Source organism: Lycorma delicatula, chromosome 9 (genome assembly GCF_047948215.1).
Source record: "Lycorma delicatula isolate Av1 chromosome 9, ASM4794821v1, whole genome shotgun sequence".
Lineage (NCBI taxonomy): Eukaryota > Metazoa > Arthropoda > Insecta > Hemiptera > Fulgoridae > Lycorma > Lycorma delicatula.
In genome coordinates this window covers 123,604,849-123,676,937 of record NC_134463.1, presented here as the reverse complement: position 1 = coordinate 123,676,937, position 72,089 = coordinate 123,604,849, and the positions used below count along the sequence as shown (strand labels likewise).

General features: G+C 31.6%; 3 protein-coding genes and 1 non-coding gene across 6 annotated transcripts in view; 3 read left to right on the top strand and 1 right to left on the bottom strand.

Annotated features, from left to right (window-relative positions):
* LOC142329780 (large ribosomal subunit protein uL3-like) overlaps nt 1–11,003 on the top strand; it is a 14,609-nt gene extending 3,606 nt beyond the window's left edge. The window contains exons 3-8 of one of the 2 annotated variants that reach the window (XM_075374567.1): nt 437–605; nt 2,780–2,915; nt 4,269–4,455; nt 6,118–6,320; nt 8,929–9,084; nt 10,780–11,003. In XM_075374567.1, coding sequence (XP_075230682.1) covers nt 437–605; nt 2,780–2,915; nt 4,269–4,455; nt 6,118–6,320; nt 8,929–9,084; nt 10,780–10,950 — 1,022 coding nt within the window. In that variant the 3' untranslated portion in view covers nt 10,951–11,003. Of the gene's footprint in view, nt 1–436; nt 606–2,779; nt 2,916–4,268; nt 4,456–6,104; nt 6,327–8,928; nt 9,085–10,779 lie in introns of those variants that run through there. The other variant, XM_075374568.1, reaches the window with a different exon arrangement.
* LOC142330785 (small nucleolar RNA U43) lies at nt 666–738 on the top strand. Its single transcript, XR_012757840.1, has one exon. It is a non-coding gene; the product is annotated as a small nucleolar RNA U43 (small nucleolar RNA).
* An 8,665-nt stretch (nt 11,004–19,668) lies between the features above and the next one.
* Rab27 (RAS oncogene family member Rab27) lies at nt 19,669–60,041 on the top strand. The gene is made up of 7 exons (XM_075374551.1): nt 19,669–19,738; nt 20,454–20,603; nt 28,116–28,183; nt 28,433–28,547; nt 31,381–31,493; nt 35,494–35,675; nt 51,228–60,041. The coding sequence occupies exons 2-7, from the start codon at nt 20,460–20,462 to the stop codon at nt 51,263–51,265; spliced, it is 660 nt and encodes a 219-aa protein (XP_075230666.1). The 5' UTR covers nt 19,669–19,738; nt 20,454–20,459; the 3' UTR covers nt 51,266–60,041.
* Nucleotides 60,042–69,038: 8,997 nt separating this feature from the next.
* LOC142330086 (uncharacterized) overlaps nt 69,039–72,089 on the bottom strand; it is a 387,582-nt gene continuing 384,531 nt past the window's right edge. For both annotated transcript variants that reach the window (XM_075375142.1, XM_075375141.1), the window contains exon 5: nt 69,039–69,577. In XM_075375142.1, the coding sequence (XP_075231257.1) occupies nt 69,466–69,577 (112 nt within the window). In that variant the 3' untranslated portion in view covers nt 69,039–69,465. The remainder of the gene's footprint in view (nt 69,578–72,089) is intronic.

Below are 72,089 nucleotides of genomic sequence, written 5' to 3'. Positions count from 1 at the left end.
GCACATAACTGACTAATATCTTAGTTGATGATACATGAAAAAACCCAGTTATATTAGATGAATTCTGCTTCTAAATGTCATTTTTTAAATGTTTGGCTATTGATATAACTGTGAATTTTAATGTGTTATAAACATAATTACAGTTTGGTTTTGTGTTGATGTTTACACACATGGACTCCACTTCGGTAGGGACCATATGTATATGCAACGGGGCTACTGCACGCAATGCAGTAAAGCCGAGTTGCAACATCAGATATTATGTTGCCTCTAAAATAATCTGAGTGACAGCTTCAGGCATATTCCATAACCTTCTAGTAATCCGTTGGGTTGTGATCTAGGAGACAAACCATGTCTGAAACAGCTAATTTCTAATATAAACTTCACAAGATTTTGTGCTTTTAAGATTTATTTTTATTTATATATTGTTTTTAAACAGAAATTAACAAGAAGGAAATTGTTGAGGCTGTGACCATTCTGGAAACTCCTCCAATGGTTGTTGTTGGTGTTATTGGTTATATTCCAACTCCACACGGTATGCGATCATTGGTCACAGTTTGGGCTGAGCATCTGTCTGAAGATTGCCGGAGAAGATACTATAAGAACTGGTATGTATGTTTTAATGTTACATATTATAACTTATTCTTTCAATTTGCTTTTACATGTCTGTGATGATTTAGTATTTATGGTTAGAATCTGAATTTGTTACTGTTGATAAATTTACTAGGGCGGTCTGAGACATGTAATTATAAATATTTCTATAGAAAAAAGTTAACTGTTTGCAGTACCTATTATTCTGAATGAAATTTGTATTAACATGGTAATTGTAATTGAAAATATAAAACTACTTTAACTTAATAGTAAGGGAAGATATGACAATATTCATTTCATATTATTGATTTTACTTTTTTATCAAATTGTAAGATTTTTGTTGTCAAAAGAAAATATAAAAAATATATTAAGTAACTCTCCGTTATATCAGTTTCAATGCAAACTTATCAGTTGTATATAAATTTAATCTGATCCATGACAATGTAGAAGTGTGCTTTATCGCTTTTTGTTTCTTTTTATATTTTTGATTGTCAAAATGTTAAGAATCTGAATTATTTTAATGAGAAATGTAGGTTATAGTATATAACATACATTCATAGTATCATTTATATGTAAAGAGTTTAAATTACATTTAGTGTAGAATTATATTTATTTGTTTTTAGTACTTAAGTTTTATAACATTACTAATAAAGTTTGAATAGCTCTCCAATCAGTGGTATGAGAGCATTTAGTTCTGTCTGAACTACAAGGTGCATTTTGTCAGTAGATGACAATTTTGTACTTTCGTATAACAGACGATTGAGGTTTTGGTTTCCGCTCACTGAAGAGGCCATCCTCTGGTTTGTTTCTTAATGTTAATTACAGTTCAACAAAGTAATTAAGTCAATCGGTTTGGTGGTCTTCCCACTTCATGTGAAGAAGTGAGGAGCAAAACCCGAGGCTGAGTTTTCAACATTGCATCTGATAAAACTGATGGTGGTAAGTCCTTTTTTTTTGTATTTTTGGACATTATCTTATATCTTTATATTTTATGAGTTTACTTATTCTCTTAATATTGCAGTGGAACATTGTTCATCTAAAACTGAGGATTGACAAACAAGCAAAAACTGTATTGTTAAAGCTTTAGCGTTTGTTCATGTGAGAAAAATAAAAAGGATTCACAGATAAGTGCCTGTTCTGCTGATGTAATGATTCTTTCTGTTAGATTAATATGTCTAAATCTGCAGTTATTTAAAGAAACGCGTAATGAATGGAGAACAATATTTAAAACAAATTTGTGTATATGTCCTTTAATTAAATAAAATATTTTGGTTAATAAAAAAATTCGTAGAAACAGAAATCTTTGACATGTTCATCTACAGATGCTACTAATTTAATTACATAAAATGTGATCGATAGAAAAGATAATTTATACTCTTATTTTGCAAATCTAATTACCTATAATGTGGAATCATTCTAAAAGAGATTTCTGTAAAGATAAGATTCTTTAGAAATAATTGTAATAGTCTTCTCTAGATTTTATTAAAGGAGCTCACAAAATGCAGGCGGTTAAATGGTAAAAAGTTTGTTTATACCTTACGTGGAATAGTATATTTATGTATTCTCTGTAATAAGCCTGGACTATGCATTTTATATCTTGCAGCAATCCCTGTATCAAATAGTCTATTAGTTTTGTCAAACTGTTTCTTACTATTGTTCCAAATTTTATTTAAATTTATTACATCACATTGGGAATTTAAGAGATTAAAAAAAAAACATTTTAATTGATATTAAATTAATGAAGTTTCACTAAATATTTTTTTCCTTTTTACTATAAGCTGTTTATTCTTATGAAACTGCTACTTAACAAAAAAAATAGATTAAAAAATTCATGTTATGAGCTAGAAGACTGATTATTTATTCGGTAACTTAAAATTTGTTAGTGCGGGGTGTATAGTCAAAATTACCGATAGTAATTCTGTGTTGCTCTTGATAGTGGTGAGAGAGGAAGGGGTAATCAGTTTTAGATAAACAATGTTCCACTATACTATTAACAGAGTTTAGCTGAACATTAAAAACTCAAAGTATTTATAGATATGTATTTATTTATTGATGGCTTTACAATGGAAATTTATTTTTATATTTTGATGCAATAAGAATAGAAATATCATTTAATTGTAAGTTCTGTTGTCTTTAAACTGTTAACGCGAAGTTGGCTGCTTTTAATGCACTTTAATGTTTAAATGTTTAGGTACAAATCAAAGAAAAAGGCATTTACCAAAGCATCCAAAAAATGGCAGGACGAGTTGGGAAAAAAATCAATTGAAAGAGATTTTAAAAAGATGATTAAATACTGTAAAGTTATTAGAGTTATTGCACACACCCAGGTAATTGTAAAATATTTTATCTTTTTATAATGATGTTCATGTATCATGTGGACTCTGGCTTGTACAGAAACCGTGTGTATACGCAGCGTGGCTACTGTACACAATACAGTAATAGCTAAGCTGCAGCATCAAAAATTATGTTGCCCTGCATTTTTGTAGGAGGCAGCCTCAGGCATATTCCATAACTTTCCAGTAACCCGTCGGGTTGTGACCTGGGAGAAAAACCATGTCTGGAACAGTTGTCTAGATTTCAGTGTTATATTATTACAGATGGTTGTGTTGTCCATAATAGTTGAGATGTATACATTTAATAGTCTATGAAAGCACTGATATTTGATTTAAAGTTGGATGAAGGGAAACAATATTGATAGCTAGTATTTAAAAAAAAACATGATTCTTTGTGCAATAGTAATGTCAGTAAAAAACTTTGTTCGATTACCTTCACAATTAAATGTAGACAAGTTGGATTCTGAAAAATATTGATTATTTCCAGTAATTTATAATTTCATTAAGATCGTTAAAATGTGTATCTAAAGTATGGGTAGCATGATTGTAATAGTGTTTTTAAATTAAAACTTTTGCATCATCAGCCTAGCATATCATGTAAAAAAAATCTTCCTGCTGTTATGACTGACTGTAGGAAGTTACTGACCTAATAGTAGTAAATATTGATTTGTTATTGTTCAATGAAATTAATTTAATTTTTTATTTTTCTGCTTTATTTGTTGTATTTCTGTGTGGTACAGAAATACATTACCAAAGGAAATAATCCTTTAAAAATCAATTTTTTTTTTAAATTACAACCCATATTAAGTAAGATAGAGCACTGCAGAATAGCATGCAATCCTAGTAACCCCATTTATTCGTGTATTAAAAACCTAAAACCTATTTATTAATAACCAGAATTTTTTTTTATAAATGACATTGTATGTCATAGTTTACATAAATGAACAAAGAATTAATAATAATTAATTATTCTATTAATAATAGATTAGATTTACAAATATATAAGTGTATACCTAATAAATTACATATAAATATGAACTTTTAGAATTAAATAAAATGAAAAAATTTAGTTTTCAGTTAAAAAATATTAATTCACTTATTTTTATATGCAGCTGATATGTACTAATAATATTGGAAAAACACTCCTAAAATAAGACTTATTTTATTTAACAAGTCATTCATTGACCGAAGCATTATTAAGCATGCAAATCATAACAAGCATCTATTATAAAACTGAACAATGAAGTCTTCTCTAATTATGAAAATTGGTTTATTGATTTTGTTTCTTCTTGTTATAAACCTAAGTAATTTATAACACATATGAACTAATTATTTTCTTCTCTTTAGATGAAATTATTGAAGAAAAGGCAAAAGAAAGCCCACATTATGGAAATTCAAGTTAATGGTGGTACTATTGAAGAAAAAGTTAAATGGGCCAGAGAACATCTTGAAAGGCCTGTCCCAGTATCTAATGTCTTCTCTCCTGATGAAATGATTGATGTCATTGGTGTTACAAAGGGGAAGGGATACAAAGGTAAATAAAATTGAGAGAATGTTAATCATGCATTAGCACGTCTGATATGAAATCATTTACAGGACTTGTGATGAAAAATCATGTGTTGTGCATTTCTGATGTCATCATTGAATGCGGATACCCACATGCTGCCTTCCTGCTGATGTCCTTATTTAACTTTTCTTTTTTTTACCGTTATGGTTTTCAGTAACTAACATAAAACAATGATTTTATAACTTTGTTTCATAATTATTGCTGTGTAGAGTTCATACATGAGTTCCGCTTTAATCTTACAAGCCAGAATCTTTTTACCTCCAGGACCATTGTTAGGTATTGCTTCAGCGGAGATGAGATAGATGTTTTGTAGCATGTGAAAATTCCTCATGCCTGACCGGGTTTCAAACTCGGGACCTTCGGATGAACGGCAGAGACACCACTACCATTCACACCATGCAGGCCATGGTGGTCTTAACCTGATAAGAATTATCTTAACTTGATAATAAGAAATTCTCAGAAATGGACATAAGTGTGTGTTTAATGGATTGAGGTTAATATAAAATGAGATCTGTAAGAACATTTTTATTACTTGCATGAGTACTTATTACTAATTTATTTTTTTTACCTATCCCACAAACTAGGCAATTGGCATAATACATTGTTACTTCCCCTCCCCCCTTGTGACTAGAATGCATATGTTCATTTTGTTGCTGTTAATTTATAGTTTACTTTATTCTTGTCAGTATTGCAGAAGTAAGGTTTGAATTCAGCTGAATTTCATTAGCTGATTATAGTTTTTGCGTGTTTGTAGAAATGTATCTATCCATCCTACATGTTCATTTAACACCAGATAATTTTATTTTGTAAAACAGTTTAAAATGCTATTTGGGCTCTTTCATGGACAATTCTTCCAGACCATTGTAGAGGTTCCAGTTAAGGGGATGACCTCAACTAGGATCCCTTAATGTAATAAAGAAATCATGAATTTGCATTTCTTGAAGGACTAGAAGGTGTGTAGCCTACCTTGGTACAAAGTGTCAGTCATTCGTAGTGTGAAATTGTCATTAGATAAAAAATCGTCTCTGATGATATGTATATTAACAAAAGTTTGCCATCTCAGTTTAGAATATCTAGCGGGATTAGAACTTACAGTAGAGAGAAGGGATAATGAAAAGTGATATTCTTCCAATCGGGATAGGTGGGGTAGATAGAAGTATTGCTGTAAACCCAACAGTAACTTACACAGTAAGTGCTCTGTTATCCATTTACTGTAAACAACTACAGTAAAATTTGGTAAACCATTAATATCGGTATTGTAGGAGTCATGGCAGTCCCTAGTAAGAATACACGTTTGATTGCTTCAGCAAGGAGTAATAGACAAAATGAGAAAATTCTTTAAAACATATGACAATATAAACACAGTATTGTGAAATATGCATAAATAATAAATTGCTGCATGGCAGCAATTTTTTAATTAAGTTTTTAATTTAAGGGCAAAACTCGTTTCAGTTTTGTGACTAAATCATCATTGTAAGAATTAATATGCTCCTTTGATCAGACTACCCGTTCTAAAAACAAGAATCTGAGAAAATATTAAAACTTTGTTTTTATTAGTTTTATCTCAAAAACTTATTGAATCGAGTTCTATTTAATTCATACTTAATTGACTGTAGGTACTCCTTACAGGTGTAACATCTCGTTGGCACACCAAGAAGTTGCCCAGAAAAACGCACAAAGGTTTACGTAAAGTTGCTTGTATTGGAGCCTGGCATCCTAGCAGAGTACAGTTCACTGTTGCTAGGGCTGGTCAAAAGGGATACCATCATCGTACTGAAATGAATAAAAAGATTTACCGCATTGGACAGGGTATCCACTCAAAGGATGGAAAGGTGAGCTTATTTGAACCTCTTTTTAATTAAATTTTACAAATTTATAAGATTTTGTTTTAATTAATGGATTTTTATACTGTAAAAAACTGAATTTTGTAAAATATTACTCTTACTACATTTAAAAAAAACTTACCTGTTTCCTTAAACTATACTTATTTAGGTTATGAAATGACTAGTATATTTTCATATAAAATGTTAAATACTATAACCTCAGTTAAAAACTGAATCATTGATACATTACAAGAGTTTATAATTTAAAGTAAAAATTATCTTTTATTAGTAAATAATGAAAATAAAAATATAAAAATTTAACTTATATTTGGCAAATAGCTTCCTGGTTACGTTGTAATTACTTCTGAAAATTAACCTATGATTTTGTACTAAAATATTTCATTTAAACTAGAGAGAGGGTATGAGCTACTACAAAGTAATAAAAATTAACCCTCTTTGAACCTAGAAAAGGTTACAGAAAGCAAAGTAGTGTACTTGATATGAGGTTAGAGCGGAGATTCTCAACCTTTTTTTTTAGCTCCATGATCCCCAAAAAGTAAAAATAAAATATAATGAATATTATAGACCCAAACCTAGTTAAACTATTAGATGTATTGATGGCGACTGGTATGTACATGTATGTATGAAGTTTACAGATCAGCAATTATATGTTCCAGCTTAATGTGTTTGTTTCTGTACATAATTTAATTTGCTCTGCTTGCATAATATTTGCTGTTAGTCGTGTTGGAAACATGTATACAATACGTGGTACTGTAAGCAGTATAAAAGGCATAAGGAGTTGCAGAATGTCATTTAGTTTCCAATGCAAAGCCTGCTTCTGATGAATTATTTAAATTTTTAGACGTTTAGTTTCATAGAAAGCAGAGAATTGTTTTTTTTTAGTGTGCACTCAGTCTGTACACTGTCGAAAGTGCTGTAACTTTCCATTTAAATTCTTTGCAAAATTGATAAATAGTGAAAAAACAAAGTGAGCCATCTACATCTAGTGAATCAATTTGTAAAAAGATTGCACAAACATGTTTAAATTATGGTTTTACCTCAATGGAAAGCCACAGAGCTTTGTTTGCTTTTAAGTTCTATGAAAGCATGAAGCCATCAAACTTAATTTGACACTTGGAAATTAAGCGTCCAAATCATAAAAGCAAACTCTTGGAATTTTTCAAAAGAAAATTACATACTCTGAGAAATCAACAAGTTTCTATTTGTAAATCAAGCCTAAATAAAAAGATAACTATATGTTTGAAGCATCTCATCTTGTTACATATAGAACAGCTAAGATGTCCAAACCCCATACAATCGCAGGAATTCTCATTTTGCCTGCTCCAATTGATGGGTCAGTGTTTTAATAGGCATGGAAGAAGCAAATAAATTTTGTTTCTAACAATACAATAAGGCAAATCTTTGACATGGCTACTGATATTCACAATCTGATAATTAAACAGGTGAATTCTTAATTTTTTTTTGTGTTAATTTGATGTATATGTATCAACATATATGTAAATGATTAATATTTGATGAATCTACAAATATTTCTGTTCTTTGTTGTACGAGATATACATGCAATAAGAACAAAGTCTAAGATTTGTTTTGTAAATCAATACCTGGGCAAGCAACAAGACGTTGATTTTTTATGAAGCTACTTACTAAAATCTAGCATAGATTGGGACAAAATGTATCGCAGTGTGTAGTGGTGGTGCGAAGGCAATACCAGGAAAAACAGTGGATTTCTGAAAAATTAAAACATTGTCTTATACTACAGGTGAAATGGATGATCTTGCTGCTTCCTTCAGATGTGCTGTAGCTACAAAAAGTATGCCAGAAAATCATATTCTTTGTAAGGCTGTTAAAAAATGGTTTTATTAAACCAAATAATTACAGAATAGGCTGTTTGCCAAACTATATGAATTTACTAGTACAGATATTAAAATTTATTTAAAAGTTCATCCTATCTTGAAGAAGCTTGATATCTAAACTAGTCTTCAAAGAAAAGATTTTGATAGTTTCCACTTGCTTCCAATTATGTTTAATAAAATTTGGATTAAGAAGACTATTAACCACACTTTGGATAACATGATGCATTTGCGCTAGTTAAAAATTTAGTTTGCGTATTTATTGGAAGATAAAAATGATTTCTTGCAGAGATATTTACTGACTTCATTTAGTGAAACTTTATTGCAGCTGCTAACTTATCAGCTCATCAAAATGTCTGCCAATAGAGTAAAACTAAAATTCACATCTGAAGATTTAAATGTCTTTTGGCTTGTTCATGGAAGTGAATATGGAAATGGAGCTGCAAAAGCATTGAAAATATTAATCCCTTTCACAGTGTCTTACCTCTGTGAAAAGGATTATTGTTTATGTGTAAAGTTATAGGCTCATATCACTGCAACCCCCAGAGGTTGAGAGCATTTTAGTAGTTGATGAAACCTTAACACCAGGAATTGAAAAATATGTTGGGTGTAGTATTTTTAACAAGTAACAATTGTTTTTAAACAAAAAGCATATGTGTATGTTGTATTTGGTTAAAAAAAATTTTCTTTAGTTTGGTAATTGGTTTTTTTAAAAATTGTTTCTATTTTTAAATTATTTTTTATAGGTCATCAAAAACAATGCATCAACTGAATATGATCTTTCAGAAAAAACAATCACACCCATGGGTGGCTTCCCCCATTACGGTGAAGTAAATAATGACTTTGTTATGTTAAAAGGATGTTGTATGGGCCCTAAAAAGAGAGTTATCACTATGCGTAAAGTAAGTATAACTTTAATTTTTTATTTTTTGTTGCTTTCATTACTTTTTTTGTTCATTGTCTGTGATGATATTCTCAGAGCCAAACACTATCTGATTTTTTTCAGTGATTTTAAAAATGATAGGGCTGAGACAATAAAAAAAAGTAAATGTTTACATTTTTTTCTTTTACAAACAAGAAGTTCAGAAAAAAGAACAGTGTTTTTAAGCTAGGCTTTCAGTGAAGATAATTACTGGTTCCTAAGTTGGTTTTCATATTAAAAAGTACAAAATCAGTCTGCCCAACTGCCCATTTACATGATAATTTTTATGATTATCTAACATGATCAATTTTTTTGAAAGATAATTTTATGAAATGATTATAACCTTATAATTTTGTGAAACTTTTTTAAACAGCACTTTTAAAAATAAATTAAAAAGCATTGTAAGTACTGCTAAGAGTAAACATCTATATTATACAATTTAATTTGTAAATATATACTTCTAAAATATGTAAAAAAAAATCACATTTATGTTAAAAATTAACATCTTAATAAATTAGTAAAGATGTAATCCACGATGCTTAATAATTCATAATTCCAGCCTTTTTTTTTCATAAACACTTCCTGATGGGTTAATCAGTCATAGGAAATAACAGAAAACTAATATGAGAAGTCATGAAAAGAAGAGTTTGTTCTTTGTAGAGAAATAGACTTAACACCTTCAAACACTACTGTAACTTATTTCACCAGTTGAAAATGTAATCTGAAGTTTACATTTCGACTTAGATTATTTTACAGTTTTTATAATAAAGAAAGTGAATTAAAGGTGGTCCCTGATCTCTCACTTTTTTTAAGAAAAACTGGGTAAAATGTGGAAAGTTTTGTCAGAATATATACATTTTTAGATTTGGAATAATAAATAAAAATAACTGTAAAAAAAAAATAATTCCTAATTAACTTTATTTTTTAAGAAAATTGATGTAAATTAACAATTTATTAAAATTAAACACATTTGAGAGGTTCAATATAAACAAAAAACAGATTTTTTTATCATAGAAATGTAAGAAGATAAACAGAACAGATTTCATAAATGTTTGAATAAACGTAAAAGTTAATCTTCTCAAATTTGTGTTTAATTTTAATTGATGTATTTACATCAATTTTCTTGGAATTAAATTCTTTACAGTAAGTAGAAATCTTTATTTGTTTGTAAATTAACAAAGTCAATTTATTTTAAACAAAAAAAAAGAGTGTTTTCCAATAAAACTTTTTCGTGTTATACTCTGTTTTTCTTAAAACCGAAGTGAGAGGTCTGGAACCACTATCAGTTTCTTAGATAAAACTTTTAGTACGGTTTAATATCACAGAAGGAGCAGAGCTAAATGATTGCGAGCTGAAACTCTTGATGAAATGTTTCTAATCTACCTTTATATGGACTCTTTTTATTGGCTATAGAAAAATCTGAGAGATTGCAATGCGATTTATCACCTGTATAAATTGTGGTAGTAAAAAACCCCAATAAAAAGGAAATAATATCTTGATTATGATTGTAACAAAACCATTTCTGACAAAGAAATTGGCTAATTTTTTAGTTTGTATAAAGTAAGTTTTAATTTGAATGTATCAGGATCAAGTAGACCGAAGAAACATTCTGAAAGCTTTTTCTTTTTTAACTGCAGTCGTATTAATAGTAATTTAACTGTTTGTTTTGTTTTAGTCGTTGCTTGTTCACACCAAACGTGTTGCTTTGGAAAAGATCAACCTGAAGTTCATTGATACATCATCTAAATTTGGTCATGGTCGCTTCCAGACAGCAGCTGATAAATTCGCATTTATGGGTCCTCTTAAGAAAGATAGGTTAAAAGAGGAAGCTGCTGCTGCTCAATAATAATTACATTGTTAAAAATTTGTTATAAATAAATTTTTCTGATATTAAAATGAGTTTGATTTACTTTTCTTTATAGTAACCGCAAATTGTGCAACCTCAAAGCTTCTTAAAATATCTTTTATTTTTAATTCTGTACATGCAATTTTTTAAAAAATTTATATTTTTAAACAACATAAAAAAATATGAATTTTTTTTTAATTAAGAGTCAAAAGTCAAGTTAGAAAAAATTAATAAATGTACAAGATCAGTAGCAATGTTCTTTATTGAAACACAGCAAACAAGTAATGAGCCGAGAGGGAAAATTCAGTGCAAAATGTTGGAAATTGTATAGTTTTGTTTTTAGCCTATTATCAGTTGTCATCAAAATTGTCTTGTAGCAACCTTGGCACCACTTTCTTGTCTTCCTAATTACATTCTTCGAGTTTTAGTTTGTTTTAGTCATCTAGGTCTGTCAAAATTATTAGTTTCAACTCCGAGAACTATATATTACTTATAAATTGAGTTCAGGCAATTTATTTTTGTTGAATTTACATTGAATCATTTCATTTACAACACAAGTAAATAGCAGTTCAATGTGTAATTCTCTAAACCATTTTGACTGTCTTTCTCAATCTTGTACAGCTGATCACATTTATCGGACATTTCATTATCTGTAGAATGAAGCATACGTAAAAGCATTTCAAATCTGTTCAGTTTTGTTTTTAAAAACCGTCTGTTCTAACATGGGGTCATTCAATCAGTAATCACCCAATTTTGGTAGTGTTTACTAACTCCATGCATAAAATAGTTGAAAGTTATTTCATTTTAGTAAGAACACATTTTCAGAGTTGCTGTATTGAAGTGTTTGTTAGACAGAGAATTTATGTGGAAAGCAATATTGTCAAAAATTTCATCTTGTTTGAAAAAAAAAACAGGTATTTAATTGCACATTGAATATTATAGATTTAAAGGACTTATGTTTGTATATGGAATTACATACATTCTCCTTGTAATCCTTAGTTTCTGATCGATCGTTTTGATTGTGTTGTTTTACCTGATGTGGCTGCTTTTGACACATTTCATCCTCGCTTTCACCATCTTTTACAATAGGTAGCACAGTGAATCATCACGATAGTGTTTTGAATAAAGTTGTCATCAAACTCAATTTTTGTAAAGAGCAAAATTGAAAGTAATAAACACCAGTATGGTGGAACAATACACACAAAATGGTTTTACAGCAGTTCAGCCTTGAACACACCACTTGCTGCCAGACTGTGGCAAGCATTGGTAAAATCATTCACTTCGTGCTTGTCAGACACTAGTGACTGACAAATGTTTCTAATTTATTAAGCATTATATGATACAACTCAAATAGTTTTTCATATAGACTGAAATTAGTAAAAATAACAAAAATTAGTATCAGTAGTAAGTGTTAAATGGTTGCTTAAGTATCTGTTAACAAATTTACATGCAATTTTGAAAACGGATTGTTCCAGTAGTTGAAGTTTGGTTTTTATACTGGAGCAACTTGATGTTTAATCAACTTAAACTTAAGAGTTTTTATTTGTGAACCGCAACATCTGTCATAAAGAAAAGATAACCACGGTGCGTCTTTTATCATTGTAAGCGAGTAGTATCTTCTAAGATTTCTTTCTGGCAGGTTTTCTCTGAAGTGTATATTATTAACTTTGCAAGTCAAATTGAAAAATATCCTTGTCTATGGAATTACAAATTTAACACGTTGACTGGTCGGGAGTCAACGTGTTAACTTACTCCCACTCGATCGGAGTGGGAGTACTTAGTTCACTGTACAGCTTCATTATGAGTTTGGCATTATTGAAATTTGTGTGTTATTGTCTTTGGCGTCCTTTTAAAACAGTATTTTTATATGGTACGCGTACCAGTTCCACATTTTTTTTCTGACATACAAAATTGTGGATAAACCAGGACCTTCAGGACTGTTATTAAAAAAATCTGGTGATTTTAAAAAACTTAATTGGTTATCTAATAATCAACTAATTCATTATTTGGAAAACAGTGATATAAGTGACGATAGTTTTCCTGATAGTGACATTGATCTATCAAGTTCCAGCACTGAAAACGAAGATGAGGTTTCACCAATTTATATAAATGTAAATCCATGGAGTGATACAGGTATGTTGAAAAAATTTACATGTACGAAAAACAGAATTTATTGGTTCCAATTCCAGGCGACGGCACACCCCTAGATTTTTTCGAGTTACTTTCATGATAATTTTTTGGAAACTGTTGTCCATGAAATAAATTAATATGCAGTGGAAGTTTTTTGCTGACCAGGGATAAAGGGAAGATCTTGTATAACGGATTGGAAGGAGTTAAAATTAGAAGAGTTTAAAGTTTTCCTAGGTTTGCTGCCTCACACAGGTACTATTGGAAGACTGATTCCCGTTTTTCTAAATTACATGTCACGAAACAGATTTCTTTTAATATTAAGATGTCTGCATTTTACGTCTAATCATAATGATGATCGTTTAGGAAAAATAAGATCAGTAATTGATTTTTTTAATAAAAGAATTAATGAAATTTACTACCCAGGCAAACAATTGTCTCTAGACGAAGCTATGGTTCTCTGGCGTGGCAGATTACAATTTCGCCAATATATAAAAAATAAACTGCATTAAATTGTATATGCCGATAGAACCAAACGGTTTAGTTCTTAAATTTCATTTTTATCAAGGGTCCTCTGATGTTCATAGTGGTGCTGGTCACTGGATGAGAAGTTACAAAACGGGCATGCAGTGTACACTGATAATTTTTATAATAGTGTGGGTTTGGCTATGAAATTGTTAGAACACAATACATACTGTACTGGAAACCTTCGAGCAGATAGAAAGAATAACCCGAAAGAAGTCTATCACTTTAAACCTGAAACGGGGGGGGGAAAATAAATCCATAATGGCGGGACAAAAGAAATGTAACATACATTTCTACTAAATTTGGGAATGAAATGAAAATGATCACAAACAAAAGAGGAGTAGAAACTGAGAAGCCAATTGCAATAATAAATTCAAGTCTGGGATAGATAGGCAGGACCAAATGATGGCATATTATCCGTGTAGTCGTAAAACCTTACGATGGTACAAGAAACTTTTTATACATGTATTGCAATTAGGTGTTGTAAATGCATATTATCTTCACAACCAGTATGTTAAGCCTGGACGATTGTATAAGTTTGGTTTGGAAATAATCAGAGGGTGGTTTTCATCTCGTACATCGATACCTGGAAATCCAGGTTTATGCATAAACTGTTTTGATGAATATCACAAAATTTTAAGCAAAAATTGATGTGTAATTATTTCATTTCATTGTACTCAATTTAATTCTTTTTCCTTTTTAAACTTAAAATATCATAAGACCACGTTTTCATTATCAAATTAGAAAAGTTATTTTATTATTGTATTTTTTTTATAATTTAACTTGATTTCTTTTTAAACTTACAATTTATTAATCAAACCTTTATTTCATTACCAGAATGGATTTTCTTATTTCATTGCCTAAAATTCACACTCCGATCAGAGTTTTCGGCACCAATTACAAAAATCTGTAAAGGATGCTGACCACTCCAATCGGAGTTAAATAAATAATGAAAATGACATTTTTAAAGCTCCTCCCTTATAATGTAGGATCATTTTAACTGAAAAGTGGTAAAAAAACTGAGCGGCATCGGCAGTCAACGTGTTAAAAGAATATAACAGAAGAGACTACAGATTTTGCCGGCAGGCTATTGCCAAAGAAGTAAACTATACTGATAAGTTATTTTTTATTTAGTCTAAAGTTTCCAATTCAGGGTTACTTTTTATCTCTTACATTTTTAGTGGTAATTAATTATTCATTTTCCTAGTGGAAAAATTTCCATTATGCAATATGTGTTTAGGTATATGTTACGAATTGCTTGAAAATTTTTTTTTTGGATAGTGGACTGTATAAATAATGGTTATGAACACCAATTGTAAATACATAAAGATATGTATTTTAATTATAATTTGAAATTTATAAGTATATATTGTAAAAGTATCAAGTTTAAAAGTTGATATACATTGAACGCCTATGAATACACACTAAAAAGAAAGCTTATTGAATATGACACAGGGCGCACACCACACCATCACAATTCTCGAGACACGCCGCCAATGATCAGCAATACACACTCCCACATGTAATTAGCCCCCTACCATATGTACATGTATATCCTAACATACCGCCACCTTGAAGAATCACTTCAAACCCACCCACATGAAAGAAAGCATGCACACTTTGAAGAGAATAATGGATAAAATCTTATAAAAGATATATGAATAGAATTGAACAATATTCACACAAAAGTGTGGAAGGACAGTCCACTGCCTACCTTCCAAAACATAAATGGGTGTACACAGTTTATTGCCCTCTTGAGAATCCCACCTGCAATCTTGACAGTGACAACTCTCACTAGGCCATCCTTTCATGGGTGAAGTTCAGTAGGCTGTATTTGAAAATCCTTACCTACCGATTGATCTTTTGTCCATGCGTTAGGGGTGATGAGGGAAGCTTAACTCCAGATTTTTAACATCCCCTCCCATAGATTTTTGAAAAACTAAAACTTTGAAAGTTTTTGAAATGTATTTTTCTCTGAATCTATGCATTTTAGAGAAAAGTTTTTCAAACAAAAAATGTAGAGGACATTCTCCTCTACAATTAATGTCTTTGAAGTTATGCCATATAATTTGAAATTGAAATACTAGGTGGCGCTGAAGTTGTAAAAAACGTGTTTTTTCACCGGAAAAATTGATTTTCGTCTGTATTGCATTTAGAAAAGTAGTTAATCTCAAAAAAACAGACAACTTTTATTCAAACAATTTTCTTGAGCATTCCAGAGTTATAGCGGTACAATGGCAACACAGCGGTCCTATTGTTACTGTAGCCAGGGAGATCGGCATTGCTCAGCTACTAGACCGGTTTCGAACACGTGCCCAATTCACAACACTTTCACAGCTGCAGCTCCAAAACGGTAAGTCATACAAGAAAATTGTTTAAATAAAAGCTGTCTGTTTTTTTTGAGATTAACAACTTTTCCAAATGCAATACAGACTAAAAACAAATTTTTTGGTGAAAAAACATGTTTTTTATAACTTCAGCGCCACCTAGTATTTCAATTTCAAATTAAATGGCATAACTTCAAAGACATTAATTGTAGAGGAGAATGTCATCTACATTTTTTGTTTGAAAAACTTTTCTCTAAAATGCATACATTCAAAGAAAAATTCATTTCAAAAACTTTTTGAGATTTTCAAAAATCTATGGGAGGGGGATGTTAAAAATCAGGAGTTAAGCATCCCTCATCACCCCCTAACATATGGAAAAAACATCAATCGGTAGGTAAGGATTTTCAAATAAAAATACAAATTGACTATACTACTGGTAAACTTTGTTAACTCCTTCTCAAATCTCTCCAATTGTGCTTGTTTTACCAATACTTCAAGAGCAGAATTTAATTCATTCTCAAAATTTTGACTAGTTCTCATACCCTTAGGGCACTCACAATTGTTAAAAAATCTTTTATGAGAGCAATTGTTCTTTGGAGAGTAAAAGGTGTAGAATGCCTTGTCCAGAAATTAAATTGTTGAACAGCCGTCATCACAAAAACCTGCTTGTTTATTTCTAATTCTGTTTCATCTTTTTTTTGCCAACTGCTCATTTCTGTTGCTAACCACCACTCCTGAGTGGTTCTTTCCACCAGTTAGTCACTTTGCTTTAACCCTTTAGATATATAATCAGCTGAGTTTTCATCCCCACTCACAAATACTTAATTCAAGGATTTGTGCTACTGTTTGCCACAAACGTTTTCCATTGTGATGAACAAGCGTTATCCATGCTAACACCACAGTTGAATCCAACCACAAAACAATGCCGGTTCTAATTTCAAGGCAGACACCACCTTCTTGACTAACTGTACTAGAAGCAATGCGCACATAATTCTAGTCTTTGTAATGAAATTGATTTTATTGGTGCTACTCTAGACTTTTCACAAACTAACTTCACTGTGGTTTCACGGCCCAATTTCTCACTTCTGACATAGACACAAGCACCATATGCTAAAGGTGATGCATCGCAGAATCTGTGTACTTGGATATTTTTTGGATTTGCAGGAAAAATCCTCCGTTCAGTTTGCAATGATTGTAATATTGGCAACTCACTAACAAAACTGTTCCAAGATTTCTGAAACTGATCTGGGAGTCGATCATCCCAGCCTATTCTAAGCTCTCAGAAATGTTACATTAAGATCTTTGCCTTCAGGACAACTGGTCCTAACACTTCCAGTGGATCAAACGGTGATGTGATCTTAGACAATACTGACCTGGTAAGTTGGTTGTCTACTTTAGACTTAATCAAAAACATCTGTGGACCCCATCTTACATCCATAACTATATCTGACATAACAAATGCTCCTCAATATTCGGATGCTTTAGAATGGATAATCGTCACCAATTGTATTAGTGTTTTAAAGCCTGTTCAGCAAGTGACTGTCATCTTGTCAGGAGAAAAATAAATGACAATGGCATTAATTGTTTGCTTAGTAAGAGGGTTGCAACATACGAGGTGTGTAAGAAAAATAATGAGACTGACTTTTTACTTACCAAAGTATTTTTTTTCAAACAACAAAGTAGTTCCCTTGGGCAGCTATACACTGGTGGAGTCGTTCCCATCCCTGGTAGCAGCGCTGGAAGGCTTCAACTGGTCGGTCACAGTCTTTTGAATGTTCTCCAGAGTTCCAAAATAACGTCCTTTTAAGACACGTTTCAATTTCGGGAAAAGTCACAAGGACTCAAATCAGGTGCGTAGGGTAGGAGGATTGAGTAACCGTAAGAATGCGTTTTGAGATCAAAAATTCCCCGATGGAAATGGCCGTATGACACGAGGCATTGTCATGATGAAGCCTGCAATATCTGTTCTCACGCGAATCAATGCTTATGTGAGCCTTTCAAGGACACCTTTGTAAAACACTTGGTTGATAGTTTGTACTGAAGGAACAAATTCTTTATTCACGATACCTCTATTGTCAAAAAAGCAAATCAACGTGGTTAATTCCGGTGCTCCATTTTCGTAACACAACTTCACTGATGGCGCTGTCAAAAATAATGTGTTGGCTGAACGGAGTTGAAACTCGTAGTGAGCATGTGGAAGGGATGAATAAACCGGTCTATCGCAGACCGGTAGACACAGCGTTGTCAGATCCTCGCATTTTTTTACCAATCTCATTACTTTTCTCACACACTTCGTGGATTAAATTTTTTAATTCCGAAAACAAATGTTGGAGTTAATTTAAAAGAAAAATTACTAGAAGTTATTGGCAGAAGGCTTGGCCATTTGGAAGTTAATAAATTAGAGCTTTTGTTGAGCTGAGATTTAAAAAACCGCATTTGGTGTAGAAGAAAGTGCAAAAAAGGATAACTGATGAGGTTACAAATTTTATTAATTCAAGGCAAATGGACGAAGATACTCTGCCATTAAATGAAAATTTTAGAACCTCAGACACAACAAATGCTAACAATGGTCTTTTATTTGAAGAAAAATTATGTAAAGTGCAAACAACAATGATCCCTGGAAGAACTGTATTACAAATACGAAAATATTTGGAAATGCCATATCTAAACAGACTGAAAAATCCTTTGGAATTTTGGGAATTGTAAAAAAATTCATTACCTGAAATATAGGAGATAAATTTAAAATTCTCTGTATATCTGCAACATCAGTTCCATCAGAAAGTGTTTCCTAAGACGGGACAGCTAATCATTTACACAGGAATAGACTATCTCCAAAAAACCTGGATAAAATAATTTTTAAATGGCTATTTTAACGCGGAATTTTAAACCGATTTATTTTTTAAAACATATTTTTTACTGATAATAAGTTTAATAACTTTTAAATTTACGAACATTAAAACTGTAATTTAATGTGTATTTTTGTGAATAAATTTAAATAGATCATTAGCTAATTAAAAAAAAAACACCTATAAATGACATTTGAAAGTGATGGAGAATATTTTGTTTAATTTTTATTTTATTTGATCGTCTTGAAAGAATTATATTTTAATTAATTATATTTTCTGAAAGAATCTTAATTAATCTTTATTAAGAATCTTAATTTTTATAGTTAAGAATCTAGCAGTGCTGCATCAAATTTTTCTCGTTTTAATTTAAAAAACAAATATTAATATATAATTTTGGAAGTTTATTTAAGTGATATGTTTTGTGATTTTAATAAAAGTGAAAATTGAATGATAATAGTGTGGCGATCTATTAATTCCTAAGACCTGGAATTGATAACATAGTTTACGGTGAGTACGAATATAATTTTTTTTAAAATTAATAGTACTTATTATAGTATCTATAAGTAGTGATAGCATAATGAAAATAGTAACGAGAAAAAGTCAGAAAATAAATATGTCTCGTTGCTGGAATTAGTAATTGTGTTTTAAAATATTCACTCGAGCGAAAATAAAAAGTAGTAGTCGAGATTCTCTCATCATACGTATTTCCTATTCGGCCTATTCATCTTTCAAATCCGAGCGAGTGACGAATTAAAAGTAGTAAAATTTACTATCATTCATAAAATTAGTATTGTATTTCAAGCGACATCATTCAAATGATGCAGTTGGTAATTCGAGATATCTCGAGATATTTCAATAATCGAATTGTTACTACTTTTTCATTCGAGAGATCCCACCACTATGTGATATGGCTGCGTGGATACTGATAATACGCGGTGAGAGTCGAACTGCTTTACGTTTAAGGTTAGTAATTAATGTTTATGTTTCTATTGAGAATATTGTGGGGGTAAGTTTTATTCTTGACGCGGGTTTAAAAGTTATAAATTTTTGCCTTACCTCATCAGTATCAATACTGATATTATTTATTCAAGTGAACTCTACATTCAACAGGTAGGTTGAATGGGGGTTGTTTTACCTTATGGAATTTTATTATCGAGTTCTCTGGTTTGCTTCGTACAGAATAATTTTTACAGTAGGCTGCCATCTATATTTATTAGCGCTGATTCAATTACATATATATTAGAAATAACATATCAAAAAGTTCATAAATAGTTATGAACATATATACATTTAAAAAAAAAATATCTGTTGATTCAAATAAAATAAAATATTTCAAAATTAAATGGTAATTAAAAATATTTATCATTTAGGAATGCTGGAATAGTTTTTATTGATCTAACGCTAATTAAATTCTATTAGGTTTTATTGTAATTAAGTTATTACATTTTTTGTTAAATAATTATTCACTGCAGTATTTTTTTGAAATAGATTAAGAAAGTGAGTCATAATTTGTTTTACACTTTTACAAAAGTTTAATCATTTGTCTTTAGGATCAACAAGGATTAATAATTATTTTAAATTAATGTTGATTATTATTTTATTAAAATAATCATTTTAATCACAATATTACATTTTTATACTTTTTTCATTATTTAAGTTTACTTTTGTAATTTTACAGCTCACCATGACCAATTATGATTATTTAATAAAACTGTTAGCTCTTGGGGATTCAGGAGTAGGAAAGACAAGTTTTCTTCATCAGTATACTGATGGGAATTATTCACAGTTTACTTCAACAGTCGGAATCGATTTTAGAGAAAAAAGAATTGTAAGTAGAATAATATTTGTGAACAAATTACATTAAGTTGTTAATCAAATAACCTTAATTTATTTAAAATTATGCTATAAAATAGATTTTATTATACTTGAATTTTTAAATTGTAATAGAATTTTTTCATATTAAATGTAAGTTCTAATATCCAGTCAATTACATCTTGTATTTCTTGTTGTGGTATTTTTCATCTCTTAAATTTTCTGCTCCTTTGTTATTATTGCAGTATTACATATGATTGCCTGACTCTTACAGTTATTTTTTAACATGTAAGAATTTAATTTAGTTTGATCGAATAAATTTAATTCAGTTTTCAGGGAAAATATATTAGCCTACATTTTTTTTGCAATTACAAAAAATCCACTTTAAGTATTATTATTTATTTTATATTGCAGTGTTAGACTAGATGCATGTATCAAATTATTTATTGTATAAGTAGTAGTATGTATTTACTAACATATAAATTCACATGTTTTTCTTCTTATTAATTCACAACTGATAATTCATAATATGGACATCAGTAGTTTTCTAAAAGGATGTAATATGTTTTCTCTGCTACTATTGTTGCGTATATTATTAAATTAAAAAAATAGACATTTTGAATCTGTTTACTGCCGTAGATGAACTAACAGGACAGCATACAACCACAGAAAAAGAGTAAGAAAGTACACATTTTGATTAAAAGTAAAATTTCATATTCTAAAAAGTTATAGAATATTGTGCTTTTTTTAATGTAACATTTTTTTAAGTTATATTACATCTTTAATCAGTTTAGGTAATAATTTTTATGTTATGTTTTTCCCATGTTACTTCCATTATCTTAGATTTACAAAAAGTTGGTATTGTTATTTAGTTGTAAAATAGATTTTTTTTTTAAATATGAAAATTTAAAAACATAAAGCTTCAACAAAGTTGTTACTTAATTTTTTAAAAGAAAATAATATTACTTTTATGTTGACATATGAGTTTATTTAATTAAATGTAGTTCAGTGTTGTTATCTTCTATGTATTTTTTTTTGTCTTCAGTCATTTGACTGGTTTGATGCAGCTCTCCAAGATTCCCTATCTAGTGCTAGTCGTTTCATTTCAGTATACCCTTTACATCCTACATCCCTAACAATTTGTTTTACATATTCCATTACAATGGTTCTATCGCTATGCGTTTTGAAATACTCTACTCTCTTCCCTATCTTCTTGTTCATTATGAAACCTACTCCTGCCTGCCCATTATTTGAAGCTGAGTTAATTATTCTAAAATCACCTGACCAAAAGCTTATATCTCAGGTATACTTTCTTAGATTTTGTTAGTTTTATAATAGTTAGAAAGAGCAACTTTTAAACTAAAATGCATGTAGTTTGTTTTTTGACCTGTAGTTTATAATTGGCAGAAAAAGCAGTTGAAAGATAATGCATCTTTTACACAGGGGGCAAGTTTTCCTAATGTTTATAGATTAAATGAATACTCTAGTAGAAAGTAATTTTTTACTTTTGCCAGACATATTCTCGAACAGAATCATAATTATAACCAAAATAATTTTATTAATATTCTTGAATACTCTAATAATCTTTATAAAACAAATATTTTAGAAAAATTTCAAATATACTTAAATGATGATAATCTGATAAACAAACAAATAATTTTTGATAATGATATTTTAATCAAACAAATTTTAAACAGTAATTGTTGATTCTAATGTTGGCCAGACTGATTTCATTCCAATAAATATAACAGTTAAGACTCCTTTAATGACAAGACGTACATATGCATGATTTGATTTTACTTACTTGACGATCAATTGTTGTGTTTTATATCAATTTTATTTTATTTTATTTAATCTAATTCAGTTTAATATGTGAATTTATAATATATAAATGATTAACATATGTTCCTGAAGATGGAAATAGTATTTTCTAAAAGTACTAGAACATAATCACTATTAATAATTGTTGGTAAGCGGAAATTATAATTTATTAAAAATCTTTTATATATTGTATATACCAACGAGCCATGCTAAATAAAATTAATCTATTACAAAGTTGTTAACTTATTAGTTGTACCTTGCCTCCTATTGAATGCAGAGGAGACACTTTCAACTAATTATATCTGATATGGCAAGCACAATATATTAAAATCATAAACAAAATGAAATATAGTCGTAGTAATAATAACAGAGTGCAATAAAGTATTAGAGTATTATAGAACTTAGTAGCTTCAAAGTAAAATAAATATATCTAAAGTAGGTAGGTTGTGATATGCCTAGAGTAGGTTTCTCAGTTTCATAAACTTCATTTTTAAATACTGAAGTATCATCTTAGACTCTGCTAACTTTGATTTTACCTTTTCCAACTGGCTTAAACTGATGGTTCTCTCTTGTTCCAGCAGTTGTGTGACCACTACTAAATTGGTTTTCTGTTCAGGTCGGATTCTCTCAACCTCTTATCTTGGAAGAAAGAGAACAAGATTCTTGGCATATTTTCTTTAAAAGATTCAGATAAGTCTCTTAGTGTCAATATCTGGTTTTCTATAGGTCACTGAAGACTGCTACATGCTGCTAATCGTTTAGTAATACCTCCAGTTCCATCACAAGGTGATTTTCTGTGGCTAGTACCAAAGAAGTTCCATTCAGTTGCCACAAATTGATAAATTTTCCCTTATATTGAACAGCTGAACCATCACTAAAGTAGTGTATATTCTTTATTTCAGTCACTATCTTCAAGTATTTGATCAAGTCTGTCAAAAATATATGAACAGCAATGATATGGCGCAGACAATCACTGACCATGCAAATGCAAAAATTCTGAAGCTCATTTTTATTGTAATAAATCATTAATGGGTGCATTGTAGCTTGGCTATTTTCCCAATGGAATCCCTGTACAGTAAATTGCATAATAAACGAATAGTTCTTAGCAAAATCCATTAGGGTAATAGTATGATTATTATTTAAATTATAAAATTTTCTTTCAGTTATTTTAAATATGAACTTTGATGTTTTGAAACAAAATGGTGGCTAGTCAGGCAAAAAATCTTTAAGAAAAGCTCTTCAATAAAATTTTCCATAGTCGCCTGCTGCGTCTCCAATGTCTCTGTCTGTATGAATCCACTGCTTATATTCTATTAGTTCCTCCAAGTCGTAATCTTTAAGCTCATCTAATAAACAGGACTCCAATCCAGTTTCTCCAGGACACTGTTCACAATGTTGTAGCAGGCAATCCTTAGATTCTAAGCTGCAGATAGTTTTCTCAATCAATACTTTGTACTCATCCTTGATGGATATTACAGCTGTCATGAGCTTAACATTTTGATGAATGGTACAAACACTAACTGAATGTGTGCCAGCAGCACCAACTGTAATACATCACTTTGGCCTAAGTTACAAAATTTTGAGAAGCCAATTTCATGGCCCAGATGTGTGCAGTAAGCTATGAACATCTAAATTGCATAGAAGTTTCTATATGTGGACTTTTCACCATTGATCCTAACTGAAACAAAATCTTTCTTTTCTGGACAGATTTGGGAAAATTCATCATCAAGGACCCGTCTAATATCATCCTTCAATTTTTCCTCCTTTTTTTCTGGTGTCGCCAAAATACCAACTTCAGATTTGAGCTTCCTGCCCTGCTTCATCATTCGGATTGAAACCTGGAATTCATCAACAGTTTTCTCAATACACCAGCTACTGTGTGCCAATGTAAAAAGCTGAATTTGTTGTAGGTGAGTTGAGATCAAAAGTTTGACTTTGAGGTGTTCAATCAGTATATCCAGATATTTACATCCTTGACACTGCTTACTGTTTAATGTTTGCATTACATCTGTTACACTCAAACCAGCAGCAGCTGATGCTGTAGTTACAATAGCATCTTGTACTCTTCTTACCTCTTGCTTTAGGTTGCTTTTTGAATCCTGTTTGCTGACATATTTAAGCTTCAAAGGAGAGATTTAAGTGGTGACAGTGAGGCATTCGTTCTTCCAGAAGCCTCTAGCATTTCCATATCACCAGATTCTGATTCTGTTGATCATCCTTTGGCTGAATTCTGTTGAGCCAATTCTTGCTTACATTGTGGGCATAACTTTTGACCTGGCTTGAATACATAATTTGTTAAAGCTTTTAATCGGTCAGCAGAATCAATATCAATAGGCCACAATCCTTTTGTTGCTTTGGTGCGATTCTTTTCCAAATGGATTACAGCAGTCTGTAGGAATTAAAACTTCTTCAGCAAAACAGCTTTATGATATGACGTGTGTTCCTAGATATGTCATTAATGCTAATTCCAGATCACCGCTGTAAATGTTATTTTGTCCATTGCTGATAGTTTTTTGACAGGTAACAAAAAAGCTTTTCTGTAATTAAATGTTAAAGACTTGTGACATTCAGAATCATCAGGCTTGTCGAAGTGGTAGGGATCAAGAATTTGACTCATTTTAAAACAATTCAAAACACAGTTGGAGATAACAATAAATGTCACTACTGATTAAGTTATTCACTAACAACTACTCAGCTAATTTACAAAAAGTTGATCCTTATATACCCTTTCTTTATAATGAAGAACATTCTAGAATGTTCTAGAAGAAATGGAATGTTCCAAAAATTTCTATAATGTTTTCCAGAAATTTCTAGATCATTTTTAGGAAATGGATTTTTTGAGATCAGCCTAGAAAGTTCTACAATAGTTCAAAATTTTCTGGAAGAACACTGCAAATATTTTTCAATATAGTGTAAATTTTAGAACATTCTTTAAAAATCTGATAATATTCTGAAGCATTGAATATTTTTCCACTTTCAGCTGTTTTAGTAAACTAGAAATGTCCACAGATTAAAACAATGTCAAATGCAAAAGATTGTCTTGGAAAAGCTTTCTTACCTACTAATATGTGTTAGACAACACATAAAATTAGGATAAGATATGTCTTATCTCAATATTCTGTGCTAGGTGGTTTATTTTAATAAAATTTAAATATAATTTAAACAGTACAGAGGAATAATATGAATCTTAAAAAGATTAATTTCAGTACAGTTTTTATAGAGAACAATTCCTTATTTAATTGCCTGTACATCTGTAGTTCAAAAAACATTGTCAACAATTAAATTTATTGAAAAATAAGTATTATTTTTTTAAATATTAGAAAATTAGACTATTTAAATATTTGTCACTACATATTATAATATGTAGTGGGAGTTCATAAACATTTTATCCATTGTGTTTCTTCTTTCCGAGTAAAACATTTTAATTTATAAAAAAAAAATAATATTTAATAGCTCATCCTCATAAGAAAAATATGAAATAAAAATTAAAAAAAAAGAATTACAACATTTTTATAATTGCTCAAAAAAGGTTTTGTCAAAATTGTATAAAATTGTTTTTTTTTATTGTATAAACTGTCAAAATTGTATAAAATATGAATAATAATTATGAACTAATAATTAATGAATCTAAAAATCTGGAAAAGTTTCAGTGATTCAGTTCAAAAGGTAATTAGTTTCAAAATGGTATTCAAAGAATTAATACTTGAATTACTACGATAGTAAACCTAAGTAATAGTCAAGGTTTGATTCTGTTTATCCTCAAAACTTAAGAAACAAAATCATCATTTTATAACGCAGTATTCTAATCCTTTTTAAATGTAAAAAAATAACAGTGCACCATTATGTATCAGGTGGACATGATGTGTAATGAATGTATATAGAAATAATGACGCTGTGAATGAGGTTCTGGATAAGATAATTGTATGCCTTACAACTGATGTTTTCACAATACCTGAAATACCATGGGAAGTAGCATCCAGTTAAAATATAACAATTGTAGAAAAAACCAACAACCAAAAACCACATTCAATGAACCAGTTCTCCATTAGACTACTGAAATTAAGCTGGTTGGATGCAATTCAGTGAATATTGGCATGACAACTTTTAGTAGCTAATGACCATACACCATAATATTCAATTATCAAATAATAAATGAACATAAATATAAAATATACATAAAGGTAGATTTTAGGTAATAATAAAATAAGTTTCAAAATTCACAAAATAGTAAAAAAAAGTATTATTTAATAGACTTTTAATTTCAGCTTTTTGAAATTGATACTGTGTTAAAAATATCTATTAATAACTTACTAATTCTTAATTCAATATAAATTTTAAAAAAGTAAACATTTTAAGAATAATTATATTATTTTTTATCTTTCAATCTGTTTTATTAAGTCTGTTAATTATTTTTTAAAGTTTATTTTAATTTATTTTTAATTTTAAAATGAGTTAAGCCTATAAAAAAAGTCTTATGTGTCAAAAGAAGAAAGAAAAAATAAGAAATCTTTGTCTTGAAGAAGGTAAAAAATGATTGCAGAAGGACAACTTTAAATAACTATTACTTACACGAGCTAAGGCATTCTGGAATGTAGAAATATATGTTTTTTAATTTTCCAGAGGCGTCAGGCTTGTTTCGCGATTGTAATTTTGTCACTGTACAGTTACCCCTGTGATGAATAAGATGAAGGTGAATAATACTAGTAGGACTGAATATCATCTCCATTTCAGTGGGTTTGGTACACTGGCATGCAAACTTATTCATTGAAAAAAGCAGCTAAAAACCATTCCCTAGTAAGCCTGGTATGATAAACAAGTTATTCTTAAAGATGATCATGTCGTTTTTGGGAGTGACTTAAGACTATTGGTAAGTGACTATATGTCACTTACACTCGTTATAATTATGGCAGTTAATAAACATACATGCATAAGTAATTATCGTTTGTCTTTTTTGCATGAAAATACTTTGAATATCAGAGCGAATTCATACTATAAATTTGTATCCTGTGATAATCAAATAGTAGCTAATTATGATGAGAAACATAATGTAATCTTTAAATCCATCTACTTGACCACACAGTTTTTCATTTAAAGTATTTTTCTATTAGATTGTAAGAAAAACTTAGTAATACTTTCCCTGTATGGAAAACCATCAGGAGAACTTCCTCTGCAAAACGAAGCGTTATTGAAACCAGTGAATTTTGTCATTAGTTGTTAACACCTTAAAAAGTCTCTTTCGTTGGAAGCTTTGTAGTGTAAATGTTCAGCAAAAAGTCACTTGGAAGATTTTATTGTGAGATTTTTCACCCTGGGTCTAGACCCATTTCAAAATGTGAGCATTGTTAAAAGAATTTTAATTTAAACATATATTTTTATTAGAATATATTCCAAATAATAAGACTAAATATCACTGGATTCCATAACTTGTCTGGAATGCAAATGCATTCCAGACTAACTGCTTAATTGAAGACTAAACATTCTAAGCATTCCAGACTAAACTGCATGAAATCTAACTGCTTAATTATGAAATATGACTTCAGAATTGTATATCGTGAGTTAACTTTATATCATTGTTTGACTAATAGCTTGTTATTAGAATGAAAGTGTTTCAGTAAATGACCTATTTTTAGATACCTGTTTGCGGGATTTTAAAATTACGTGCATTTTATTAAAAAAAAACCTTTTCAAAGATTTCTGTTGTTTGTAGGTTTATCATACTCATGGGCGAAGTCAAAGAGTGTATTTACAATTATGGGACACAGCTGGCCAAGAAAGGTACTAGTAGCATTTACGTAAAGAATTATTATTTTCTTGATAAAGTCCACTTTTCAGTGTTACTAACTGTAATAATATTTTTTAATTAACTTTTTTTAATCCATGATTTTGATTTTTATATTTTTAAAAATAATATTTAAAGTGTAAGTTTTTCATTGTATAATAAGATTAATATTTTATTTATTGTTGTTGTGTATTTATGCAATTTACTAATCATGCTTTCTACTAATAATTCATTGCATGCTTTAGATATCGTAGCCTGATAACAGGATTCTACCGGGGCTGCATGGGTTTTCTTCTACTATTTGATGTTACTAACGAACAGTCATTTCTGGAAGTGAGATATTGGCTAGAACAATTGAGGGTATGCGTACTAATGATACTTAGTGTATTTTTAAATTTTTAAATAAATATTTACTGGAAACTTATATTAAAATTTACAGTAAATATTCTTAGTGGTCTGAAATTCTTGATCAGGTTGGTATTGAAATGAATGTATGACTTAAAATTCTGCCAACCTTATTTTATAATTAAGCTCAAAAGAAATTGAGAAAAGAAACATAAGAGAAAAAAAATCATTACAGTTTGGATATCCCTAAAGTATTAGGTAAAATATATTTATTCTGCACATTCCTAATGAATCTTTGAAGTGATAGAAAAGAAAAAAAAATGTATAAGATAAATTTATTTATAAATATAATCAGTGATAATTTTACAAAAATGTTTTATGTAGTCATATGGTTGCATTTCAACATTCCATAGAAACTGTATATTATCTGTCAATAATATTTTTTTTTATTTGATTAATTATTCATTCAGTACATCCAAGAAGTCCTGTATCCCTTAAAAAAATACATTCTGGACTTAGTACATATTTTGAACACTTATTTTATGAATTATTAATCCAGTGGATCTGTGTGTTTCCCCTTGTCCTCCTTGACGTGTTTGAAAGTTTCTCTGGAGTTATTTTTATGCAACACACATTTATGCAACTCTTTATTTTTTGTGTATCAATGTAGAGTACATAGGTCTTGATTATTCCCCAAAATGAGTTGGATGTCCATTATAATGAGGCCAGTGATACTTGTGAACCAGGCTAAACCAGTGGCTTGGAAATTGTTCATTTAGGAAATCAAGTACTCAAAGAGCAAAATAGTGCTGAGTCCTGTCTTACTGTATCCAGACACATTCCATGATTGTCTGCATTGCTTGATTGCCATTGCATTGTCAGCTGTGGTATATTAAGTTTAGCCGTTCATTTACAAGTAGATTTAATTTGAAACTGCTCAATCGGCAATGGTGACGCTAGACACTTGTTTGTACTCATCTTTCATCCACTAAGTGGTTGTCTTTAATACTGCCAGAAGCAAATCATGTTTCTCCTAATCAAGCATTATTGCTTTATGAGACAGGTCTCTATATTAAAGTGTTCATAAAATGCATTCATTATTTGTCTTATACATCATCATTTGTGCATCCTAACATGTAAAACTGCTCTTCAATACTGTAACTGTGTCTATTCACATCAGTTATTATGACTTTGCAGATGAAGAAAGAGAGCAAGTAAGTGCCCTCTATGACCTTGAGAGCAACCATACCAACTATGGTAAAGAATTTGTTTGTATATACATTATATTGTATATATATATATATATATATATATATGTGTGTGTGTGTGTGTGAACAGTACAGAAGAATAATATGAATCTTAAAAGATTTTCGGTAAAAATTTACATATATAACATTTTGTGTAGTCCTTTTTGTAGACCCTTGTACTACATTTTTATACAGTAAAATCTCATTAATCAAGTCTGAAGCTAATCTAGAAGATTCATTAAAGACTGAATTAATACAAATTTTATTATTAAAAAGAAGCTTTCCACTTATAAGTCAGCATGATAAAGTGTGGTGGTTTAAATTTTAAAATGCTGGTCATGATTTTGCTAACTTTCCTATATTTGTATAGAAAATAAAAATTTTATCACTTTCCCTTCCTTAATCATGAAGTCAAAAACTACACTAACTTATATGATTGTACTTATTCTGTTATTCTTATATTTATTGATTTTCTTAACAAAAGAATAATAATTAAAAAATGTTTCTTATCAGAAAAGTTATAAAATCAGAACAAACACAGTTCTTTATGTATACTCTAACTGAATGTATTATAAAAGTTTGTTGAAGTAACCTCAAACATCAGTATTTTTGATATTTTCACATAAAACTATTATTGAAAATGCTTTAAAAAATCAGGGTATATACATTATATTGCTAAGCAGATAATTGAAAAAACAAAGAAATATATCTTCAGATTATCTGTGTAGACAGTTTAATTTTTTTTTAACTAAAAAATCTTCCAGATATTTATGTGAAAAAACAGTTTATTTGCTTTCCCTTATTTACAATTTCTTTACCATCGTGTTTTACTATAAGATCAGTTACTTATAGTATAATTTTTGTAAATTTTTTTTTAAACGGCAATAATCTTATGTTAATATCTGTATTCAATAGAATACTGTTTGGAACAGTATATCCCTGCTTTGTTTGTTATATATAATTATAACAAATTATTTTTAAATGACATATGACCCAAATTTTATAAGTAAAACATTTTAATCTGCCTTTTCAATAACCTTCAGTTTTTAAATGTTACTTTTTTCTGTTATTAAAAAAAACATAGCAAATACAATGTATTGTTTCATATAAAAAAAGTCACAGAAGTTATAGCAGTATGGTCATGTCAGTCTTTTTCCTTGTAAGATCCTTTCTTTTTCCTGTTTAGCCTCCGGTAACTACCGTTTAGATAATACTTCAGAGGATGAATGAGGATGATATGTATGAGTGTGAATGAAGTGTAGTCTTGTACATTCTCAGTTCGACCATACCTGAGATGTGTGGTTAATTGAAACCCAACCACCAAAGAACACCGGTATCCAGGATCTAGTATTCAAGTCCGATGGTCACGTCAGTCTAACCTTTATAAACTAAACACAAACCCACTGACCCTTAATTAAAATTCTGTTGTATTCAGCAACAGAATTATAATTATGTTTACAGTTCCTGTAAACTATCACATATTTAAGGTACTGTTCAGTTCCTTTTGACTGTATGCCTGTACATTTGGTAGCTTATAAATAGCATTTAATATAACTTAAATTTAATAGTAATAATTTTAATTATTTTCATTTTTTACTTAGCCACATGCTTATTGTGAGGATCCAGATGTAGTTTTATGTGGTAATAAAGCAGATATGGAAGAGAAACGTGTTGTCAGTGAAACTCGTGCCAAAGAGATGGCTGCAAAATTTGGGTATTTTCATATTAATATTAAACTATTATTAATACAGAGTAATGGAGAAAAACCTGATGCTTTTTGATCCGTTATTACATGGTGGGGATAATGGGTACTTACTCTTCACTGACATTTCAATCAGCACAGTGCAGTGTACCGTATTTTCACTGTGGAAATGTTTTTTTAAAAAAAAAACAGATTCTGTCATGCTCATGCAGAGAACATTCAGTCAGCATTTCATTGTTTGCTGCTACGGTTCTCTGCCTTCACATAACATCGTAATATTGTAAGTAGAGAATTTCAGGAAGACAGCAATCAGTATCAAAAAATAAATCCAACGGGAAGGACATTCCCAAATAAACTGTCAGAAGAATTCTGCATTCTGACTTGAATTTTCACTTCTACAAACTGATGATATTTAACAATTGACCTATTATGATTGGGAACAATATCCGGAGACAATGTTTGAAATGAAACATGTGTTCATTACAATGTTTCATGAAACATAGTAATCCGTATAAGTGATGAAGCCCATTTTCAAATGTAAGGTTGTATTAATAAACAAAACTTTCAGTATGATCTGATGTACTGATATATATCAGTCATTGGACTGGGTTATTTAAAATTCTAAGGATATGCTGGAAAACCATGTTCACTTCCTGAACTAAAGGCAGTGATTCAGTTTGACGTGGCCACCATTACTGAGATGTATGCATGAAATGTAAATTTTTGGTGACTGACTCCAAGAGTGTGTGAACCAAAATGGATGGGAATTTGCAAGATGAATTTGCAGCACTTATTGCTAGTGTAAATAAATTTTTTTTTCCTTTTTAACAATAATGGCATGCATGTGGCTTTACATGAATAAAAACAAGCTCTTTGTAATTACAATCTTATATTATTCTAAAAATCATCAGGTTTTTTCTCCACCCTATAACTTAACTTAAAAATAAAAACGATTAAATCTTTAAAAGTAAAAAAAAAAATTCATTGTGTTCTGCATAACCGCCTGTTTAGTCGCATGTTCTTGGGTTGTAGATATCTCACTTTGTTTTCGTATTATTGTTATTTGAGTGCAACGTGTTTAATTGTTAGTAGCAATTTTTGTGATGTGCAATTTTCGGGAGTAACAATACAACGTAAAATTTTGCTTAAAATTGGAGAAAACTTTCATAGAAACGTTTCAATTTTGAAACAAGCTTATGGAGATAATCCTCTGGGTCATGCAGGATGTTACAAATGGTTTTCACAATTTAAAAGTGGTTGTTAGTCAATTGTAGTTGATCCTCAACCAGGAAGGACTTCGAATTCAACTGCTGACACCCGTGTTCAGAAAATGAATGATCTGGTGCATGCAAATTGGCAATTGACTGTCAGAGAACTTGCAGAAGAGGTTAGCATCTTGATTGGATCATGCCATGACATTTTGACTGAAAAATTGGACAAGCATCAAGTTGCAGTAAAGTTTGTTTCTCATTTGATAACTGAACAGTAGCAAGAACATAGAGTGAACGTTTGTTGACAACTTCTTGAACAAACCGATGACAATGAAACATTCATGCAAAGGATCATAACGGTTTCCAAAAGCTGGGTTTACGGCTACGACATGAGACAAAAGTTTAATCATCAAAAAATTGCACATTACAAAAATTGCTTCTAAACTTAAACATGTTGCATTCAAATTACAATATCACGAAAACTAAATGAGATATCAACAATTTAAAAACATGTGGTTATAGAGGAGGTTGTGTGGAACATAATGCTGCCAACCACACATCAGTAAATATCTCTTAGGTATGTAATTAAAAATGTTTGGTTATTTTTGGAACAGACTTCATATTTCAGTAATGTAAAAAATAAAAAATCATGCGGTAGGTAAAGGTTGTACAATATGCAATGCAAATGATTAAAAATTGACTTTGATGAAGGATTTCCCATTACATATAATTTGCAATCAGTTGGTAGTGATGGACCTATGATTCATCCTGAAAAAACTACTCGAAGAATGTCTTTATTATACATAATATTCGAAAAAAATTTGTGGCTAAAAAATAAGTGCAACTAGTGTGGTTGTTACATTACTTTAAATTTGCTGCAAACATTATGCTTTATACTCTGTGAAAATTGTTAAACAATAAATTTCTATTAGATAACTGATATCACAAGAAGAGTTTACTTCATTTTCATAAATTAATTAAAAAAAAAAAACAGGGAACTTTTATTTAATGAATACCATTTCACTGACCTTCATGGCAGAATGATAGCATCTCTGCCTTTCATCTAGAAGGTTCAGGGTTTAATTTCAGACAAACTTGACAATTATTTACACACCACAAAATTATACCAGCATTTCTTCTAATCCTTAAAACATTTGTTAGAAAGAATTTTTAGTTAATACAGTTTTCACTTAAACAATTTTCTTGTTATTTCACATATCATTGCAGGTTGTTATCCTTTTAATGTTCTCTTAATCAGTGGGAACAAGAAAAACTCAAAGGATGCCATGTCCAGAGACTACAGAGGCTATGACATCATTATGGTGATATTATTGGCTAAATAATCATTAATTAATAACAAAATGCGCTGGAGCATTATCATGGTGGAATATTTGTCCACGTTTATGATGATTTGCTTTGGATTGTGTGATGTAAATGCCATAAAAAAGTTAAATCCAACAGTTTTGGAACAAATTTTACTGCTAGCTATTTCATATACAAAATGTCGGTCAAAATTGTTTCACAGCCCTAAGAAATATCCATCTCTTCTGCAACTTTTCTAATAGTGATTGATGATTATTGATATCATTCTCCTTTATGTGGTCAATATTTTCACTGGCTATTGCATTAGGACCTCTAACTCTTTTGTCATCTTCAACGTCTTCACAACCTTCTGAAAACTGTTTTTACTACTTTAAATCCTTGGTGTTAACATAACATTCTTGCAAAAAGTCTTCTCTGATATTTTCAGCTTTATTTTATTGCATTTTTAACATAAAATTTAATGCAACCTTTTCTTTGTTCCTTCATTTTCAAACAAAATAAATCACCACCCCAAAAATAAATCACCAAAATAAAATTAACAATATACTTATAAAATATAAGGCTTATCAGTAAAGTACTCAAAATCTTTGTGGTTGATTTTTTTTCCTAGGCAAAAAACATTTCCGCATTATCATTTTCCAGACACAAGATATATCACACTACATACCTCAATTAAAGTAATAAAATAACCATTTTCTTTACGGCAATTGGCATGAATAGCTGAAACTCACTACAGTAATTCAAATACTTGAATATAAACAGATGGCCCTAAAAAACCATAAAGCATAAGATAACATTTCCTTATTCCCTAGAATAGTTCGCATTAGCCCCTAGGTTAAACTTGTGACACAGTGCCTCACTACAGATAAATTCTGCAAGGATGTGGTGCACTGTTAGTTGGCAGTCTCATATGCACAAATGTGTGCATCTGTTTGCATCATGAGATGTCTATGAGTGACTCTAGTGTGTCCTCTTTACAAACAGCAAACAGTAATCTCCTCTCAATGGTTATTTCTGTATGAGGAGCTACACGGTAACACAGTATTCTTGAAAGTATGAAGTTTATTGTTAATATTAGCATCCTACTCGCGTTGTTACTCATCATGAACCACCCTCTTTAGAAAACAGATAAGATCATTGAAGCAATGCGATTGGTGAAAGGAGTCCTTTGCTGCACCGTTACTGCGCTCATTGCATGAAATCCCAATATGGCTGGGGATTCAGCAGAAGCTCAGTTGTATTATGATGGTTCATTATGGTTAATTTTTGACACCTGATCTGGAAAATTATGGTATTTATTAGATTTATATCAAGTGGGTGACTTCTGGTAGTACACTATTGTGTAGTATATGGCTGTATAGCTGAACTGGCTTAGGAGTTGGCTCCGCTACCTTACACAAATATAAAGCTTTTTTTTATCTGTTTGTATCATTTTGTTTTTTACAATTTGAATGAAGATTTAATTTTTTTATTTCTAGGTTAGTATACTTTGAAACAAGTGCCCTGACTGGACAAAATGTAACAAAAGCGGTTGAAACATTGCTTGAGCTTATTATGATACGTATGGAATCGACTGTCGATCGAGCTATGTTACCTATGTTAAAAAATCGTGCGGATAATGCCCTTAATGTTGAAGAAAATACAGATAATAAACAAAGATGTCAGTGTTAGAAATTTATTTTGTAGAGCCAATATTTTATATTTATAGGTTCTGTAATTTTTATTTTTATTATCTAGAATGTAAAATATTCTATTAATTTAAAAATAAATTATAATAATATTATAACTATAATATTACGAATGAAAATTCAAAACTGCAGAGGATTAACATTGGTCTGTACTACAGTAAAACCTCCCCAAAATGGAATCTGAAGACCGATTAAGAAATCAGTTTTGAAGAAGTTTTCATTTTGCTAAGTTTCATTAAAAATCTAGCCAATTTGTAGTGAATTCTGTAGAATGAATTATATGAATATAAAATGAAAACATTGCATGTTCAGAATATTCCAGAAATTTATATACTGTATATAAACTACATTATTCGCTAGTTTTTTAAAACAGTTGTTATACTGAAATAGGGTTATTTTTAGAGAATACGATTAAATGGTTTACTTATATATTTTGACTTATCGTAGCAGTACTGAGAACTGTTTTCATTCAGATATTTCACAAATATAAAACATTTATTTTCTATCTTCCAGTTAGTTATTTTTCACTTGAAAGTTACACTTAAAGATTAAGAAATAATTTACCTAAAGTAAAATAATTTTCTAAAATTTTATAAAATAACTTAAAATAAGTAGTATTATGTTTAAACATAGTTTAAACTATGTTTAAACAGATATCAAGCAATCAAAATGTGAAACTAGAACGATATAAATTTTCACAACAAAATGAAAACTTACTGCTTCCAATCATGGTGTTCATGGCACTGAATAAAATTATTTTTAAATGAAGCCATTTTAAATTATTTTTAATTGGAGCGATAAAAGTGATTGTGTATATTGGCTAAACAATTAGACAACTACTGCATTTATTATTTTGCAAATCTGTGGTTTGTGTACAATTTGTTTTTAATCACTTTATTTATTACAGGTTAATTCGCTTTTTTTTATTCCTTTTCCGTCTTATGGGATAAATTTAACACGTGAAATTAAAAGTAAAATCCATGTTTCTTTTCTGTTTCCGTATTATGAAGTTTTTTGTCTTGAAGTGATTAATTTCTATTAGAATAAATCAGGATTGGGAAACCGTTTGTTTTGAGAAGGTTAGAATTTTTAAGAGGTTCCATTTTGCAGAGGTTTAACTATAATAGCATATATTTGTAATAAAAAAAGAAATAGAATATTATATATTCCTTTGTTATTTGATTTGGGTTTGTTAAAAATTCAGCAGACTTAATATAGGATTTCATAGGATGTTTTAAAGAAAATTACTTTTTTGACAGAATATTAATGAAATTATACATGACTTTCTGAATAAATTTAAAAAGTTTTCTTTGTTTTCTTGACTAAGCAATTTTTCTTTTAACTAGAAATGAAAATTCATGACAACTGCTCTCTTCAAACTGTAGGTACAAATTTTCTGCGGTACCATTTTTTTTCTGCTGTGTGCAGATGTAACTTTCTTTCTTATTCGATAACACTTTTATTTTGTTTGGATTGTACTAAGCAAGCAATTTCTGTATTCACTATACAACTTGGCACTTGTGACAAATCATTTGCAGTTTTACCTATATGATATGAATTTCACTGAAACAAGGCGTGTTTCAGCTTTTTTTTTATTGGAAAAAAAATTAATGTGAAATCTTTCATACAAGAAATTAAGTACAATATTTCATACACTAATTGTAATATTTCCATCAGCTATGTAGTATTACAGCAGTAATATTTATATTGGTATGGAACATACTTATGAGTAATGAATAAATAATTGGTGTGTACATAAACTAATATTTTATCAAAAAAGTCGACTTCAAATCCTAATTGAGTTTGGCAGTTTTTCTTAACACGACAAAAATCTGGTTTTTTTATCCTCGCCTACAACTTTCAAGTGTATACTACAGGTGTTTGATTACAACAGACCTACAAGGGTAATGGCCTCTACAATGAATCTCTGTCCCTCTATACCTTCCCTAACCTCTCTGATGCCTTTCTTCTCTATCGTCTTCAAGAATCCCTCAGATGTGAATGGTCATTAATTCTGGATTTTCATCTGCTTCTCTTTATTTTTTACTCATCACATGCCTTACTTTCTTATCTTTTATTATATATATATATATATATATTATATCTTGCAACCAATCTAATTCCCTGTCCTCTCTTATCCACCACTTAACAGTGTTGTCATCTCTTACTGGTTTTTAAACTTTGCACAAGACTCTATGGTTATTATAATCTTTTACGAGTATCCTATATTTACAAAAATATATCACAACTGGTAGTATTACATTCTATGTATTTTCAGCAGCTCAGGACTCCCAAGTCTAGGCACATACTTATATTGCAATAGTCTATTTAGTGGATGGTAGCATCTATTTTCTATATATTCTTATTTATTTGTTGCTTTATTTCTGTAATCATCTCATTTTTCTTTTTATCAATTATGCTAAATATCTAGTTTCCTTAACCAGATAACTCCCTCTCCTTACCATGTTATTTCTACTTTTTCTACTTAGAATTATGTATATATTTCTGTCTTAGATTGTTTCTAATTCAATATTAATAGCATATCTTTAAATTGTTTCATCAGTTTTTCTAGCTATTTATTTATTTATTCCCTACCTTACCAGGTCATCAGCATAAACTGAAAAAAATAATCCATGCATTCCTTATTCTGTTTCTTACACATTAACTTCTAATTTTCCTTTCTAGAGCCAAATAGAAAATTAGCGGAGACAATTTCTTTCTTTGTCATTTTTTTAAAAAAAAAAAGAAAAAAGTTTTTATCTGTGTTTAAGCCTGAAACATGAGTGAAATAACAGGAAAAATATTTTATTAAGAAAAAGTATAATTATCACTAAATTTAAAAATATTTCTTTAAATAACTTTAAAAAGAAATATTGTACTTGGTATTATGATAGCTACTGAAAACCTTACTGATTACATGTGTTCAGATTTCTTACCACAACTTTCTTCAATATTTCAGTCTGATCATTTTTTATTTCTTATGAAAATAAAAAATTAAAGGACCCAAGTGGATTTCAGACTTTCATGTTATTTTAAATTTAAAATAACATGAATTTCATGTTATTTTAACATGAAATTGATTAATGATTATTGTTAATCAATTTCATTATCGATATCGGTAATTGATTACGATATGCTAATTTTGTTGAAATTAAAGGACATTATTTAGTTTTATTTTTCTTACTTGTAGTGCTATTCAGTAATAAATAATTGTTGAATTTCTGTCAAAAATGTTAAATTTTTATTCATCATAATAATGAGATATTCTATCCACTGGCAGTCGCTGACACATCCATTTCTTCCTGTCCCAGACCAGCTCTTTGGTATCTCTTTAACTTCCATTCTTGATGTCATCTATCATCATCATGTCTTATTCTTCCTCTTCTCGTTTCCCTATTACAGTTGTTAATGTAACTTCTTTATATATTTCCTTCTTAATATACGACCAATCCAGTTGTCCTTCTATCTTTTAATTATTTTTAAAATTCTTCTTTCTTCCTTTGCTCTCCTCAATATGCCCTCATTATTAACTCTTTCTACCCACAAGACATATTCCAGCCTGGCTACTGACAAAATGCCATCGATGCAAATGCCACGAGTGACGTTCCAATCGGTTTTTGACGCCTAATATTGACCCCATAACCAATTTTCTTAACAAGTCTTGAACAAGACTATACTTATTGAGCTGAACAACTTATCCAAAGGGATATTGAGCCCAACACACAACACCAGGTGAGAAAAATATAAAACCAAAACCACAAAAATAAACAAACAACAAAACACTAATACATACAAGTCAATTAAACACTAAAAGTAAACAATCAGTCTTTTGCATGGTGGCCATGCTTACTGCAATATAAGCAGAGTTCTTTGTCCTGCATGTTTTAGCCACATGCCCTAATATTGAACACCGGAACACTGACTCACTCTAAAATAATCCCTAATCTTACAGGATTGAAAAACGACAAATAACCAGGTGGTAATTTGTCGTTTTTCAAAAGGTTTCTTTTCAAGAAAAATAGCTTAAAACTCCTTATCACATTCAATTATATAATGATACTACTGCTGTCTCTGTTGCCAGCACAAAATACTACCTGAAACACCTTCTTGAAATCATTTATTGAGTACTTCATGTTCTGGGTCCGAACTGCATCTACAAATCCTTGTTCTCCCAACTCTCACAGAACATCATAGACTATCATACTATGTTCCGTCTCACTGTCATCGGTCATGACCTTTCGAGTTGTCATTCAAACTTATAATTTGCAAGCCTTCCTTCCTAGCCTCTAAATTCTTTGTTACCTCTCCTTTGAAGGCTGCAGAGGTGGCACCTGGAGGTTTATCAATTAGCAAGATTTTCGGCTTGGACTTAAACTACATTAGAAGCCAGCTTCTCTTCACAAATGGCCACGCAAGAGTATCACATTCACCCTTCCCAGCCATAAATCCCTCAATGTAATCTGGCAAACGATCATGCCTCTTCACTGTAAATAAGTGCAGAAACCGCAGCTGAGACAGAACAAAATGAGCGCTTTTCTCCTTGACATTTTTGTTATTACCCATAAACTCCTCCACCGCAATGCAAAAACTCTCAAACATATCATCGATTTGGTCATCACATCATCAGCTACCAACTCAGAGGTGGCGGCTAATTCCACCTCTAACCTCTTCAGAGTGGCTGATGCTTCCTCTTTAACCTTCAAAGACGATTTGCTTTTTACATCCTCTTTAACCTTTGAAGGCAATTTAACCTTCTTTACCCATATTTACGAAAAACAAAAATCAAAACAACAAAAACTCTACAAAATGAAATATTTTTCAACAGAGCCTTTTCAAACATGTTCCAACTCAATGGTGCGGCATGTTGAACTCTTCCATACCCACTTCAATCTCTTACCCAAAGACCACACTTCACATCCCTTTAAAAGCACCCGCCACACAACACTTAACCAGCCATTTTTTTTAAAATAGGTATTTTGCTACAATGCAGTTTTTTCTTCTTATTACTAAAGGCCTCATTTGCCTTGGTTATACTTAATTTCTCCTCCAACTATCATTTAACAAACTTCCCAAATATCTGTATTTCTCAACTTGTTCGGCTTTCCCTTCCTTTTTTTGCACTTTCATACTTTATTTATCATTACCTTTTTTTTTTATCCTTTTTTTAACACCCCCGAAGTGACCGGTCCTCGCCGTTAAGCTTTAACACAATCACTTCAGGGTGTCGTGGCGGTCGTCTACCCCCCTGCCTTGCCCTCTCCTAGGGCTTCCCATCGGGGTCCCACAAGCCTCATCAAGATGCAGTAGCCATCCCTTCTGGACAGCCACTACACCCTTCAGCTAGTGGGCTGCCCATCCCATTTCCTACTCTAGGTTGGTGAACCCGCGTTCCACGGGTCCAGCAAACCTGCGCGTCCCCCCAAACACACCTGAGGGTCCCGAATGCATCATCGGAGCACCCCGACTAACCCTCATTCTTGCATATGAAGGAGCCAGAGTGACCTCTGCATCCGGGCTGCCTTTCCGGCCCTACACGGCGACCACAATTCGCCCCCTTTTTTTTTTTTTTCCAGTTTTGTCTGCAACACACTCCCCAATACTCCCGGCATCGGTAACTGACAGTGCCGCTACCGGGAGCACCACAGAAAAATTTTACAAGGTTAATTAACAAAATACACATCACAAGACATAAATACAACGGTTACAAAGAAGAACAAAACTATTTCGTAGCACCATCAGGCCTTTCCCAGCGCTATGCATGGTCGGTCACCTGCCTCTCAGCGCCTCCTCTATCCTGCGCTGCTCCTCCTCCTTATCCCTCAATATCCTGTTGACAAGCGTTTCCACGGCGCACCATTCTCGCCGTCCCCGGAGCATGTGTGCCACTACATTTTCGGCAGTCAACCACGTGAGCCCCATCATCCTTCTCACGTGATCCCACCTTACGCACTCAAAAATCGTGTGTTGAGCCGTATCCTCTTCTGTGCAGTAGATGCACTCCGGGGAGTCCCTTTTTCCAAATCTGAAGAGGTACGCCATGAAATCACCATGACCCAACAGGAATTGAGTGAGATAATATCCCACTTCTCCAAATCCCCGCCGGACCCATGGCCCAATATTGGGGATAAGCCTCCTCGTCCATATTCCTTTTTCGGAGGCCGCCCATCTCTCCTGCCAACTCACCAGCATTTCCTCCCAGGCGTCCTTCTTGCTCATGCCCCCCCGGCTTCTCTCCAGCTGCCTCGCACGCAGTTTTATCGGCGGGACCCCTGCAATAACCTCCGCCGCGTCCCCTGATAACGTTCGGTACGCAGAGGTTATCCCAATTAGCGATCTTCTCTGCAGGGAGGTCAGTTTCGACTCATTGCCCTTCCTTTCCAACGCTCGTTCCACACCGGCACAGCATACAGCAGTGTCGATATGGCCACTGAGAGAATGAGTCTCCGCCTTCCCGCTCGAGGTCCCCGCAGGTTGGACATGAGCCTGACGAGCCTAGACGTCACCTCCTCCGTTCTTTCGACAGCTTCTTTTACATGCCTCGTGAATTGGCCTGACCTGTCCAGCCACACGCCTAGATACTTCGCAGCCCTTGACGTGTGGACCTGGACGCCTCCGACCTCCACGGTGATGTCTCTCAGGCGCCTCCGGCCCGTCATGGCGACCATCACCGTCTTCTGAGGGGCCAGAGCCAGCCCTCTCCCCCTTACCCAATCCCCGACCATGTTGACAGCGCTGGTAGCTCGTTCCTCCACCTCTTCTTCCGACGCGCCAGACACAAGGAGCGCCAGATCATCGGCATAAGCCACTGCCTGGGTGCCCGCCGGGAGCTCCATCCTCAGCAGCCCGTCGTACACCAAGTTCCACAACTGTGGACCGAGCACCGAACCCTGTGGCACCCCGCCACCCATTTGGAATTCCTCTTTGCCATCTTCTGTTTCCACCAGGATCCTCCTCTCGTGGAGGTAGTCGTTTAATAGAGCGATGATGTACTCGCTGAGGCCTCTGTCCCTCAGCGAGTCCATGACTACTCCCCACGGTATGCTGTTGAAGGCGTTTTTGACGTCTAGGAGAACCACTAGTGGAATCTTCCTCGTACGCCAGGTTCCCCGTGCCGTCTCACGTGCCCAGTCCACGACGTACTTCACAGCGTCGATCGTCGACTTTCCCCTTGTGAAGCCAAACTGCCGTGGAGAGAATCCTCCTCTTGTATCAACCTCCTGTCGTATTCTCTCCATCAGCAGCCTCTCCATTAGTTTGCCGGCCACATTCAGCAGGCACAGGGGCCGATACTGCTCCTCCCCGTTCTCCTGTGTCTTCTTCTTCGGTAGCAGTACAAGCCTGGCCTCCTTCCACACGCTTGGAAATGTGCAATCCCGCAGCGCCCCGTTGTAGGCCTCCAGAACAGTCCCCGGGTATCTTTCAGCAAGTCTCTTCACCAAGGCCCCAGGCACTTGGTCTGGTCCCGGACTCTTGATGATATTTATCCAGGAGGCCGCCCATTGTAGCTCTTCCATCGTAAAGCGCTGCTGGTGTGCACATTCTATCGGCCGCCACACCGGCTCCTGTAAGGGGAACAGTCGACGAACAGCTCCCAGTGTCTGGCTCCTCGACAGCAGGGGGAGCCGCCTACCAAACTTCTTCATGACTATCTGGTAGGCCCTCCCCCATGGGTCGACGTCCAAGTCGGCGATCAGCTGCACCCAGGCCTCCCTCTTGGCCCGCTTAATCGCCGTACTGAGTCTCCTCCTTGCCTGATGGTACTCCTCCGCCAGCTCTTCCGCTCGTCGCGGGTTTCTCCTCCTCTCCCTCTGAAGGCGACGTCTCGCTGCCATGGCGGACGACCTCAACCCAGCTATCTCCTCGCTCCACCAGTAGACAGCCTTCCTCCTCGTACACCTGGGGCGGGTTTTCCCTCTGACATACCTGTATCATGGCCGTTAATAGCTGCTCCGGCCCACACTCCTCATTGCCTTCATCGAAGACCATCTCGATCACAGCGTCCGCAGCTCTATCCAGTTGATGTTCTCTGGGACGCCAACGCCTGGGTTCCTCTGGACGAGCCTGTCGCTCACACAGGACGACAAACACTATCGCCCTGTGGTCACTACCAAGCTCGTCCTCCAGTACATTCCAGTCTGTTACTTTTGGCGCCGCCCATCCTGTGACCGCTGTGATGTCGACCACCGATCCTTCTCCTCGTCCAGTGTATGTCAGAGTCCCGGGTGTGTTAAGCCCCACCATGCCCACAGCCTCCAGTAGCGTGGCCAGCTCATAGCCGCGCGCTGTGGACCTGATGCCCCCCCAGCTCCCTACATTCAGCGTTGAGGTCGCCCGCCAGGAAGGTCGGCTTCCTTGCGGTCCGTAGGACCCGCTCCAGATCCCCCAGGAACTGCGTGTATCGTTCCGCCGAAAAGTTCGGTGAGATGTATCCGCACACGATCACATAGTCAGTCAATTCAACTGTAACGAGGCCATCTCCTCTACTGATCCTATGGACCGCGTGTACCCGATACACTCACGATGGCTGCGTCTCCCCGTCTGTCCACTATCCATGGCTCCGCAGCCACCACCCTCTCGTTCGGCTCTGAGATCAGGAGCAGGTCCACGTCACTGACCAATGCGGCCGCCCACACCAGATCGTGGGCAGTCGGACTCCTGTTGGCGTTCATCTGTAAGCACTTCATAAGCGGAAGCGCTTACAGGCCCGACTACCCATCCTATTTAGTTTTACTATTCTAACTTAGCATTTTAGTATCATCTGCAAATCTTGTACAAGCAATTTTCTGACCTCCAATTCTTACCTCTATCCCACTCTAGATTCTTAAATATGTTTGCTGTATAAAGATTAAAAAGAGTGGGAGACAAACAGCATTCTTGTCTTGCTTTTCTACCCAACTTTATCATTGCTTTTATAGCCAGCTGTTCTTTGTTTTAAGTATAATTCCATGATTAGTCTTTCGTCCTTCCAGTTTACTCGTTCTTGTAATTTCCAAGAGCTTGTCCCATTTAACCGTATGAAAGGCTTTCTACATATCTGTAAAGCATAAACTAATACCTTTCCCATTTTCCTTATATCGTTCACTGATCATCCTGACCGTTCTTACATCATCCCTAGTTCCTTTCCTCTTCTGAAACCAAACTGTTCTGCCCTGTTGTTCTCTTCCATTATTTTTAAGATTCTTCGATTCAGTATCCTTAGCAGTATTACACATTTTTGTGCTCACTTTCTTCAGTACGGGAATCATTAACTGTCTTCATAGACTCCTCCAGTCATACTCCACTACCGTAATTTTATTACACATGATTGTTATTTCATCTAAACCTTCCTCTTTCAGACATTTAAAGATTTCTATAGGTAGCTCATCAGTCACCAGTGATTTTCTGTTTTTTCATTTCCTTTATTGTTTGCTTTACTTCTAACCTTGATAATGGTGATCTCTTATCAAGCTGTGTTCTATATCATCTTCTAATTCTGTTATCAAATCCTTTGGTTTCTCATGTTATGTATAGGTCCTATATTTATTCTTCCCATCTATTCTTTGCCTCTTCTTCCTCCTTATGTACTTCCTTACTATCCTTTCTTTCATTTTCTCTCATTTTACCTCTGCCAATTCATTTATTCCCTGTACTAAATTTTACTTTCTAATACATCAGGTCATATTACTCTTTTCTTTGTAGATCCTCAATATCCTCTTCTCATTCTTTCCTCAACCAACCATCTTTTGTTTTCTGTACTTCTCTCCATAATCATTATTTAATTTGCAATACATTGATCTATATTACTTTCCCCGTTTTTGTTTTTGTATTTTCATCTTTCCTCTGTTTTCTTCATCATTTCAGCTATTACCCAGGGTTTTTTCTTTTATCTGCACAATGTTCTATTTCTTACTCTGTTGTTTCTTTCATAGCCTTTTTTATTCTTCCTCGTGAATCTAGTCTCTTGCAATTTGTTTACATTCCATTTTTGAATTTTTTTTTTTACCACCTGAACTTTAAGAGTTATATTAATTTCCATTAGTATCATGTGGTTGCTTCCTATATTTGCACGAGGTAATCCATTAATACTCTTTTTCAATGTTCCTTTCCATTTCTTCATCTTCATACAAAGACATTGGCATTTGAATTATGACTAGATCTTTTGGTAACATAGCTAGTCTTAATGTTATAATTTTATTATCTAAATAAACAACTTTGTGTACTGTTCTTGCAATTCCTACTCCATTTTTTCCTTTCTTAATGCCAGAGTAATATGTGGTAACATCTCCACTCATTTCACCTTTCCCTTCCCATCTAACAGTGTTGATATACATTATATCAGTTGTATTTAACTTTATCTCTTCAGGTTCTTCTATTTGCCTGCTTGTAACAAGGCCTTCACATTCCATGCCCCTATTTGTATTCTTTGTTATTTTAATAAACTCCAGAACATTTAATAAAAAAAAGACATCATTATGGTGTTATTCTGAGAATATCACTAAAATCTTTAATACAGTGGTTTTTCATTTTCATCTGTATTCTAATATTGTTGACCTTATTTGCCTTTAGGGACAGTTTCCCACTCCAAGGATAATATAGCGCCCTTTTATAACAGACTTCCTCTTCATTGAAACTAGGACCAGTTTGGCTTTTTCTAGTCCCTCATTATCTTGAGAGAGGAAATTTTATTACAGTAGAAAAAAATTGACTGAATGAACAAATATTTCGATATCGTGTTAAAAGTCTGCTTCAAAATAAACTACATATATAATGTTTCATATAAGTTAGCATGGTATATCTATAACAGTCTGTTACAATTACATAATAATTACTAAAGTAGGTTTGACTGACCTGGTTTTCTCCATAGGCTATCTTGGAGAAACAAACAAGTTTTTAATTAAATATATTTTAGAAAGAAAATTAAAAAAATTATGATTTAAATTATATTTTGAAATTTAGAAATCTAGTTATCAGTTGTTTATTATTTGTTACTTTTATTACAATTCAATAAAGAGTTTGCCATTATTGAAACCATTTTACTCTTATTAAAAAAAATTCTTAAAATTCTTATCTTTAAAAAAAATTATTTATTTTTTTTATTTATTAATGTAGTGTAACCTATTGTTCAGTAAAATAACATTATAATAATTATCTGTGATTAAACCATTATCAACGTAATGTGGCTTCCTTTAATTGTTATTAGCGCTAAATGTAATTTAAAAGTTTTCCTTAATACTAATTAATCCTTTAACCAGTGAGTTTTAGGATGTTAAGTGTACTTGATGTAGTGATTTTTGTTATTAAGGAAATTTGTATAAAACATTTTTTTTTCAAATCTGAGAATATAACATTAGATTTTGAATTTCTAAAACGGAAACACTGGAACAAAATTATCATTAATTTACAAACAAATTTATCATTAGTATTTAGTTTATAATTCAATATCATTATTAACATGATATTTAGGTGAGTGCATAAGTGACATTCATCATGTATGCACTCACCTTCAATCACATAGTCATTTTGAATTTATATTCCTGTAGTTTTATCATCAGAATTTCAAATTAATGCCATAAAAAGGACAAGTATACCAAATAAAGCCAACAAAGTACTAAACACACATATAAACTAACACTAAACAGCTACTAATGACAGCCAGAACAGAACACAATGACACCTTTATTTTTTATTATTTATTTTTAACAGCTGCTCAGTTTAAAACTATTAATGAAATCTGTTTACAATAGATTATAGCACTAATCGTTGTAGTAATAATATATATACAATTGTTCAATGAAAAAGTTAAAATTGTAAATATGTAAGTTTACTAACAAATGTAGTTTTTGAAAAATCATTAATATACATGTTATCTTGTTAAAGGGTTAAATATTTAATATCTAAATGGCTACGGGAAGTAGACTTTTAAACATGTGAATATATATATATATTTTTTTCAAACATTTTTCCCACTGCATCAATTAATATAATTTAATTAAATATAAAATATAGTATTAGTTATTATGTACTAAATGACATGTTTAGTTGAGACTGTTGTTTAAATGGAGATGATTTTTTTTTGAGTTCATTTTTTATCACCCCCTGGACCTGGACATGCAGCTAAGCATAAACATAGCTCCGGGGGTTGCCATCCTCAAGCTAACTTGTTGAGAGCCATAGTTCTCACCAGGTAGCCGGGACTCTGTCTTTAAGTTATGCGCCATGCCTCTTATGAGGGTATCCCAAAGGAATCCCCCCCACTGGGACTCGGTCTTTATGCCATGCCTCAAGTGAGGAACCCCAAAGAGATCTCTCACCAGGACTACGGTCTTAATTTACCTCCCAGTATGAAGTTCCAAGAAAATCCCAGAGGAGTCCCCCGCCCAATCCATCGGCAGTGGTACAACAGGTCATATTTGTCGGAGCTGGTCCTGCAGCCATGTTCCCCCAAAGAGTGACTCGAAACATTACATAGGGAACACTTTGCCTCTGATGGACAATTTACTCGAAGATGTCCTGCAATCCCACAGTTGAAACAATGACCGTGGAGAATCTCTACATCTGTGAAAGCAGTAAATGGAGATGATTTGAATTTATTCTTTTTAAAAAGATTGCAGTTCATGGTCAGCTGTGGGAAAAGGAAACTAAATGTTTACATTTGATATTGCATATGGTTTAACATTTCCATGTGTATTTATTTTTATCATTAACACATATAATACATATTATGTGTGTAATACACACATAATAATACATATGTATTTTTACATCATATTTTATAATACATATGTATTTATAAATCAGTTGGACAGGTTTTTAGAATCATTTTTGATTAATGACTAATTATAATGTTCTGATTCGTACAGAAATCTTTTCCTTTACAAATCTCTTTAATCAATATTCTTATACTTTATTATATTCTAGCTATCATATAATGTTTTTATTGTTAGTAGTTATAGACTGTTGTAAGAAAGTCAGCTGTTTGCTACTCTGTAATCTCAACTAAACATGTCATTGAGTATAAATATAAATTAATAAATAATCATACAGAATATAATGGTTCATTTTATAAAATGATAGCACTGTTATCATAGTCTAATATTTTCAAAAGAATTTTCACTTATGCCATAGTATGAAAAAGAGATTTTAATGTTATGACAAGGCAGTGTGTGCCCGATATATTCTTTGTAATTTTTATTTTTAACTGGTGATGATGAAGTCACTTTGAAAGTGCTGTTGTTGTTAAGTGTCTCTTACTTTTAATGTACTCTATTTGATTTTATAATTGATTGCATTAGTATTATTCAATACAGTGGAGGAAAAAATGTTTGATAAATATATATATGTATATATTTATATACTGTGTGGCACAAGGAAACTGGAAATTTTGAAGTAACTCACAAAAGTAAAAAATATGAATTTACAAGTTTTATTGTTGAAAACAAAAAGTAAATTACTTGCCATTAAGTGTTCCAACATGAAAAATTTCAATTTTTAAAAACAATGTCCATAAGATGATGGCCATTTAAATGTTTGCATTTCTGGAAGTGAATGCTGAGATTTTGCATGGAACTTTGAAACACTTCGTTGGGAATTGCAGCAATTTTCAGCTCTGCGATTGTCATCGGTCGAGTGGTGTACACTTTACTTTTGAGGTGATCCCACAAGAAAGAATCCCACACTGACAAATCTGGTGATCTTGGGGGCCGGTGAATGTTCCCAAAATGTAAAATAATGTGATTATCAATTGCTGTTGAATGGCTGCCATTGACACTCTGCCAGTATGGGCTGTGGCTTCATTTTGCTGAAACCAAGGTTATGAAGATCAGGAAGGTTTTGAAATTGTTATGCTATAAAAGTTTTGAGCATATCAACATATCGTTCAGATGTTACTGTAATTGTATTCCCTCTCATCCTCAAAGAAGTAAGGCACAATCACACCTCACGTGATACAGCACACCAAACTGTAACCTTTTGGCTATGTAATGGTTGTTTGTGGAATTGAAGAGGATTTTCAGCCGCCTGATATCTGAAATTCTGCTTGTTTACATACCCGCTGATATGGAAACAAGCCTTATACGACATAAAAAAATTAACAACAAAATTGGCATGTCATTAATCTTTACAATCATGTTATCACAGAATTGTTGTGGCACCAAGTCTCATGGTTTTAATTCCTGTACAGCTTGAAATTTTGTAAAGGTGAAACTTCAAATCACTGTGAAGTGTTCGGTTTAGATTCAGTGCTGCTGCATGTTTCTTTGCCGATTGTCATTGGATTCTTCCAATTGACGCCCGAACTGCTTCAATGTTTTCTGGAGTTCGTTGAGTTTATTGACTTCCTGGTGTAGTTTCTCTTTTAGAGCTGAATATGTCTCCTCAAAATCCTCAACTCATGTATTGATGGTGTGGCAAGATGGAATGCGACCATGATGTCTGAATTCCTGTTGAGCAGCACTCACACTGTCACCGTTCTTGTAAAATGCCTTCAAATGCACATTGTGTACTGACCCGCTGGTTCATGATTACTAAATGGTAGATAGTTGAGCACAGAAGGACCTACTTCCACCTTTCTACCAGCTCCTCAGGGCTGCCACTACTACCTTCAAAATTTCCCATTTCCCTGTGCCATCCTGTACATGTTCTAGTCATTATATCACCGTACTTGTATTTTGATAATTTTTAATGTTAAGTATTACTTTTACTGAAAATGTAAAACATAAGTGTATTTTATAAAGCTTTTGTGTAGTAGAACACATAATATAACTATGTAATGCAAATAGAAATGTAAAAACTAGGTGTATGATTAATACCGATTTACATGTATATATGTAGATTATAATTCCTAGGGACCAATTTATTATTCAAATTAATTACTATATGATCAGAAGAATAATTGAAAAATGTATTTATTGTATAGCATTAGTAAATATAACCTTTTAACTGTCAGAGTTCAGATTTCCACATTAACCTGTAAGGCTGAGGTGTTTAAATGTTGCTTTAAAATTAAATAATTATAAATTATTTATAATAACGTGATTCTTTTTAAATATGTTGTATATTGTAATAGGAAAAAAATGTGTATTTTTCATATTGAAGATTAATTTGTCATTTATTTACTTAATTTTATTGGTCCATTTACAGCTACCCTCCTTTCTTATGTTGAAAAATGTATTTTGTAGCATACTACATTGGTTGGCGATACAGATCTAAGAAAATCAATTTTTCATATAAATCAACCAGTGTTAGTAATCAAAGACCAGAGAGATACTTCAGTGCAGTATAAGATTCTGCTACAGAGTTCAACAGAATCATTTCATTTCAATTTCATCTTAATTTCTCTTTTTGTTGTTTACAGCTACCCTTTGGCTTATGCGACTTTCAGTCCTGCATAGTTCTGATTAGTTTGTAGTTCATTTGAATGACTTTCATTTGTAATGCAGTTATAGGGATGGGCCAGAACATTAATTTTTTTTAAGGAAAAGTAATTATTGTTGAACCACAAGCCAGTCGATACAAAATCATCAAGCAGAAATGTGTTTCCGTTCCAGATAAAAATGCTAGTCTTCCGTGGAATTATAGGCAATGATAGAGGTCCTGCTGCTTGGGAGCCCACTACTTTCTAACTCACCTTGTTCTCAACATCCATTTTTTTTTCAGGATTTTTATATAAAAAATCCTGCAACGGATGCTAGGATGTGCAGTGCTCTCCTGCTATCGTGTTTCTTCTAATGAGGAATTGCCTGTGGATTAATCCATGAACTGATTGATGACCATAATAAGCTTAATGGTTGTAATACTTGTAGGGTGAAGCCAGGCCTTTTAAAGTTCTAGTTTATTTGATGGGTTCAGCTGAAAATATAAAATGCATATCTGTTTCCTACAGCAGAATGTAAACAGTCTTCTTTGAATAAGAATTAAGTTGATTTCATTGGCAAAAATAAATTATTTCAAAGCAGTTTTGGTTGTAGTTATAAAAATACTGTTAATAGTAATTCTGTGGGATATTAACTGTCAGTTTTGTTATGACTTTGTATTGGCAAAGCATGATAAAAATACAGTAATATTAACTTTGGTTTGACCTGCCTGCTTTGTCGGTTAAAAATGATTTTATTCTGATTTGGCAGTTAAATGGTCCATAAAAAATAATAATAAAAAAAACAATGAAATATAAAGATTAATAATTTTTATAGCCAGGATTATTCTTTAATTAATTATAAGATTTTAACAAGTTATATGTATAGAAACTTGATGTAGTTATGGCTTTAATAAGTACCAGTAATGTTGGTATTATTTGTTAGCAAACTATTTGTTTGATAATTCAAACAAATTTGTTAAAACGTATTTTGTGTATATTATTGTAAAAATGTGTTTTTCTGTCATATGTTAAGTAGAAATGTTCTAATTATAATAAAAACTACCGTTTACTTGTTGGGAAAAAACAGTTTCTATCCTATATGTTGATTTCTTCTTACTTTCACATTACGTACTTGTAGAATTTATTATTTATGGTATTTTGTTATCTTAATGCAGGGCAAAATATCTGATCAATTTGGGACATTTATTATAACACAAATAAAAAGCTTTAAATCCTTTTTTCCAGTTTCTCCTATATTTTCATATAAAAATAATTTTTCTTCAATAAAAAGTAACAAATAGATAATGGATTAAAAATAAAAATATTTAACTGCCTGTATCATGAAGATCAATGTGATCTTTAATCTGAAGGTAGTTTTTATAATTTCTATCATGTAAGCCTAGGTGATCCTAAAACGGTTGGGCCCAATTGTTACAGGGTTAGGACAATTCAACTTTCCTCAGAAGTTAACACTTGCTACTGTAACTATTTAGTATACATTACAAAATTAGTATTTTTCAGACTTACCGAAAGTTGCAGCTTAAGGGAAAACACAGTATTTCATTATATACACTTTTATTATTTATCACGATTTCAAATTTTTTCCTCCTATATTAAATCATGAATTATCCTTTGAATTTATTTCAAATAAACTGTGATGTTAATCATTAGATCGGTGTGAACATTAACTGTGTGTGATAAGAGCATTAACTTTAAGTTAAATGGCTTTGTAAAATTGTGCAAGGCTTTGTTTTACAGGGTTGAAAATATATCAACCTTTTAAAATAAAATAGCCTTTTTCATTTCATGGAGGGATAGAATCTAGTTCATACCACGCTCAATCTGTAAAATAATGGAAAAAAGGTATTTTTTTATTTATTAATGTTACTGTAAGATAAGGCTTGTATGTTTTTAGATACAAGATAATTTAACCTAGTTTTAATGTTTAATTTTAGACTAACAAAATAATATTGAAAGGAAATCTGATATATAATATTAGGATATAAGGATAACATTAACTTTTTTTTATTTTATTCCTTCGTGATTTGGTTCTTATTATATGTCAAAGTCAAAAGTTAAATTTAATTTTAATCCTAAACTTATTATTTGTTTGGAATAGTTCTTTAATTGACTAAAACCATTTACCCATAAAAAACTGTTATAGCTTTTTCATAGAAGTAAAATCTGTTTATCATTCTGTTTATTATCATTCTACCCAATGTTATACCGGTGGGACAAAAGTCACTACACGTTAATCATAAAAGTCATTACTTGAATACAAAACAAAAACAAATTGAATTCATAACTAACATTTTATTGAAGCTACATTATTACACTGTTATTACATTTATTATTTATTACATTGTTTTTCAAATTGTTTTCAATCTTTGTCGATACATATTCTGCAGACAACTTGGAACATGTAAGCATATTTGTTTGCCGTCATTTATTGGAATCTATTTCTTCAAAAGCATTTTGAATAGCATCTTTCAAGTCTTCAATTGTGTTTTGTAGCGTAGACGTATTTAACAGTTCCCCAAAAGAAAAGAATCCACGGGTTTAAGGTCTGCTGAAGATCTGGGTGGCATTTCTATTGCCCCTTGCTGTCCAATAACTTCCCCGCCAAATAACTCATCGATGTAATTTTGCACAGCTGTTCTGTAATGAATGGGTTGGGGCTCTATCATGTTTGGAAGTAAAATAAGTTGAAATCATCGCAGTTTATTTGTAGCTCCAAAACTGTATTGGTTGCCAACATTTTCAGGTACTTCTCTCCAGTTACTGTTCCGTTAAAAAAACCAAGGCCAAATTACTCCACGATGTAACATACCACCCAAAATGGTATACCAGGTTGATTTAGCCACTTCTCAAAAACAATTCTACGGTTCTCTGAATACCAATAGGTAGAGTCGTGTCTGTTGACATAGCCTGTTAATTTGAAAGTGCCTCATCGTTCCAAATTATCTTAGAAAACAACTTATAATTAAAGCCTATGAACAGGATCATCTTCCAATAGGCCGTGTGTGTGTGATGAGGTATGTAACATTTGAATCTAGCCTTATGTAAAATTTTCTGAACAGAAGTTCTAGAAATATTCTGTTCAAGAGATAGCCTAAGAGTAGAGACTTTTTGTGGCCCTGGTTAATTGCTTTTGAAACTATAGTTTTACAAGCTTAAGTTTAGTTTCATCACTTAATGATTGTCTACCTGACCTGGGGCAATCCACCACAGAAGCATTTCTCTCAAAATGTTTTCGCAAATTGTGGACAGCCAAATTGGAGTAACAGTGTTGAAATGATTATTCATTCCATTCATTTATTGTTAAATTTTAACCGCCTTTGTATCAGGTTTTTAAAGCAAAAACTCTTTCTTCATTAGTAAACATCTTCACAACAAGTTAGAATCAACAATGTCGAATCAATATAACAGCTGTATACAGCAGATGTTTGATTGAATAGCAGTGCCCTCTGGTATTTCTCAATAAATCTATCTGATGAAAAAAAAAAGGTGGCAATTCAAAATCAATGGGAGATCACAAACATGATTATAATTTTAACAATGGTTTGTGACTTCTGGCCCATATAGTATTTTTCATGAGTTTTTTTATTTTTCATGTTATTCTATGGACTTCTGCAAACTTCCATTTAAAAAACAAAAAATAACTCCTAACTGCATATATTTGATTATGAATTGTAAAGTATTGTATTATAATTTTAAAATAGTTAGCTCCACTAGACCAAAATGATTTCAGTAAACTTAAGTAATTTAGAAAAAATTGGAAGTGGAAAAGCAGTCAGAATAATGTAGTGTTGTTTCAGTCTGGAATTTAGAAGTCTTTTTTTATTTTTAGGTGCTGCCTTATAAGCCATTTGTCCAAAACAAGTCGAGGATTATGAAATTTACATCTTATACATTGTATTGGCTTGTTATTCAGAAATACATTAGGACTCATAAATTTCTTAGTGGAAAATAGATGTGAACATAATTTCTTTCAAAATTCCTTTAAAGGTTATGATTACCATTTTAAGCTAATTCTGTTCTGAATGTTAATCTTTCCTTGGATAGATGTAGTAACATTTAGAACTTCTAAACCGGTTTAGAATTACGTTAAAGAAATTAACAATACTAAATGTTTTTCTATTCTGTTTGTTTACTTATTGGTAATATAGTAGTTCTAATGTAAATAAGTGATTGTAGAAAAATTACTTTCTCAAGCTACTTTATGATGTTTGTGTACATCAATGCTCAAATGCCAATAACTTGAAGTTACTGACAATTTAGTTCCTTTAAAGGTTATGATTACCATTTTAAGCTAATTCTGTTCTGAATGTTAATCTTTCCTTGGATAGATGTAGTAACATTTAGAACTTCTAAACCGGTTTAGAATTACGTTAAAGAAATTAACAATACTAAATGTTTTTCTATTCTGTTTATTTACTTATTGGTAATATAGTAGTTCTAATGTAAATAAGTGATTGTAGAAAAATTACTTTCTCAAGCTACTTTATGATGTTTGTGTACATCAATGCTCAAATGCCAATAACTTGAAGTTACTGACAATTTAGTTTTGAATTAACAAAGTTCCTTGTTAATGATGTCTTTCATTATATGTTAATTTATCAAATTAATAAAATTATTTTGAAATTTGTGGGTGCTAATTTATTTTTTATGTTGAATAATTTCTGTAAAAGGATTTTATTATATAATTTTACTTTTATAATAAGTGTACCAAACTTTTCATTTTAAGTATGTCGTCGACAGGATTTTATAAACTAAACAAGTTAGGAAGATCTTTAAATGGTGAAATTTTCCTCAATTTTTGAAAGCCTTAAAGATACCCAATTAAAATGTTTGAAATATACTTCATTTTTCCCATACGGTAGCTTCATTTTTTAAAATGGAAACCCCCAATTCTTGTATAATATTTTTAAATGCAGCACGTAATTTTAAGACTTTTTTTTTACATTTTCTCCTAAACCTAGCAATTCAAAGCAAACCTTATCACTAGTTGTGCAAGTCGACAATATTTAACATAGTATAAAAAAATTTTTCAAAAAGTGTGCCATGCCTAGATTTTTATTGATGGTCGTGAATTTATTTCCGTAAATTTTAATTTTATATTAATTAAATCCTAATATTAAATTGACTTTTTACGTATTGTCTGAAGTAATATTTGTTGATGAAATATCATCAGTTTCATTAAATTAATAATTTATTTTTATAAACTGAAATAAAAAAACCGTTATTTTTTTTTTGTTTTTGTCATTTATTTACTAGAATTACAGTAAAAAATTTAAGACTGATTTAAAGTGTTTTAAAACTGTTACAGTGAAAAAGTGTATGATTTTAAAAGTTAACCAAATTAATTTGAGTAAAATTACAACAATGTGAACTTAGATTCGACTTGCTAAGTACATAATTATCAATGGATATAGTTGGATTGAGGTGTAGCTTCTGAACAGTAGTGGTTTAGAGAAAATGTCTCATGATTATTCGTGTATCCAAAAATGTTTAAAAATAAGGGGTGAATAAATTGAAGTTATTGCCACATTTGAAAAATAGTAGATTAAAATTTGCTAAAATTCCCCATTTAAAGTTCTTTATTGCTTTTCTAGTTTACAAGATTCCAGTGGTGGTACGCTTAAAATGAATGTACAATAAATAATAATCAATGAAAAGTAACTTCATTAAAAAAGGCCAGCCATGTTCTGTGGACCTTTTTAAAATTTTAATCAAAATCAAGCGCCAAAGATAACAAAACATGATACTAAGCTGTAGTATAATAAGTCTTTTATAATTTATATAAAAAATTCTTTAACACTGCTCACTTACAGTAACTGTTTGTGTAAAACTAAAAGATCTCTACTATTTATATTTCTGGTAGAACTAATATATAGAGCATAGAAAGTAATGGTTTTAATCTAATTAAATTTGTGGCTCAGCGTAGATAATATTATTAATATATTCTAAATATTTCATTTTTTTAAGAGTTAAGTTTATTGACATAAATTCTCAATGGATTTTACTTGTTATATACCTGTTATAAATTATATACAATAGATTTTTTTAATAAATATTAAATATTAAAATAATAAATATTAAAAAAATAAAAAACTTCTAACGATTTGATAAATGATTCTTACAAACGATCAATTATAAATTAATATCGCATGTATTCATGTGAGATTGCCGTTTTGGATGTAAAAAAGAAAATAGTGAGGTAGTTGCCTTCTAAATACAGATGATAATGCCTCTTTAGATCTGACATCCCCATCACATGTAACTTGGTTATGCCCCTAAATTTTACTATATTAGCTAAAGTTTAGTTACTACAAAGGTAAGTTATCTTCATTACCATTAAGAGGGTCATTAAATAAAAATTAAATTTTTTTTTAATGACCATAGCATCTTCTCTGTTATGTTACCACTGAATTATAACGTGCACTTAAACTAATGCTTTCATGAAAACTAAAGCTCCATGTAAGTATAAATCAAATAACTAGATCGCAGAAAATACAGTTTTATTGAACTACATTTTCTAAAAGCTTTTCTAAAATATTTTTTACAATTTTATTTTATATATTAACCTAATAATGATTTTGCAGTTTTTATCTGTATTTGTCGTTTTTATCTGTATTTGTTGTTATAATTTTAAAATAATATCGATTATACAATATTATTTGTTTTATTAAAAAATTCATTGCAAAAAAAATAATAAAATCGCTATTATTTGCACTTAGTTAAATTGTTTTATTTTCCTGATATAATAGGTATATGAACATCTATAAACAAATTGTGGTGTGTTGACCTCCAGCTTAAAAAATTTTAAGTAAAATAATGCAAAATTATGCTACAAAATATTTAGCAAGTAATTAATATTAATTAGAAAGTAGTGGTTTTCATGAAATCTTTAATTTTAATGCACGATTTAATTCAGTGATGACGTAACGGAGAAGATTCAAAACTAGAAGTGAAAAACATTAGAATATTTTTCACTAAAATAAAATATTTATATTTTTTAATAAATATTTTATTTTTCTATTGTCACAATTATTGTTTTTTAAATACCATTCAGTATTGAGGAAAAGTTATTTTATATTGCATGATAAAAAACTGCTTGTCTTGATATTGGCTGGTTCTGCAGTGTTTCATAAAAATATACAGTTTGTTTGTTCATTGTGTGATGAAGCACACATTAAAGCGATGCATTTTAAAACATATCTTCGGTTTCAAAAATGTTTTTCTAATATAAGCATCAGTCGAGTCAAGTAATGGATGGACATATTTAAATTATTTATTTGTAATTAACGAATGCCATAAAGCAAAACGTTTATTAAATGCTGTTTCAACTACTATCCTCAAATTGTTAAGAACAGAGCCATTTATTAAAATAAAGATATGGTCACTAAATGTGAGTTTCTCTCACTTAGAGGTATAAAAATAAACATGCTCATTACTAACCTTTGATTTTTGTACATATCTGTCAGTATTTTGAGGACCCACCCCTCATAGATAGCTTATAAATGTCCACTTTTTTAAATGTCAATAAATTCCATTGTAAAACGCTAAATGTGAAGTTTTGGTTTCTTAGATTTTTACATTTATTTATTCGACATTGTTATAAATCTGAACAATAGACCTTCTTCACCTCTCTTCATTATTCACATCAAGTTGGAGTGGTACTACATCATCTGTATTTACTTTTATCTGGAAGGTTCTCGATTCAAATTCTTGAAAAATTTAGAATTTTTTCACTTGCAAAAAAATTAATTTATCAGAATTGGAGTAGAGGGTAGCTGTAATTTTGCATAGGTTTATTTTGTTGGAGAAATAATAAATAAACTAAAAATTTATATGACCATATCTCTCTTTAAATTCACAAAACATTGCCCTATTCTTTTCTTATTTTTTACTAATAAGTCCATTATTTTTATATAACTTACAATGAATTTTGGCTCGTTACTTTTTGCACTGAGAAATTAAATTTCTGACCTGATTTTACAACTGGCAGAATTTTTTTATCATTAATCACTGCTATGAGAAAGCAAACTATACAGACTGGTGATTAATTCGCCGACAGCTTTAGTGTTACCACTAAAGGTCCATAACATGTTCAATCACTTTTAGTAACCTACTGAAAAATTAAATGTCTCGTAAGCTTTACGTAACCGTGAAAAAAACTTTCTTATAATAACTAAAACTATTTGTAAATTAGCTATGGAATTTTTATAATCCTTTTTAATTTATTTAGTCCGTTATTATTAAAACCGGATGCAGTGTGTATAGATCATATGCCAATCGGTCTGATATCACAGGACAATGGAGTTAGAATGTTGTCTCTTTAGGAATGCAAATTTTAATCCGGTGATTAAAATTCATCGCTATTAAATTAATTCAGCATTCTAGCCATAAATTTTCATGTTAATGGTCCATACTGTCAGATGTGCGATTAGCAGCTGGATCGAACACAAATTGCATTTCTCAATATCTGATTGTGTGTAAGTCATGCAATATTGTTAATCATTAGCAGTTTAATAGTATTTGTTACATATGAAGTTAACTGTTAATCGATCCAATTTTTTATGTAAATTATAGTTTTAGTACTATTTTGTTGCACGATAGTCTTCAATATAATCACATGAGTAATAAAAGTGCTTAATGTGTACACTGTTATTAGTTTAATTGTAAAGTTGTTAGTTTCTCGTTGTGGATCTACTATTGTTATTGAGGTGATTGCTTAAATGTATGCATTTTTACTAGAATTTATACTACACCATTGTATTAGAATACTATTATTTTTCAATATTGTTAAAAATTATGTTTCAGTATTCATATAAGTTATCTGTTAAAAATTGTTATGTTGTGAACTGAAGTTGTTAAAATTACATTTTCATAGACATGGTTATATTCATATATTAATTACATTAAAGAATATTTGGTTGTTTTTATTATCAGGCTGTATATCAAAGTAACAGAAAAATTTTAGGAATAGTTTATATGGTTTATAATAAAGAAAATAAATAATTGAAGAAGTCCTGAATTGAATTATTTTTACATTATATTTTCCCTAAATTTAACCCAAATTTCAAGATATAATTAATGTAAATGAAAAATTAAGATAATTTCCAAAACCTATAAAAATTTATCTTGCATTTAAAATGTTACCTACAAAAGGACTGACTGCCTGTAAAGTCCGTTCTTTTGTAGGTTGATCCTCTTATCTTACCTTTGGTTATGATTTATAACTTACTCTGAAGATCCCATGGAAATTGCTTTGTCACCTCTCTTCCTTCTTTCGTGGTGTTATGTTGGCTCCTTTGTATTTTATATGTTTTATTCCCTCCTATAACTTTATTATTTTATAAAGTAATATAAAGATAAATAGTATTAAGTAATATTCCTGTATTCCAAAAAGCCATACCACTTGTTTGGTAGTAACATCTTTGATGTTTCTTTACATTCATTTTCTTTGAGTTAAGATGTAGGATTTTCACCTACAATTTTTTTAAAAAGTAATAATAGGATGATGAGAAGCTTGATTCAAGGATACTGATGACAAAAACCCGTGATGCTTGGGAGTTGGATCATAAGTAGCTGTGGCTGCATGACGTGTATGGATGTGGAGGGGTAAAGATTAGCCTCTCATGGAGTCGCCATCTATCTGGGCTTGCTTGGGTGGGCAGTGGCGAAGAAGTGCGGGGATATTGGATCTCTTGTGTCTTCATGCTGAGTAGAGATTTTTTGAAGGTTGTATTTAGATATACACCGGCGGGGCAGTCTGCAATGGCTGTTCTTACTGCAGTAGGTAAATCAAATAACAGAAGATCCAAAACTGACCTGCTATATCGGACATTATGCCTGTAGGTAGGGAGGGCCGTTTGAGTTAAAGGATACGCCCCTGCGTAGTGCAATATTTTGTTGGTCCCGCGCAGGGATGTCAGAAAGGAAAAAAAAGGTCAGCACAAGTTAAGAAGGATTAGTAGGCTATTTTTAGTTTGGCAACAGCTTCAAAAATAAAAATTTTAACAGTGACTGAAAATAATACTTTTAAGATGAAAAATGAAAAATAATTATTTTATGATGAAAAATGAAAAATAATACTTTTTTAATTTTTATGAAGTCTGATTACTTTTATTTAAGAAACAAGGAGTTTGTATCCCCATTTTACATTTTATCATGGAATAACTGTAAAAAAGGAACCATTAATACAGAAGCTACTGCATTACATTTTAAAATTATGTAAAATTCAGCTGAAAGCAGTGGGAAACCACAGCTGCTTTTTACCAAGAAAATGTAGCTCTCTGTATATTCATGTACCAAAGATGGAGGCGCCTTCCTTGTTAAAATATATCAGAGATAAACTAGTCCCTCATTAGGATCTTCAGGTGGGAACTGCTAAGGAAGGGTTCACCAGAAAATTAAGAAATAACATTTTACAAGTTGGAGCATGGTATGTTAGAAGTTTAAAAAAGGTTGGTAGGTTAGAAAATTTAAAGAGGGGATTGGATAGGTTAAATGTAAATGTAATAGGAATTAACAAGGTTCAGTGGGAAGAGGAAAACTACTTTTGGTCAGGTGATTTTAGAAAAATTACCTTGGTGTCAAATAAAGGGCAGGCAGGAGTAGGTTTTATAATGAATAAAAAGATAGGGAAGAGAATAGAGTATTTCAAAAAAGCTTAGCAATAGAATAATTGTAGTAAGGATAAAATCAAAACCTAAGCCGACAATTATTGTTAACATCTGTATGCCTACAAGTGCCCATGATGATCTGGTAGAGTGTATATACAAAGAAATTGATGAAGCAACACATAAAAGGGGATGAAAATTTAATAATAGTTGGAGATTGGAAAGCAAGTATTGGAAAAGGCAAAGATGGAAATATTGTGGGTGAATACGGGCTGGGCAAAATGAATGAAAGAAGGGAGTGACTTATTGAGTTTTGCACAGTGTATGATTTAGTAATTGCCAACATCCAGTTTAAAAAATCATAATAGAAGAATATACATGTGGAAAAAGCCAGGTGATACTGCAAGGTATCTGATAGATTATGTCATGGTTATACAAAGATATAGAAATCAACTCAACTGCAAAGCATATCTGGGAGCAGATATTGATAGCAACCATAATTTAGCGATAATTAAATGTAGACTGGGGTTTAAAAACCTGAAGAAAAGGTGTCAGATGAATTTGAAGAAGCTTGAGGAACAAGTGGTAAAGAAGATTTTTGAGGAGGATATCACAAAAGGTCTGAGTAAAAAAGATAAGATAGAAAATAAAGAAGAAGAATGGGAAAATGTTAAAAAGAAAATTCTTAAATTAGCTGAAGTGAACTTATGCTGAACAAAGAGAACTGGGAGAATATCTTGGATGTCAGAGGATATATTGCAGCTGATGGTTGAACGTAGAAAGTGTAAGAATGCTAGTGAAGGTAAAAGGAACTATTGACAATTAAGAAATGCAAATTAGCGAAAGAAGAGTGGATTAAAGAAAAGTGTTCAGAAGTGTAAAAAGAAATGATCATTGGTAAAATAGATGGAGCATACAGGAACGTTAAGGAAAATTTTGTGGTACATAAGTTAAAAATCTAATAATGTGTTAAATAAAGATTGTACACCAATTCATAATACAAAAGAAAAGGCTGATAAGTGGGTGGAATATATCAAATTGTTATTCAGAGGAAATGAATTAGAAACTAGCATTGTAGAGGATGAAAAAGGAGAAACAATAGTGGGATCTGAATTTAATGGAGCATTAAACACCTTGAATGGCAGAAAAGCTCCTGGGATACCTGCAGAATTACTGTGCAGTACAGGTGAGGAAGCAATAGATTGTACAATCTATTGCTAGATTGTACTATTGCTTAGTACTGGTGAGCAGTATTTACAAAAAAGGGAAAGAGTGTTATTGTCATGATACCAAAGAAAGCAGGAGTGGAAAAATGTGAAGAATACAGAACAATTAACTTAACTAGTCGTGCATCAAAAATATCGTAGAAGGAAGATTAAAGAAAAACAAACCAACTTACATGGCATTTATAGAATTAGAAAATGCATTTGATAGTGTAGAACAGAATAAAATGTCAGCATTTAAAAAAATTAGGGTTTAAGTATAGAGATAGAAGAACAATTGCTAACATTTACAGGAACCAAACTGCAAAAGTAATAATCGAAGAAAGAAGAGCAATAACAAAGAAGGAAGCTGTAATAAAAAAGGGAGTCCAGCAAGGATGTTCCCTATCTGCACTACTTAATCTCTACGTAGAACTAGCAGTTAATGATGTTAAAAACCAATTTAGATCCAGAGTAACAGTGCTAGGTGAAAAAATGAAGATGCTATGACATCAGGAAAAGATTTTTAAAGTATATGTTTGGAGCGTAACTTTATATGGAAGTGAAACTTGGACGATCGGAGTACCTGAGAAGAAAATATAAGAAGCTTTTGAAATGTGGTGCTATATGAGAATGTAAAAATCACATTGGTAAATAAAGTGACAATTGAAGAGTTGTTGTAGTAAATTGATGAAGAAAGAAACATTTATTAAAGTATAGACTTTATATGCATTTTATTAGTTTGCTGCATAATTTCATATCTTCCATTTATAGTTTTGGTAGCAACATAGTATAATTAACTAGAATTTTGCAAGTTTTGTATGATTGTTGGTCAATTTATGTTAATGTTACATACTTATTATTACTGTTATTAGGTGAGTTTTTTATTTTGTAACATATTTTTTTTGTCCTCAGTCATTTGACTGGTTTGATGCAGCTCTTAAGATTCCCTTTCTAGTGCTATTGTGTTGCATTCAAACCTAAAATGAACTAACTCATACAAACTTTTTTTTTTTTTTAGTCTCCAGGACCAACTTCAGAGGATGATAAGATGACAATTTTGTAGCATGTGAAAATACCATACTGACCCAGATTCGAAGCCAGGACCAACTAATGAAACGCACACTGATACACCAATCCAGGAATACATAAATTAAACAGCAATGATTATAATATATATTACATTGGACAGATTTGGATTTATCATTCATTCATAAATACAAAGAATTTATACAACAATACATACAACAGAATTAACGTCTGCAAAACATTTTATAAAATCGGAGACATATATGAAGGCATTAATCATAACATTCAAATTTTACATCTATGAGTACTAAAATCTTCAGCTATATATTTAAAGTCTTCCAAATTATGTTAAGGCATGAGCAGAAGTATCATTAGCAATGTCACTGAAACAGTTACAGAATTAATTCCAAAAATACCTTCGTAAGAACAATACACATAATTTAAAAAAAAATTAATTCTTAATTTTTAAAAATATTTGGTATATTGTTTGTTTACATGTATGATAAAATTTCATCTGATAAAAGTGCAGTGATCATTACAAAAGTAGATAGAGGAATAAAAGAAATAAAAAAGTGAGTAATACAGGCAGTTTGAAAAATTGCTGTCCACCGGAATTATGGAAACGTAACGACAAAACTTTATTAATTATTAATTTATATTTTTATTCCATTTTATAGAAACAGATATTACAATAACTGCAATAGTCTATAAAAGGTATTGAAAAAGACCTCCTCCAACATCTATACAATACTGCACATGTTTCAGTTTGTTTGTTCAATGAGAAAAATGCATTAGTCTACCAAAGAAACATTGCATTTCTTGCAACTATTGATACCGATAAACAAAACAAAGCACATTCAATCACAACTCAACAATTGATGTCTTTGTTTATTACTGAGCAATGCCTAATGAACCACAGAGCAACCGACCTAATACCAAAAGAACAGAACACATTCCATAATTCTAAAACATACTGGACAGTGACTGCACCTGTATTAAATCCAAAACACAACATATCTGTTATTATCCAGAAAATGAAACAAAGAAGACATAATGATAAGATTAGGTACTAGCAAAATCACTAGAGGATTCTTTTAGGAATGAAAATAAGATTTCAAGTGAAGTCTTTTGCCCATTTTTAAATTAATAAAGCAAGTCCAAAAGCTCTAAAATTTATAAGAATTTATAAACACTTAAGTATGTTAGGAGTTTCATTAAGAACCTGAAAAATAATAAATAAGAGAGTAATTCTTATTATCAGGCACGAAATTCCACTCAATCGTATTCTTTGTTTTTAACCAATCATAAGGTGAGAGTAATTCTTATCATTATCAGGCACAAAATTCCAACCATTCGTATTCTTTGTTTTTTAAGCAATCATTAAGTGAGAGTAATTAATTTGTAATACTCTACATATTAATAACAAAAATTTCAATGCACATAACATAATTATCTTTACACTTCATATAGTGTATAAATACAGCTACAGTGGGTATGTATGTATGTGTTTTTCAGTTACACACTGTAAAGAAAAGTGGAAGCATCTGCGGTCAGTTTTTGTCAGAAAGAGGAAACTTCCTCCAAGTGGTGAAGGCAGAATTCAAGTAAACTAAACTATTTGCATGATTATATGCAGTTCATAATTCCCTTCAGCCCCTCTGACCGGTTGATGTGACAAACCAATTCAATGAAAACACTGAATCACAAATAAATGAAGCTGAGGAATTTTAAATGCGTTTACAACAAACAGCTTTGGTAAAAAAATTGAAAAGAACACCAATATTCAATGAAATCGATAAAGCCTTTCTTGGCTACTTTCAACATAAACAATCCGATAATAACTGTTCTCGAAAACACTTCTTACTAAGTCTTGTGTCTTAAGTTAATGAACTAACTGAAGCACAATTAAAATTTTTAAAAGTTGAGCCCTGACATTGTTAAATGAAATGAACGTGTTATTCTGCCCCATCATAGTTACCTTTCATCTCTTTCCTGCGCATCAAACAATTCATCGGCATTCTTTCCTGAAACTCCTATGCCACCTTCAGATTACGATGTTAACAGTGCTCATTTGCTTAATTTGTAATAACAGTTAAAATTGTATGTTTTATAATTCTTTCATTTTGTACATATATGATGTTACATATAAAAAGCAATTAAGTAAAAAATGATTGATTTTCAAAATCGTTTAATTTCATTAAAGTATACTACTCACCTCGATGTTTATTAGCAATCTTTCCTCAATAGGAATACAGGGTCTGTAATGTGCATCTCTTTTGGTAATTATAGGTCCTACAAACTCAAGCAACATCTTGAAACTTTCTTTTGACATTCGGTAAAACGACTTCAATTTGTTTTCATTATAGAACAGTTCCTACGCGCACACAAAAGCTCCTCTTACGTTGTTTTCTCGTTTTCTTGTACAAATAATAATAAGCTACAATTACATCTTGGTCGCTTGACATTTTGCAAATTAAAAACTGTCAAGTGATAAATTTAGCAAAGCGAAATAACGTTTCGGTCGCGTATCCTTGGTATGCGAACATGCCCGACGCAACCGATTTTTCAGTCGCTTTCAATAATTCACATTCCAATTGCTTCAAGGTGTCGAAGCGGTAGCATCGCATTGGTGGGAGATCGGCCTTAGTTCCCTCGAAAATTTCCTGCGCACTATCCTGTCCGTTTGTTATTGTACACTGTTTTCTCATATCTGTCATCCAAAGATTCCAACTTTATCAGTAGATCTATAACAACTACAAAGTCCGTTCCATCTTTTCAGTATTTTTTATGCTTCATCCGTTTTAAATAATCCAGCCGGCCTTTTTTCTAGAATTTTACGTGACATCCACATTATCTCCGCTTCCATTTAACTCTTTTCCGTATTTATACTCATCTTGCTTGTTTATAATAAAATAATTCTTCATAAAGGTTTTCTTTCAGGTATTCTGAGATAGAAGTTATCTTCCTGATCTACATGTATATCCAGGTCTTATATCATGTTAAAGCTTTAAAAATATAAAATAAAGAAATATATATTTCCTTTTACAAAGCATTTATATCAGCACTGACGCACTGTTGTGTATGCACGTTATTTTTAATTTTTGTCAAGCGCGTTTCATGGATATATAAATAATATTCAGTGACAGGGTGAAGGTATTTTCTGTTGTTCTCATTATTATGCTATTTGTCGTATGATATTTAAAAAAAAAAAAGATTACACGTTACCCGAGTAAAAACATCAATCTCAGATTTATAGAATATAATTAACGTTTTCAAATATTTGGGATAGCCGTGTTAACGTTAAACCAAACAAAATTGTTTTATCATTCTAGCACGTGCAAATATCAAATAAATATTCTAAAAGCGTAAATTACAATGATGTCTTTTTTTCGGTTTATATTGATTTCAATGGTTATGAAAAATATGGTCATTAGCTTATAGCCCTCCCCCAAGACGGCTCGTTTAAAAATTTTGAAAATATTCATATTATAATAATTAATTCGTTCCTTTCTTTCAAACGAAAACAGAATTTATTTCGAGGGTAATTATTTTCAAGGTCCGATCGGTCGCGAAGTAAAAACCCGCGTAAAAATCGGATGAACCTTTGCACATATGTGTTGCGCAGCGTCTCTAGTATGGTCTTCAATCACGCCGCGTCACTTCGTTTAGTTCTGAACACGCAGTTAGCATGTAAACATGTCTACAACAATAGCATCTCCACCAAGTGTGAAGTTCGTGCGGTAATTCGATTTCTTCAGGCTGAGGGGTGTAACGCGGCTGAAATTCATAGACGCATAAGTAATGTGTACGGTGAAACTTCAATGAGTGACAGCAAAGTGCGACAATGGTGCAGGAACTTTAAAGCAGGACGTGCAGATTTCATGATGCAGGCGGTCAGGGAAAGAAGCGAGTGTCAATCGATGATCTCGTTGAGCGAGTGGATGGGGCAATTCGAGAAAATCGTCGGTTCACAATTTCTGTATTGAGTGATTCGTTAACGAAAATTTCAAGGTCAGCTCCCTACTCCATTGCGAGTGAGAGACTTCAGTACCGCAAACTTTGTGCGAGACGGGTTCCCAAGATGCTGTCCGACCATCACAAAACAATGAGAATGGACGTCTCCCTAACGTTTCTCCAGCGCTACTACAATGAAGGAGAAGATTTTTTGAACAAAATTGTCACAGGGGATGAGACACGGGTCCATTTCTAAACTGAAGAAACAAAAGAACAATCCAAACAATGGATGCATTCTCATTCTCCCAGTAAACCAAAGAAGTTCAAGCGAACCTTCTCCAACAGAAAGTGTGTATGGCTACTGTGTTCTGGGACCGGAATGGTGTTCTCTTGGTGGTATTCATGGAACGTGGCACGACCATCACTGCAGCCTCATACTGCGTGACTCTTCAACGTCTACGAAGGGCGATTCAGAATAAGCGGAGAGGAATGTTGTCATCAGGCGTTGTCTTTCTCCATGACAATGTTCGACCGTACACTGCAGCTGTAACAAAGAAGCTCCTGCAGCGTTTTCGTCGGGAAGTGTTTGATCACTCACCATACAGCCCGGACTTGGCTCCATCCGATTTTCACCTCTTTGCTCGCATGAAACGCTGGCTAGGAGGACAAATTTTGGCACGGACATCGAGCTGCAGACCAGGGTAGAAATATGGCTGAAAACACAGGCGGCTGCGTTCTATGACGAGGGTATTGGAAAGTTGGTACCACGCTATGACAAATGTCTAAATCGGAGTGGCGACTATGTAGAAAAATAGCGTAACTATGTAAGTACTTGTTACAAATAAAAAATTTTTATTTTCACTGTGGTTTTTATTTCGTGACAGATCGGACCTTGAAAAATAAATAACCCTCGTAAAATAAAAAAATAAAAGTAGATTATAACCTAAGGCAACCAGGTAAGTTAAACTTACAGTAGAAGGAAATGCAAAAACCATAAAGAAAAATAAAATAGATTAAAAAACTAATAAATTAAGGGTGAAGGATGTTGTGAATATATAGAGATAAAAACATTAATAAGAACAGAAAAGGTTGGTGCACTGTCTAAAACTAGTCAAACAATTGATGGTAAAAAATAAAATTAATTAATAAATAAAAAAGTTGGCTATTCGGTTCCAAATTCTTATTTTCTTATAATAAAATTATTAATATTTACACCGTGTTTCTTTTATAAATAGTTTAATTTTTAATACATCGTAGATAACATCTACACACAAAATATGTTCATCTAAAATACATAAATATTGCCGCATTCATAATGATTTCATTCATACACATATGCTCTACAATTAACTATCTACACCTCCACCCATCAATACATAAAACATACAATATATTTATACAAAGAATTTTTAGTACTAAAATAATTATTTTTATTTACAAATCCTTTCTAAATTTATAACTTTTATCTTTAACAGAGAGATAATCGGTTAATTTAACTTTGATTCTGTTCATTTTTTTCAGTTGTCGGCCGTTCTGAAGAACTAGAAGCAAGCGGTACCAATGATACACCAGTGGCAGAGCCCCCCAAGTCACCACCTCTTGGCCCCATTGCCTCTGGTCAGTCGGGGTCATGTAAACAATCAATGCGAAGGATGAGAGCAACTGCGATCAGCACTGTTGATGATAGAATCAGCTGGATTATTGCCACCAAAAATGATGTTTCCTTTCCTCTGTAAAAACACAATAAGTAACTGTAACGCATATTTTTTTAAAATCCTTTAAAATTAAAAATAGTCTCTGAAATGGCTTATTAAGTTGCTAAAATTTCTAAGTGCTGAAAGTATGCAAGATAAAAATGAAAATCACGTGTGTGTTGGAATAAATTAAAATAATTTATATCTCTCAATAGTGAATATATTTATACAAAATGATGAAAGGGTGAACTCCGGGTAATTTTTTTATTAATTTAATTTGTCAATCTTGAAATATGACGTTGTAGATAATAACATAAAACGACAATATTGTTTGTTTTTAATAGGTTTGAATTGTAGAAGAATTTTCAAAACGCACATTATTCTTCAGTTGGAATAAACTTTGGAAAATAGAAGATCTCTCATAAACCAAAGGATATTGAAAATAAAAATATAAATTTAACTTTGAATATAATAGAAATTTTAAAGTCTAGTGGAAATAATGATTAAACGTGTGTATTGGTGACAGAAATATTAAAAGTTGGCTGAAAATTGAGGACAGTTTCTCAGAATATGAAATTATTATAAAAAATTATGAGTAATGAAAGCTATAATGGAACCGAACTTATACAGCATTCAGAAAGATTATGATGACAATGATAAAATATCTGTTGAAGATAGAAGTTTTAATAAAGATGTGAGTAATAATAATAATAATAATAATAAAGTGTGCTTTACTAGACAATAATATACAGAAATAAATAAACACATTGTCTAAAATGATATATATATATATATATACAAATAAATGAAACCCCACTCCCTAAACTTATCATTATAAGATAAATGTTTAATCTCATATATATAACAAATGGTATGAGAAAAAAAAATAGCACAACTTTTATAAATTAGACATTTATAGACTGTGAACTTACATTACAGAAATATTTTTTGAATGGTTAAATAAAATGATTTATGTTTTGTATTTATGAGTCTTCAATAATAAAACCCTAACTAATACAACAGGACTCTGTACTATAGCAATTTAAATACAGCAACATTTACTTTAATACCTACTTATTTTTACTTTCCCAATATATTGTTGGTATGTAGCAGCTATAGCTAGTTATAAAAGAGAAAATATGTAAATAGATTCATAATTCTGATATTAATTTTTTTTGCAAATTTTGATGCTTTGTGACCTGAATCCAAAGAACTTAAAAAAAATTCTATACATGTAATCAAGTTAGAATTAACTTCGATTAAAATCTCTGAATTGGCTTAAAATAAATTCTTCTAATTTCTGTAAATGTCTGTATATGAGATATTGATGGCATTTAATTTTAGGCAAAATTTAAAAAAATGGGTGTAGTTCACCCATTTTGTTTAACGTTTTACTCTTTGTGTAGTAGAATAAAATTACTTATTAAGTAATTTAAAACTCAAAGTTTTAAAGTCATTCTGATTTAGGAGTGGGGTCTAAACAGTTTTTGTCTCATATCTTGAAAACCTGTTGCTTAAAAATGTTGAAATTGTGTAGTATACCAGCTTTGGGCTAATTTTGATCTCATCAAACAAGGAGGCATCGCTGTACTCATATTTATCCCAACCTGTAATAAAAAAGATCATGTGAACAAATCTTTAACTTAAGAATGGATTGAAAATTTTAAATTGTTATGTGTACCAAACAACATCCATAAAATAAAAAAGTTTGCCTATGGAAATCCCAAAACGGCAGCCACTCAAATTTTAGATTATTAATGGTACAGTAAAAATTAGATTTATTATAATTTGTTTTATTATATAAAATATTAAGCCTTTTATTGAGAACAGAATGATATTTCATTTGTTCAAATCGGTTGACAAATAATTAAGATGTGGTGGAATATTTAAGTGGATAGTAAATATTTTATGTGAAAAATAGACACAAAATTGTCACTGTATAATTTCCAGTCTGCACCCCTACTTACAAGCGGGTAAGGTGGCAATCGATTTCACTTTTGTTAGTTTTTTCTACAGATTTTGTATTAAAGCACAAAATTTACTTTCCATAAAAGGAAATCATACAATGGAGTTTTTTTTTAAAGCAATTATATTCAAACTACAGAATAATTTTGATGATAAAAACATAGTAATTAAAATATATGATTAAATGAGTAATCTGATCAAAGAGATCAGATTGAGCTGCAGTGTTTTTTTATTAAACTTTTTAATTTTTTTTTTTTCTTAATTGTACTTCAAATATTGCATAATTAAGTCATTTTTTATAATTTCTGATACTTATCTGAATTTCAGGTTGTGCCTGTCATTTAAAGTTATGATGAGCAAGGAAGTCAAACAAGTCCCAAATTTTTTTACTAAAATTTTTGACTTTTGTAGCAGTTATACTATAAATAGAGTATAATTTTAATGATAAAAATATCATTTGGTCAAGGAGGTCAACCAGGATTCAAAATATGTTAATAAGAATTCTGATTTTTTCTCAGTTATACTTTCAATACTGCATAAATTTTAAGGTAAAAATGTGTGAAATCAAACTCAAATTTTTTTT

Bases quoted from the DNA above. Each gene is read 5' to 3' on its own strand.
- Rab27 (XM_075374551.1), top strand. From the start codon at position 20,460: ATGACCAATTATGATTATTTAATAAAACTGTTAGCTCTTGGGGATTCA. The intron at 20,604-28,115 runs GTAAGTAGAATA...TGTTGTTTGTAG, and splicing joins ATTTTAGAGAAAAAAGAATT to GTTTATCATACTCATGGGCG. The intron at 28,184-28,432 runs GTACTAGTAGCA...TGCATGCTTTAG, and splicing joins GACACAGCTGGCCAAGAAAG to ATATCGTAGCCTGATAACAG.